This window comes from Gavia stellata, chromosome 4 (assembly GCF_030936135.1).
Source record: "Gavia stellata isolate bGavSte3 chromosome 4, bGavSte3.hap2, whole genome shotgun sequence".
In the NCBI taxonomy this organism is placed as follows: Eukaryota; Metazoa; Chordata; class Aves; order Gaviiformes; family Gaviidae; genus Gavia; species Gavia stellata.
Window position 1 is genome coordinate 59,317,413 of NC_082597.1, and position 70,668 is coordinate 59,388,080.

Consider the following 70,668-nt stretch of genomic DNA (forward strand, 5'->3'; position numbering starts at 1 on the left):
GAGCATAGGGCTTTATGGCCAGTCCCTCCTGAAAACATTGATACCATTTTGCTACAGGGATGGCCCTGAAATGAGTGTTTCCCTCTGGCATCACTCCTTAAAGGTCACATTTTCTGTCCTTTTCAGTGAGTCCTATTCTGACACGGGAAGCTGGAGCACAGATTGAACCTGTAGTTCTGGTGGAGGGAAGTAGGAAGTATATGAGAATATGAAAATGAATAATATTATTCATTTTAAAAAATAATATGAAAAAAATCCAACCCTCAAGCCCTGCCCCTCCTTTCACCTCTGTTCTGCAGCTCTGATAATGCACCCAGTTCCTCCCCAAGGACTTTCTGGTTGCTTTCAGGCCAGAACTTCTGTCCCCTGCCTGCCTGCCTGCCTTCTTCCAAGAGGCTGCATGCTTGGAGGCACTATAAAGGATGTATCCAAAAGGTCCTCCTCCTTCCTTTTCATCCAGGGTTGAGGCAGATGTGGATGCGAGACTGGGTGGAAGAGAGAGAGGGTGTCTAGTCATGTTGCTGCCATTCCAGGTAGGATACTCCTTCCCAGGAAGAAGTCCTGGATCATAACCACACTGCCCCAGGACATGGAGCCAATGTACCTCCTTCTTGATCTTGGGCCTTTACCTTCTCCTGAGCTGGTCACAAGAGATAAGGTCCCTACTGCAGCTCACCTCTGCTGTGAGCTTTTCCAGAGGTGCAGGCAAGCAAGCCGTGCCCCATAACTGATTTATGCTGTCTGATCTCTAGCTGATCAGGGTTATTTGGGACGGAGCAGCTGTGAGACTGGGCCCAGCTCTCCAGAAAGGCCCAAATGCCCTACAGCAAGATGGAAGGAGAACTGAAAGTAGGGTGTCATCATCTTTGCAGTTGCTAGCCTGGGGCGTTTCTGGCCCCATCCAGTGCTCTGCAGCGAGGACTTGTATTGCTTCTGCTGTGCTGTTGCTATGTGGTGTGGGGAAGGTTAATGACACCGAGTGTGCCAATGTGCTGGCAGAGATTTGCGAGGGACTATCTCTTCCTTGACGAAAACTTAGGAAGTCAACACTTCAAAGTGATGCACGGGGAAGGAGGCATCTGCTTTTAGCGGAAGGAACAAACTGGCTCCCAGAGCAACTCACTCTGGGCATAGTGGGCCATGGGAAGGCAGAGGCCAGGCTGCACCCAGGTCATTAGAAGATTTTGCTTGAATCTCATAGAAGTGACAGACCTGTGGTCTTCAACGTGCCTGCCAGAAGTCCTGTCGTCTCCTACTCTTCCAGTGAGCCCTGGCTGGGTGGTGCCAGAGCTACTTGTGAGGGTGATGTGCACAGGCACCAGTGAAACTGCTCAGATTTCTAGCAAAGATGAATCAAGTAGCCTCAGGCAAGATATTTGTAATAGTTCCTGCTGGGCTTAAAAGCCTCCATCTGCACATCCCAGCTCCTGAGAAAATGTTTAGTGCAGAGATGGTGTAGATGAATGGTTAACAACAACAGAAAGTTATTGAGAGCTCAATCTGGCCACGGTCATAAGGGATAACAAAAAATGTTTTTACAAATGTATCAACAACAAAAAGAGAGCCAGTGAGAATCTCCATCCTTTACTGGATGCGGGAGGGAACATTGTCACCAAGGACGAGGAAAAGGCTGAGGTACTTAATGCCTTCTTTGCCTCAGTCTTTAATAGCCAGACCAGGTATCCTCATGGTATCCAGCTCCCTGAGCTGGAAGACAAGGATGGAGAGCAAAATAAACTCCCCATGATCCAGGAGGAAGCAGTTAATGACCTGCTGTGCCACCTGGACACTCACAAGTCTATGGGGCCTGATGGCACCCACCCAAGGGTGCTGAGGGAGCTGGTGGAGGAGCTTGTCAAGACACTCTCCATCATTTATCAACAGTCCTGGTTAACAGGGGAGGTCCCGGATGACTGGAGGCTTGCCAACGTGATGCCCATGTACAAGAAGGACTGGAAGGAGGATCCGGGGAACTACAGGCCTGTCAGCCTGACCTCGGTGCTGGGGAAGATTATGGAGAGGTTCATCTTGAGGGTGCTCACAGGGCATGTGCAGGATAACCAAGGGATCAGGCCCAGCCAGCACGGGTTCATGAAAGGCAGGTCCTGCTTGACCAACCTGATCTCCTTCTATGACCAGGTGACCCGCCTAGTGGGTGAGGGAAAGGCTGTGGATATAGTCTACCTGGACTTTAGTAAAGCCTTCGACACTGTCTCCCACAGTATTCTCCTGGAGAAACTGGCAGCTCGTAGCTTAGACAGGTGCACTCTTCGCTGGGTAAAAAGCTGTATGGGCGGCCGAGCCCAGAGAGTTGTGGTGAATGGAGTTAAATCCAGTTGGCGGCCGGTCACAAGCGGAGTCCCCCGGGGCTCAGCGGGAGTGTTGATCTGCTCGAGGGTAGGAAGGCTCTGCAGAGGGATCTGGACAGGCTGGATCAGTGGGCTGAGGCCAATTGTATGTGGTTCAACAAGGCCAGGTGCCGAGTTCTGCACTTGGGTCACAACAACCCCATGCAACGCTACAGGCTTGGGGATGAGTGGCTGGAAAGCTGCCCTGCAGAAAAGGACCTGGGGGTGTTGGTCGACAGCCGGCTGAATATGAGCCAGCAGTGTGCCCAGGTGGCCAAGAAGGCCAACAGCATCCTGGCCTGTATCAGAAATAGTGTGGCCAGCAGGAGCAGGGAGGTGATCGTGCCTCTGTACTCGGCGCTGGTGAGGCCGCACCTCGAATCCTGTGTTCAGTTTTGGGCCCCTCACTACACGAAGGACATTGAGGTGCTGGAGCGTGTCCAGAGAAGGGAGACAAAGCTGGTGAGGGGTCTGGAGCACAAGCCTCCTCATAAGGAGTGGCTGAGGGAACTGGGGTTGTTCAGCCTGGAGAAGAGGAGGCTGAGGGGAGACCTCATCGCTCTCTACAACTACCTGAAAGGGGGTTGCAGAGAGGTGGGTGTTGGTCTCTTCTCCCAAGTGACTAGTGACAGGACTAGAGGAAATGGCCTCAAGTTGCGCCAGGGGAGGTTCAGACTGGATATTAGGAAAAATTTCCTTACTGAGAGAGTGGTGAAACACTGGAACAGGCTGCCCAGGGAAGTGGTGGAGTCACCATCCCTGGAGGTGTTCAAGGAATGTGTGGACGAGGCATTGTGGGACATGGTTTAGTGGGCATGGTGGTGTTGGGTTGATGGTTGGACTTGATGATCTTACAGGTCTTTTCCAACCTTAGTGATTCTGTGATTCTGTGAGGGGTCAGTGTTTTCATCTGGGATAGGAAAGTGGGGGATTTTCTCCTCTTTATAGACTTACCAGCGTGTTCTGCCAATAGATTTATAGTCAGAAATGTCTAGTTACACAGGCAGTCACAGAATGCCAAGTCAGTTCTCCTGAACCCGTGTGGGAAGTGCTGTTCCATGCTGGGCTCCAGCAGGCAGCTCCCGGCAGCTTGGCTCAGCTGGGCAGGGGAGGCACCGCCCGGTGAAAGCCAGCCTTTGCTGGCTTGGAGGTGCTAATGGGTTCTCTTGGACCATGACACAGCAAAATGCACCGTGACACAGCAAAATGCAGCTGCCTGGTTTGCACGTAGAAAGCTGACTCGGTAACCAGAACTTGCTGTGTAATGGCAGGGAAAAAAAAAAAGAAGAAGTTGTGATAACCACTTAAAATGACTTGCTGAGAAGGGAGTCAGTGCAGGCATGTGTTACATGTTAATTTGTGTTTACCAAAGGGAGATTGTCTGGCTCAGCTGGGCCCTGGCAGAACTGACTGTGCTTGCTGTCGTCAGCCTTGAACAATCCAAGTCTAGATCAAAGATAGAGGTGGAAAAAAGGATACTGGGAGTGCAACGCACTGGAAATCCCCACAGGGAGCACAGCTGCTGTGGGCGTCCTCTGGACTGGCATTGCTGGTACCCTTGGGAGAGCCCTATAGACAGACATGGCTGTGCTGGGCAAACACTGCGTATGGGTGTACACTGGAGACCAATGTCACAGGAGAGGGAGGTGCAGGCAGGTTTCTTGGGCATAAATGAATCAGCATGACAAAAATAAGAAGCGTAGATTACAATATGTATTTTTATAGATGTGTGGATATATGCGTGCTGCAGTGCATGGGTGTCTCCAGCACATGGCTGTGAGCAAGGAGAGAGCTCTGGGCTGGGTCGGAACAGAGCAGGGAGGAAGAGGGAGAACAGAGCAAGCACCCTGCAAGGCATGTGCCTGCTTTGCAACCAGAGACCCGTGGTCAGGCAGCAGCCTAAAGAGTGAAACAGGTCTCCAGGTTACAGGTACACTGGGTTGAAATTTTATGGGGGGGTGCTTAGAGCCCACCAGGCTCCTCACGGTCTCAGTGCTGGTGGCGACAGACCCCATGACCTGCTGGGGATTTGCTTTGGGAGCAAAAGGGAGCTGTGGAAGGGAGCAGGGCAGAGTTAGCAAATAAAAATCCCATTTGTGCAAATGTTTTAGTCTGTGCCACCTCCTTTGTTTCAGTGCTACAACCATGTAAAACAAAGTGTGCCCTGACTGCAAGATAGCACAAACTGTGAAAATCTGGATTTGAAAATCACACAATGGCAACAAGGAGGACCTTGTGCCACAGCTCATACCCCTTTCTCAGGGGAGGAGAGAAGATGGAGCTGGAAACCAAGTTCTGCAAAGAGTGTGAGACTCAGACACACACACCCCCCCGCCGCCCCGCCAAGGTTTCCAAACCACCCCTGTGTGGTTCCCTGCCCCTGGGGTACGGGAGATGCGTGTCCTCCTCCTGCGTGGGGCCGTGCAGCCAAGAGGCTATGGGCAGCTGGGGCTGTTTCTGGAGATTTCTCCGATTGTCCCGAGAAGCAGGACCGCGGCCAAGAGCAGCAGCTGCAATCTCAGGGCGGTGCACAGGAAACTCCCCCTTAATAAACAGCCTCACGTGGACCCTGCTCCACCATGACTCAGCAAAAGAGCCCCTCCGCCACAGCCCAAAACCTCTACTCAGCAATACAGGGCGCCCGGCATGACTCTGACTCAGCAGGATGCCCACGCAGGGAAAAGGGCCAGTCAGCATTAGCGGGAGGCAGGCTGCAGGGTTTTGGGGTCACACAAGAGTGGGGAATCCCGTCAGGACGTGTGGCATCACTGGCAGCAGCAAAATGCACCCCCTCCAGCTGTGCTTCCCAGCCCTCTGCAGCTGCACTGGGGAGTGGGGGCCGGGAAAGGTTGGAAAAGCTGGTGTCCTAGGCCAGGAAAGCTGCACACCTCGCTGACCCGGGGACATGGAGGATGCTGTGGCCATCTGCCCTGGGACCAGGACAGTCCCCGCTCCATACTGGGGGAATCAAGGCATGGGAACACTGCTCTCTGGGGTGCTGGATGGGCGCCTGACTTCGCCTGTGCTGGTGGAAAACAACAAACCCAGGAGATATGGGGTGTGGGAATGAGTTTATTTTAGAGGCTGGCACGCGGAGTGTGCTGAATTTAAGTGTCTTACCCAAGGCCACACAGGGTGTCTGTCGCACAGCCTGTGTCCCCCCCCTTACCTCTCCCTTTTTCTTCACTCATTACAAAAGATTGCTCCAAAGCAGGCAGGCAAGACTGAGTTTACCTGACCAAGCTGCTGTTTGGAAGAGCTTTGTTTTGAAAGCATGATGCTACATGCTAACGAGAAGTAGTAAGACAAAGCAGAGTTAGCAAGGGCAGCTATTCTTCAAAGCCCTTCATTTAGGGGCAGGGTGGGCTTCGTGTTGGAGAGCCCCATGCACCACGGTGCTTGTGGACCACAGCTGCTAGTGCAAAAGCACAAGAACATCCCTCTATTTGAGGAGGTCTTCCCTAGCATTCTGGCCAACGGGGAGCAGGGGCTGTCAGCTCTGTGTGGCAGAGACCCCCTTCCCCTGCACAGTGCCTAGCACAGCAGGACCTCAGGAACGTCGCTGTGGTTCTTAAGGTAAATAATCATTAACAAGAGCACCTGGGCAACGTGACATTTGAATTAAAGTGTTCAGCTGCTAGGTGCGGTCTGGCAGACGGGAGAGAGACCAAAGGTTCTCAGCATGGGGTGGGACACCCCCTTATCGCTCTGCCGGAGCTGTTGGTTGATGGTGTGAATCACTGCACAAAGTGTGTCCCTGCCTGGAAGCAGCCAGGACAGGCAGAGGGGCACTGCTGGCAGTGGATCACCCACACCCTGTTTTTTTTCACTTTTTTCCTATTTGGACTGAAATTGTGCAAAGGAGCTCAGAGAAATTGTCACCTGTCTCCCACTGAGACTAGCCTGGTATTTCAGGCCCTTTTTTTTTTGGCCAAGAAGCTAAAAATACCACTGAATTGCCTCGCAGCAATTTTTCTAAACACAGTTTTTCCAGCTGCTCTGTGCTGGAGAAAGAACCTCTCCTAAAGCCACAGGAAAGCCGTGTCCTCACCTCACCCTGCCATCAAATTCACCTTGTGCCTGATCGACACTCTTCTGCCGAGATTGGCCAGAAAAACACTGCCTGGAGACCGGCACATGCGGCTTTTCTGTGCCAGGAGGGAATTACTGATCCCTCCTGAGAAAAGCCCTGCTGCAGAGCCTGTCTCCCCAGGAGTCTCCTCCCCAGGGCTGAGCCCCCAGCCTCACTGCAGCAGAGCAAAAAACCCCTGCGCCCCCCAGCCAGGGGGTCCCGCCAAGGACCAAGGCCCAGCCCCACAGAAATGCTGCTGGAGACAGCGCTGCCGCGAACTTCTCCTACGCACGGGGAGCGATCCCCCCTCACCCATCTTCATTCCTCTGACCGTTGGTGACCCCGCCGGGAGGGGGAAGCGAATCTGCCCACTCGCACAGTCCAAACCCGCTATGGTTCCTGTGCACCCTCACACACATGAGATTTTTGCAAGGCCAACAGCAGATAGGGAAGAAGAAGCTTTTGCTTGTGAGTCTGTGCCCCTGCATCCCCATTCCCTCACTGGGGTTTTGCCAATCACTGACACAAAGCAACAGGGGCACTTGTTCACCCAACATGGAGCAGAGCTGCTGGAGCCGATGCAGGATGCTCGGGGTGCCCTAAAAGCCAGGGGAGAGCGGGCAAGTCAACAAAAGAGAAATCTTCTGAGGGCTACCAAGCACCTTGGCATCACCCTGGTGCAAGAAGTCACCTCTGTCCTTGTGGTTTATGAAAGATCTTCAGGAGAAACAAAATAAACAGACTGGCTGCCAGTGCAACTCCTTGTGTTGTACCTCTTCTCCATGCCCACCGGCCACCTCCACTTCCTAGCTCCTGAGCATTGGGGCACCTACTTCTCCTCTTGTGTTTTTGCACGTTTTCCTATCCTCCTTCCTTTTTTTGTCACTTTCCTCTCTTCTTGTGCTTCCATTTGCTTATGCCCCCACATAGATAAAAACAATTACAGAAATGTTTTTCTTTCTCACAACCCCCCTCTCCACTGCCCACTGGGTCCTCACTGTCTCTTCCCAGCATCTCCATCTGCCCTAAGCAGAACCACTAACAGTGATCTGAAGGGAAGGGGAAGTGGCTTTATTCTCATTTTTTGAAGGAAGAGGGAATTTTGTTATCAAAAATAAGCTTTGAGGAAGTTTTGACATGGCAGAGCAACACGCAAGTCCTGTGGGATGGAGAACAGCCTTCCCAGTGTACTAGCAAGGGTCACGTCTGTGCTGATTTGTGAGATGATGCTGGGGGAAATCAGGAGATACTTTTGTTAACTGCTCTTTAAAAAAAAAATTCATATACTGTTTGGAGGTTAGTAGTAGGTAAAAGAGAAGCCTGTATTTTTTTGCATCTATGAATGCAATCAAGAACCACCCAACCCAAACATCATGGAAATTCTCATGAACTTTTAGCATGTATTTGATTTTTAGAGATGCAGGGCAACTCCGACCCCGTACAAGGAAGTTATGCCTTTCTTCAGCTTACATAGAAACAACCATTCTGGGTCATGCAAAATATCTGTCCAGGTCAGGATACTGTTCCCAGTGTGGTTATTAATGAACGCCTGGACACAGTGCACGCGCTCCTTCCCGGCCCCCGTGCAGTCGCAACGCCTGAATGCATGCTCTCTGGCGGTCACCGTGTGAGTCCGCACTGGGCTAATGGTTGCAGCATAATACTTAGAATAAGGAAAAACTTTGTTTTGTTTTGTTTCCAGTGGTTGCATAGTCTGCTAAGCATGTCACTGGGAAGCGAGAGGTTGTCCTCTGCAGTTGGTGGAGCCCGGGCTGAGCGTGCGAGGGACCACAGCCATCTGGTGGTCAGAAATGAGCAGGCAGTGTTACTTCTTTTTAAAATAGCAACATTAGAAAACGCTTTAAAAAGGGAAAGGCATTTACAGGAATTCTTTATAGTGGTGTCATTACAATCATAAAGCAGTTTTTGCCAATGCAAAACACCTGACCTCTACTTAAAATGATCCCTTACAGACCTGGCAGGTTTTCTTTCCAAGTTCCTCCTCAAAAGAAACCTTGCAAAATTATTCAAGCTATTACTGGTATAATCTATAACAAGTATGACAGTACTAATTTGCACTAATCTTTCCATGCCCTCATCCCCATTCTTCATATTTTCAGTTGCTTGAAAATACGTCATCCCTGTAGGACAAATCTCTGCGCTGGGTGTCCCGCAGTGAAGAGCACCGTGACCACAGCTGGCTGCATGGTGGTGAGGGGACCGGCTTGCCCAGAGGGCCACGAGCAGCACTCTGAATTTTCACCCGTCGGTCATCGCTTCAAACTGACCCCACTTGGCAGCCACCGAAAACCCCTTCCCACCTGTTCACCCGGTGACAAAAATAGTGATGAGCCAATTCCCCTGTGCTCAAGCCTTCCTCAGGGATGGTCACCTCTCGGCTTTGCCAGCTCCAGTCCCGGCCATCTTGGGAGGGAGAAAACAAGGTGAGGGTGGAGAAGGGGTCCTTACCCCGCTGTGTGCTCAGGGCACCCCAAGGGCAGCAAGGAGTTTGAGCTACCTGTGCTGGGGGTATGCATTTGGGGATGGCTTCATTTTGCTTTCAGGGGAAACTGCAGGCAATGCACTGAGGGAGCTGGAGTCACTGAGAGCTGTAAGCGCTCAGAGGCACAATCCAGTGTTCAAAATGTGACCGGTGTGAGCAGGGTGGTGTCCTTCACAAATGGAGGCCTCCCTACCGAGCAGAGCCAGGCAGCCCGAGTCCAGGCACTGGCAGGAGGATTTTGGCATTGGGCCCCTTGCTCTGGAGGCCCTTCTGGCCCCACAATTGCAAAACCCACTAGCCTGGGCTCCGTTGTGCTTCTGTTCTTGCTTCTTCTCCTGCAGGTGCTTCAGGAGGGGAAGCTCAGCATCTGACCCTTTTGCTTTTCCCTCTTGTTCTCTGTTTTTTGGTTGAGACTCAGAGGAGGGAAGCTGCAGGGGCTCTCAGACCCTCGTGTCTCAGCTGAGTCTTGTCTCGCAGGAGGGACCTGCCCTTGCAGGTCTGCAGCACTGGGGGATGCTGCGCTGGCCTGTAGCTCGTGGTCCCTCATGGTCCCTTGACTTGGAGCGTCCTTCTGTGGGCCACACTCCCAGCACGGAGCCTTTGGTGCAAGCTCTGCATGCTCTTGCTGGGGTGGGGGGGAAGGCTGCTGCCCAGGGAACTGAGTTCACCTCTGGACTTGCTGCAGGGGTAACAGCAGAGGCCAGAGCCAGCGCTGCATGGGCAAATCCAGCCTCTCCCCCCAGGTTTCACTTCTACCATCTGCTGGGCCAAGGATGCTTTGGAGATTAAAAAAAAAAAGAAGGGTATTTCAGCAAGCTGTGAGTATGGTAAAAACAGACTTGTAATAGAGGTCTGCAACTGTGCCACTCCCCTACATTTACCCGTGTTTGCCGCATGAAACCCTCATGCAGTCGGTAAGGCAGACACACACGGCTCTTAGGCTGCGCTCTTCAGAGAGAAAGTGCTTTGTGCCCTTTGTTTGATCTAAGCCCTTCTTAGGTGAGGAGCGTGGGGTCCTGTGGCACAGTGAAGTCGTGTTGCAGAATTGGCTGCAGGAGGGGGAGTAGCTCAGAGATGAAGCCACGACTGTTTAGTTTCAGGCAACCTCCAGCAGAGCCACGCGTGGACTCAACAGCAAGATGGGGCAGGATCAGCTCTTAGGCTCATTAGGCTGGGCTTTCCCCTCTCCATCTCCTCCAGAATATAGCACACACACCCTGGTTTGAGGACTGCTGCTCAAAAACGGTTGGATTATATATATAATACTACCTGGTTAAGAAAGGAGAGGTTCTCCCCCAGTTCCTCCCAGAGGCATTGGGAATGCAATGGAATTGGAAATGGTGATTCATTTTACCAAGGGACAATCTGTCCAAGGATAGTATGTGCTGTCTCAGACTTGGAAAGCTGAAGAAGACCAAAGTCTCTTCCTGTCTCACAAGTGCTTACAAAGGAGGAAACCCAGCACCCTGCTTTTTCCAGCCCTGCTGCCACCAGCTGCAGACCAGCTTTGCTTACAGCTCTTATCCTCAAGCCTCTGCTTGAGCTTGGTACAGCTGCGACTGCAGTACAGGCACAGGGAGAGGAGGGTGCTGCAGTTTGAACAACTTTAGCTAATTTAACTCCTTCTTACAAGTTTGGGGATCAGATGACACTTTCAACCTGTTCAACCTCCTTTTAAGAATCCTTCCCCCAGCTCCCACTCAGCTGGACACCAGGGGGACAACTGAGGACGCCCTGTGGATACCAGAGAGCCCTTTCATAGCAACTGTGTTTCTTGCATGTCTTTAAATGATTTATGGGCTGCAAGGTGGGCATTTGGATCTGGTCACAAGGCAGAGAGGGAAAGGAGAGGAGGTAGCTAGCCTTCTCGCTATTTTGAGATGGGCTGTAGTCATCTCCCCGGGAGACTGTGCTAAAAAGCAGCAAGCACCTGCCTTGGCTCGCAGCACCCTCAGCCCCCATGCCGTGCCTCATCTCAGCACCACAGTGCCCTTGCCTGTCTGTGGAGAGCAAATGAGGCTCCACGGTTGCAACCCTCTTCTTGCCCACAGGGTCCTCCCCTCCCCATGCCAGCACTGACAGCACACGCTTATCTTCGAGGGAGGTTCAAGACTTTGCTCCTTTAATGTGCAATAAAAAAGGCAACTCTCCCACACTCAATAAGAAATCCCACGAGCAGGAGCCCCGGGCTTGGCATCTTCCTCCCCAGCTGCCTTTTACAACTGGGCAGCATGTGCAGTTTGCTCAGAAGGGTTTTCCTCCCCATGCGCAAAGGAGCTCCTGGCTGCTGCAGGGCTGCATTGCTGGCAAGAGATGACTTATGTCTTGCTTCACCTCTGTGCTCGCCAGCTGAACAAGCCACCCCAGCAACAGCATGTTCTCACTGGTATAACAGTGTCAATGCACGGGCCGCCCTCTTCAGGGAACACAGCTCTTTGCCCCCAGCACACACAGCTACCATGAGAAATCTATAGCATTGCCCTGATCAGAGGCTCAGAGAGACTCCCCACACCGCGGCATGACGTGGTGGAAGGCATCGGTGGAAGTGAGAGAGAGGTGAGATTGCATCGGGGAGAGAAGGGAGGAAAGTATAATAATGGGAGAATTAAATTAACTGCAAAGAGTTTGCTGAAGGCACATCCTACCCCATAGCAGACAGCCCCTTCAGCCCATGCTACCGCTCGCAGCTCAAGCCCTGTGTGCAGCCAAGGGCTTTGGTAACTGGCTGTCATGCAACGGAAACATAGGGGCTCTGGGTAGGATTCTGGATAAACTGATAGGGAGGGGGAAGAAAGGAAGATAAGGGGTTGTGAGTGGGAAGGTGTTGCATACCACATGCACTTGTGCAAAAGAGACTAGAGCAACAGGGCCCCTTTACCATTAGTGTTCCTCCTCTGCCACCTGTAATGCTTCACATCCCCATACCTTCCAGTATAACAGTGGCAAGCAGAGGGTTGGAGATCCATTCTAGGGATGGGGCAAGGAAAGAAGCAGGCAGGAATGATTTCAGCAGCAGACTGCAGCCTCTCCTGTTTCTCGGGCAAGATTTCTGACTACCTCACTGGAGAGGAGGATGGGGAACTTCTTCCGCTTTGCCCACACTGTACCAAAAAAAAAGCCCACTGAACTCCCACATTCTCAGCAGCTTTGAAAACCCCCTTCACAAGTCTATTGTGTGACATCCCTAAACACAACAAAGTTTATCTGAAATCTGAAAGCAGCTTAAAAATAAAAACAACTCAAAGGGAAAACAGGAAGAGAGTGGAGGAAGGGGACAGAGTCCTTCCCCTGCTGGCCCCTGGTCTGAGGCAAGCAAAACAGCACACATAGCCTCTTGCTCCACAGCACACCAGTCCATAGCATTCACAAGGCAAACATAGCATCATCTTCCTTTGCTTGCTTCCGATGATGGCTGGCAGCAGGAGGGGAGATGGATGTCCCTGCTGAGGAGCTGGACAAAGTGGGTAGCCGGTCCGCAACTTTTGCTCGCTCTTCCAGAAACTTGTCAAACTCTGGGGCAAGAGAAGAGCACAGCATTAGCAAGGAGGGAGGTCTGTGGAAGGGCCAAGGTGCTGCCAGGAACACCTAGAGAAGGGGGTTGGCTGGCGAGTCTTACCTTCGCTGGTGACACCTTTTGCATCCTCTGACTCTCCCTAGGGAAGGAGGAGAAGGGCATGGTTAGAAGCAAGGTAGACAAAGGCACCTCCACAAATGTGATTCTTTGTCTGCACGGAGGGAGACAGGATAGTGCTCCCCCCACTTCCGCAGTACAGACATGTTAGAGTAGCCCTGAGCCTCAGCTCATTAGCTATGCCTCCTGGAAGGCTAATTATACTGGTGTGGTATCCCAAACCCTGTGTCCTTGGCTTTTCCTCCCCTGGTCCCTCTGAGCAGCCTGTGCCACACATTCAGCAGTGCCAGTGCTGTTGTACACTGCCTAAAATCCAGCCCCGCAGACAGCTCTGGCAGGACTGCTGGCTCCAGGAAAGTAGCCCCTCACTTACCACGTCAGTGGAGAGCCACTTTTCTATGTCTTCCATGAAATTGGCTTGGGGAACCGGCACCTGCAACAGAAACAGAGAGAGTGATGAGGCCAAGAAAAGAGAGGGTGTTCCAGGAAACCCACTCTGCAAAAAGAAAGCCCAACCCAAAAGCTAACTCTCTCACTCCACCGTTCAGTCAGCTCAGGCCCTTCCAAATCCAGCCAGTGCCACTGCAAAGCTCTCCCAGCTACCAATGCCACCGCTCACCTTCTTCCTCTGCCCCATCCACACCCAAACATGCATAGTTTCCAGAATACGTGCCATTAAAAGCATCTGGGGTTTGGTGGTTGGCTTTGAGGTATTAGGACTAGTCCAGGCTTTCCGTTTTGGTGAGGACTCACTAGGTGGAAGTTGGCTGCTTGTGTTAGGCAGCCAGAGAACAAGAGACGTGCTTTTCTCCACACCTCCTCCCTTCTACAAACCAGTGATGCTCTGATGTCAAAATCTGCGATGCTGAAGATATCGGACGTGCCAAGTTTGGCACCACATTAAGGGGGAAAGGCACCTGCCAAGAAGCAAATTCCTGGTAGGATCATGGAGCACAGCATGATTTGACATCACACCAAACTACAGAAACAGACCCATCAAACAGAAAGTCCTCTACAGTTAAAGTAAATTTTACATCCAGTAGGGACGAGGCTAGCTCAGAAGACTTCATGTCCCTGGCCAATTTAAGCAGCAAAGAGACACCTTCCTAGTGGACAGACATAACCGTGAAGGAAACCAAGTCCAATTCAAAACCCCAGATCCTTTTCTCCAGTCACAAGCTCCTGAATAAAGCTGAGCAAGGAGCAGCCCTTGCTAGAGGCTCCACAAGCAGAAGTGCAAGAGAGTATTTGTGTGAACTTATTTATTAGTCTCCCAATATGTATAGCTCTCTTGCTCTCAGGAAAACAGCAAGACCAAGAAAAAGAGCAATGCCTTCTTACCAAGGACAGGCAGATTTCCCCAAACCAGGGAGCAAGTGCAGATAGTTACCACAGCTGACAGATGGATGAATGGGGATGGAAGAGGATGTGTGAGATTAGGGAAGTTTTGAAGCAAACTGGCTTTGTCTATCCAGAGAGGAACTCTTTGGGGTAGAAGTGCATTCAAGCCAATTGGACAGCATGTGGGGAAACTTCTAGAGCAGACATCAGTCTGGGCAGTGCCCATTTCAGGAAGACAGGCTAACAAGCTTCAGACATGGGAGTGTGTCAATGCCTCAGTGTGCCTGAGGGGATGTAATTGCAGGAATTCCTGCTGCCAAAAGACCAAATTCAACAGTCTGAAGGCTCAGTTTAGCTACAGGAAGAGGCCTTGAACAGGGCAAAAGCCAGAATGTGTTTTCTCCAAATGGGGCAGCTTATGCTGAGCAGGAGAGGCTGCAGGGCAAACGATTGGTGGCAGCCTTCCTCATGGTGCCACCCAGCTAGTGCCTCTGCCCCAGACACCCACCCCAAAACAGGCCATCCTCTAGCTCAAAGTGTGGCACATGCTCTCTTGGCCTCAGAGCTCCTAGGATTTTTTCCTACGGACATGTTTACTTGAGGAACGACTGACACTCTGCCTGCTTCCTTCCCAACCCTGGTCTCCACTACTGGCCCAGACCAGGGTTGTTCCATTTCAGTTTGCAGTCTCTGCTGATGTCTGCTGTGCAGCCTCACATGCTGTGCCAGTGCCACCTCCATTTCAGCAGCCCTAGCCTCCTTCCTCCCTGCTGGCACTACATGATCTCACCATTCCTTGCCGCATCATCCACTTAGTCAGTTGGGCTCCATCACTAGACGTACCAGACTCCCCCTGGTTGAGAGAGAGTCTGCACTGAAAGCTGCTATCACAGAGGGTGAGGGAGAGGGGAGGCAGCGGGTTTAAGGTGAGGGAAAGAACACACTAGTACTGGTGGCCTGCTTCTCTGATTGCAGAGAGAAGGCAACTGGACTTGGAAACCTGCTGAAGAGGAATAAAACATAATTTCTAGGTGGAAGTTTCCCTGCAGATATAAGGAGGCCATCCTGTTAGTGACTGAGTCAACCCTAGACTTTCCATAGTTCCCCACCTCTGAGGTTTAAAGAATGAGGTATATAGCCCAGGTAAGAAATGCAGGTTGGTAGAGACTGGGAGTTATCATCAGTCATGTTAAACACTTGATTTTTTCCAAACAGACAGCACATTTATTGCATTGGTGAGCAAGGAGGATACTCTCACTCCTTGTGATGCGCTAAAAGCTCTATGGCCACTTACTGTTCCAGTGTTCTGCTGCCGGGCATCCAGGGCACCAGCGAGTCCTTTGGAGGCTTGGGGATCTTCGTACTTTACCCTGAAAGCATGAAGTTAGATAACACACAGGCTGATGAGATGCCTGAGAGTGAAGAGCAGGAACTCCTAAACATATATTCAGTGCTTCTGACTGCACAACTTTTCATCTCTCGTCATTCTGCTCCCAAGAGCTTCTAGAAAGGTGTGCAAAACCCGTACTAAAGGTGTAGCCCACCACAAAACAGACTAATCTACTCACTGCAACATCACTGTCGGATACCACAGGACAGCCCTGGCACATGACAGGAGGATGACAAGGCATCATATGAAAACAACCATCCAACAGACTAAAACACAGACTTACAGAGCTAGGTGCATCAACCATGACACTCATCTTCTCTGGGGTTGACTACAGAAGAGAGATAATTAACACAGACTGACCAGAAGATTACAGCTACTTTAGAAAGGATTCGAGAAACAAGCCCCTATATACTCACCTACCTTTACAGACACAAACACAGCTCAGAAACATCTCTTTAACCAATGCCACTCAAGAACTGATGGTGGCAGAGACTCACAGGTCTACGCTACCTAGGAGGTGAGACCGGATGATCAGAAGAGCCTAGTGTTGGTTCAAGGTCTCCAAATGCACAGTTACAGCAACCTCTTTCCACACACAGACACGTCTCACCCATAATCTCTCTCATCTCATTTCTAGGCTGCTACCACACATGCTAATGCCACACGTCACCATTTGATCCGTGCAGAGTGGGTGAGCCAGTCCATCCGTGCTGGGAGAATGAAGCCTCTGCCAGAAACTCTCCGCAAGTCTCCTCTCCAGCTGCTCCCAGGCCCCTTTTCGCAGATCCAGCAAACCATCAGGTGGAGCTGTTTTTGTTGGGGGCCAGGGGCTTGGGCCACCGGTACTCAAACTTCTCGAAGAAGTGCTCATCAGTGAAGGGGCCGCTGTGGACAATGGCATCAAGGATGAAGTACAACGCTGCTATCATGCCACTGATGAGGAAGAATGGCAGGAAAGGCTTGAGGTGTTTCAAGCACTGCTTCGCTGATACACACATGCAGCATGGGGGGGTCAGGAACAAACCCCAGTGGCCCTGCCTGTGTCTCCTGCCAGCACGTCCCGTCCAGAAGCAGCAAGGCAATGGGTCTGTTTCAGATGGAGGGAAACACTGAGAGCAGAGGCTGGTGGGTGAAATGAGAAGCCTGCCCCAGTAAGAGTAGAGGCTATCTGGCAGGAGTGCAAGTGCAGGCAGATGGAGGGCAGTGAGGAATAAATAGAAGATGTCTCGTTACTTGTGCAGAGATCACAAGCCTCAGTCTGTTAAGGATTGCACCACAGCGGAGAGGATACGATTCCACCCCTGCCCAGATCTCCCCCAGCCTCCAGCACTGAGCACATACCAGTGGCTCGGATTTCAGCCCCAGATTGGGTGCTGTGGCACCACTGTTTTTGTCCTGGACTGCCTCTGGCAGCACACCCCACAGTAAAAATGGTGGGGAAACCCATGGGCAAAACACATGAAGCTGTGTGTAGGCCATGGGTTTCCCCACCACTTTTACCAGAAGCAGTCTGAGGCAGAGGAATGAAAGGAGACATGCTTCAGAGACCTTAACTTGCTATTGCCCAGTTGCAGAACAAGGCACTCCAGTGGATGGAGGTCAGGAGCACAGGTCTTTGAGGGCTGGAGGCAGCCATGTGCCTGTGGGCTCTACTGCTTGGTAACCGATGGAGAGCAGTGGATGACTCTGACAGGCAAAACAGCATGAGATCAGCCGCAGTCTCTCAAGCCAAAGGGATCTGGTCAGCACAGCTCTTGTCGGCTCCTCCCAGAACAAGGATTCAGGAATCCACTCTTTAGAGCAGAGAAGAGACCTCTTCAGTTCAGCCAGTACTACGGAGACCCAACTCTTAGTGCTTTACACCAGGAAGTCTCAAACACACTATGGAGGAAGAAACATCAGTCCCACTTACCAAGAGGGAAGCTGAGGCACAGGGCAGTGCCCTGCCTTGCAAACCACAACTGACTGCATGCTTCCTGCACTTCAGTTCAATACTCTGTCTGTTAGGCTGTATCGATACTCAGCAGTTCCCAAATTCAACATCACTCCAGTCAGGGCACATGAGTTAAGAGACAGACAAGAAAAGTCAGCCAGTCCCACTCCACACCTTCATCTCCAGACACTGAGTCTCCTCATCACACACGGCACTGCAGACCCCACACACAGAGACCACTTCCTTCTCCTCATGCCCAGGATAACATTATGAAGGGGAGATGACGGCAGCAGGAAGAAGGACTGGGAACAGAGAGATCACCCTACAAACACTGTGTGTCAGAAGAGTGCATTTCTGTTGCATCCTACTGTCTCCCAGGAACTGCTGCTGGTCAGGGTCACAGCCCCAGTTGCCATGAGCCCTCCCCCCTTGCAAGAAGGCAGGACAAGACAGAGTGGGCTGCTACACTCACTCTCTGCGTTGCTCAGCCAGCGAGCTGCCGCGGGTCAGGGCAAACATGTCAAACTCTTCTTCCAGCTTGCCAGAGGTGTCGAGGGAGTGCAGCCCTGCGCTCACGCTGCTCGAGCCCAGGTCTGTGGAAGAGAAAGCAGGGTGAGCAGGCAGCACAGAGCAGTAAACAGGCTCATGGGCTTGGAGGGGCTAGGTGGAAAGCTAGCATCAGAACAGGCTAAACTGCTCTAGGCCCCCTCATCTATCCTGCCCCTCAGCTGCAGCACAGTCTATGCATGTATGCAGTGTCATGGACGAAGTAACAGAAGCAGTTTCTTCGCCTGCTCAGCAGATATTTTTAGCTCAGTCTCAGGCAGCAGCAGCAGCAATTTATTGCACTGATGCTGAAGGCTAGATGTTCCTGACCATTTAAGATAACTCAGAGGGAATTGCTCCATAACCTGTGGAAGAGGATAACCTGTGCTTCTGGGCAAGCACCTCTGAGACAGATAAGTGGATTTTCATGAGTCAGGCATCATCTGAAAAACCCTGACTTGAAAAATATCTCCACTGGCTTGACTATAAAAATGGTCTTGCCAATTTTCTGTAGTTGCATCCAAGCTGTACTGAATGTGCTCACAGCTAGCGAGAGCTTCAGGCAGTGCTATGTAGGCTGTTGGTATGTCCTGAAGACCCCTCAGGATGTCTCAGGCTTTCTGAGTAAACAACCTGTCAAATCCTGGGTCCTGAGCCCAAGATGCTCATGGCTGCCTTTGCAACACAGCTCAGCTGCTTTTCTCTTCCCAGACCTCAGGGGTCAGCCTGACACAACACAGCAAGAGAGGCAACTGCACTGCTGCTAGGCATTGCAAAGGGAGCAACTTTCTTCCGTACCCTGCCGGAAGGCCCAGTCCTTAGCCACAGCCTAATGCTGAGGTCCTTCTTAAGTCATGTCCACCTCCTGCACAACGTGAGGGGTGGATGCTGAGACATATGCTTGTGTGCCTTAGGGCATATACAAGTTTCTTGATGAGTTTATTAGTTGACAATACACCCTATTTCTCTAGGTTACTTTATGAATGCGACTAAATAATTTTGGGAGGTGATTCAAGGGTATGAAAGGATTCCCAGAGCAGCACAGGAGAAGGACTGAGGGGAAAACTGCATGGTAACATACTCATTCCAGCCAGCTGAGAGGAAAGGTTGTTAGTGACTTCCGTCTGTCTTGCTGCAGAAGGAGTACTGGGTCCCAGGTCAATCAAGCTGTTCTCTGCCTCATTTGGTTCCTTTGGAAAAACAAAGGAAGATGGTGGAGAGTTTCTGAAGCCCGGACACCCCTGACCCTTCAGTCCTAGCTCATTAATACTGGAGATGGAAGCCGTTCTGTACCCATTGAAAGATATCAGTTGTGAAGCCTTTCCTTGTGAGAAGGTGGACAGTGATCAGAGAACTGGCTGGGAATAGCGTCCCAGGGCAGAATATGCCTTGATAGCCAGCCTCCCAGCTGTGCTGGATGTCAGTAAGTATGGTAGGTGCTGGTTCAGAGGACAGGGCAGTGCTCAGAGGACAAAGGAAGGCTTATGGGAATTGGTCCTCTCAATGTTCAGTACCAGAAAACTGTAACTGCTGCTGGTCTGCTCTTGCTCTTTGGGTGAGAGGAAGGCTCCCACTGGCAGGCAGGGAGAGGCTACCAGTGGAACTGGAGTGTCCTGCACACCAGCGTGTCCTGGAGCAGCTGGGCTGGGAGAGCAAAGCCTACAGCTTGTAAGTGGGGCTGGCTGAACCTCTCTCCAACTCAGCAGGACACAGCAGGGCCTGCAGGATGCAAACCAAGCTGCACAGAGGGGGAGTTGCTCAGAGTTACCTTAACAGGCTGTCCTGTCCGAAGACGCTCAAACCTGCAAGAATGATGACAGGATGCATTTCAGTAGTACGTGCTAATTCACCCACAGCCCAAGAGATTTTTTATAATGCTTGGCAGAGTCTGCCCTTCCCTACATACTAGAAAAGGAGGACCATGGCTCAGGGCCCAATTCCCCCTCAAGACCGGAGACACCACAACAAGACCCAGAGAGTTTATGTCTCCTGAGAGGTGGTGTGAGGAAGCTTCTTGTGATCCTCCAAAATTATTCAAACACAGCTCTCCACACAGACACAGAGGCTAAATTCTCCAGACTTAATCCTAGCTTAAGAGATGGGTTTGATGAAATGGAAGGAAAAAAAAGGGGTGCTGGCCCCATGTGGGCAAGTCCTTTCTGTCCCTGTCTGCCTCAGAGCTAGAAAACCAGCTCTTTCTATCCAGCTTCCTCCTTCTTCTTCTGGGTTATGCCACAGGGACATCTTTATATTCCATCAGAAACTTACACAGCAGCTTTGAAGGGACAAGAATAAACCAGCAAAAGCTGAGAACTGTCTTTGTTCTCAAAGAGGGATGATACAGGCTGATACATCTTGAGCCTTATACTCATGGGCAGATCAAAAGGGTGGGATAGAAGGCCTTCAAGGAGCAGTAAACTCTTGTGGAAGAGCAGGGCAGAGAAGGGAGGGCAGAGGTACCTTTCATGACGCAGAAACACATTGTTGAGGTTGTCATTGATGAGGAGTAGCTCCTCAGTGAGTTGCTCATGGAGGACACGGGGAATCAGCTCCAGCACACGCTGCTGCATGGCTCTGCATGTCCGATTCAGCTCCTGCTTACAGCAAGGGGAAGTTACCACAAAAGTCAGTCTAAGGCTGAGTACTCATAGATTTGGAAGTCTGACTGGGACAGACAGACCCCAGAGGTTACTGAGGTCTATCAGCAAGGGTGGACAACAGATATTAGTGTGAGAGATAAACTGAGTCTGAGCTTTACAGACAATAATTGTATGCCTCTTGTGTAACACATCATCCAGAAAGAAAGGCCCTCAAGGACTACAAGTCTCCATGTGAGATGATTCCAGCCTCAATAGGGCAACTTCCCTTGGCCGTTGAAACTCCACCTTCCCTGTGTTTCCCTTACCCCATCACTCCCTGATAAGCCCCACACTAAACTGTCCAGTGCAATTGTTCCCCAGGCCTGGCACGCGTAATGTCTCAGTCCATCGAGTCATTGCTAAATTGAGCTCTGTGTGCCAGCCCTCTGCCCCACCAGTGTTCCTTACTTGCAGCAGCTCTAGGTCAGAAGGCTCAGCCTGGGTCGGCGCCAGCTCCGTCAACATCTCCGACATGACCTTCATGTTCCCGTTCACCACTTCCAGCTCACTGCGCAGCTTCCCGATCTGCAAAAGGGAAAGAAAGTGACAGCTCCGTTGGGAACACTGGGGGAGAGAGCTGAGGTAGCTCTGAATGGCAGTGCAGTGTCTGTGTGTGCGTTCACAGAGCCGAAGGGAATGGCAACCGAGGAGCTCATTTGTCACCACTCAGTTTGGCTCTTGAGAGCTCCCAGCAGAATGAAGCCCCATTACCATCAAGTTCACTTGCTAGTAACAGATGCCAGGCCCTCACCCGGGATCTTTGGCCACTAGCCTTGCCATGATTTTTAACAGCCAGCACAGGCTGCTGTTATGATTCAAATCTCTCTCCAGCTAGCAGCTCCTGTGTGGCAGCCACTCAAATAATTTCATTTCCAAAGCAATGTAAGAGGGGAAAAAATGAACTCCCATTCAAAAGGCGACCTTGGGCTAATTGTGCAGTTGAAGCTTTATCCCTCCGGTTTCATAAGCTGCTAATGAGCCTCTTGAAAACAGTTTCTAGCCTCTGTTCTGCAAGGGGATACAACCTACTGACAGCTGGAGGTTTGGTGCTGAACACGGTGTCATATGAAGTCAGGGTGAGGAAGGAGAAAAGAGGATGGGGAAACAAGTGAGAAAGCCCTGGCCTTTGGAAACCACATAGCCAAAGTTGATTCATATAAAGTCAGCAGTGAGGCAAGATAAACGAAGATGATAAGGAGGCATCTACTAAGCAAGCTTTTGCTGTATTGCGCTACAAAGACCTTGCTCAAAACCTCTATGTCTCAGTTCCCCACTTCCCTATAGCCAGGAGATCTTCCCTCTGCCTGCAAGCAGCTCTGTCTTAGGAAGACATAACCACTCTGTGTTTGTGGTATCCCAGCTCATCACAGTGACCACAATGGAGCTCTGGGGAGCTCTTGAGGGACTATGCTTTGAAGGAATGGCTCCTTGAGGACAGAGGCTGGAGAAGGACCAGGACAGCAGTCCCAGAATAGTATTTGTGAAACAGCCCCCAAACGCAGGAAGAATCAGCAGCACCATGGGGCTTGTGTCCAACTCACCTGCTCTGGTGTGGGTGTGATGGGTGTGTCGCTGGATGTCCCTCTCCCGGTGGGCAGGGTGACAGGGTGGAGGATGGACTCTATCTGCTGAGGGGAGTTGACCGCAGGTGAGTTCTGTCCAGATTGGGAGTCGGAACTATACACAGTCTACAGACAGAGGTGGGAAAAGTCACAGAGAGAAGGAGATGTTAGATACTCACAGCTGACAGGGCAGTGCAATTAGCAGAGAAATGTTGATGGCAACTCCCCATCTGCTTTCAATAACTCTTTCAGCAAAGAGGCTGTCCTGGAGCTTCTCACTCCCCAAAAGCCCTCTAAATGCAAGCTAGAGTTCCTGAAGTCCCCTCATAGCTCCAGAATGGCAGCTACCCAACACTCTTCTCCTCAGCAATGCTCCCATACCCTCTGTGGTGTGTGGATGGGTGACAGCATGTCCAGATCAGTCATGGGGAACTCCAGGCCCTTCCGTCTCAGGTCTTCATAAACAGCAACAACACCAGTCAAGTCCGGTGAGCTGCGGAAGGCATCCGCCCAGGACTGGGGAGGAGATAGTACAGCCCATCATCATTTACAATAGTATTCTGTACAAATACCTAAAGACAAACACTCCCTGAACTGGCGCAGATGCTCACTCTTCTTGGCTCACCTGGATGAGGGTCAGCACCTTGTCGTGCACTATGGCAGGTGGATTGTTCTTCGGCAGGATTGTTCTCACCAGGACACCTTCTACAAAGTCCTGGCTGGACACAAGGACATGGAAGCGATGGCCGCAGTTTTTGACGCATGTCTCCAGGACCTTCAAAAGCAAAGAAGCATTGGCTAGAGCCTTCTCTGCCTATGTGTGTTCGCCTTGTTGGCTTTAGGTACCTGTGTCTTTTCAGCCAGGGACTCAGCTTTACAGCAGGATATCACAGAGCTGAGAAAGAGCCCTGACCACTCACCGTCAAAGCCAGCATAACTTCATGGAAGTTCTTATTCCCTACAATTCTCTTCTTAATGGCTCGGAAGGCATCTTTGGGCCTGCAGGAGAAATCAGATAAAGATCATCAGAAGGCTGAGACCCAACTACAGAGAGGCAAAGCAAAACAGCCACTGGCTCTGGATGCCTCATATTCAGCAGGTGACCTTCCCCACCACATTTTCACGGTGGCTTGAAGCAATGACTGGTAAAGCAGCTTCTGCCTGTGGTTCTGAAAGAGGAGCGGGGTCCTGCTAAGGAACGCTGTTACTGAAAATGGTGGCCTCTGTGCTGATGTCTGCAACAACTCAAGGTGTACAGGACACAACAGAGAGCAGAGTAAAAGCAATGCTAGAAATGCACTACTTGGGGGTAGAGCAAAATCCCATGGCAGAGAGACTGAAGAGGAGGAACGGGTTAGAAACAGGAGGGAGACAGCGAGCTGCAGCAATCCCTGTGTTGCTCAGAGAGAAGCTGTTTAACAACATTTCCCCGGAGGAAAAGGGGACTAAAAAGCAGCAGGGGAGATGCAATGGCAAAATCTTGTCTATATTGCAGGTAGGCAAGAGAGGAGCAGCATAGCAGGGTGTCCTTAACCATTCTCAGAGGGGAGAAGTACTGTGGTCTCAGCCCACTGTGGTCTTGTGAGAGGGCACGAATGAACAGACATGCTCTGGTATGGCACAGGAAGAGAGGCTGGGCTGGAAGAGCAGCAGTGCTGGAGGAGAAGAGTGGGGTGGAGACACCGAGGCAATGAGGAGGGCAGAAGTGGATTGGCCCGTGGGGCAGCATGGCTGCAATGGGTGAGCATTAGCAGAGGAATGAGAGAGCCCTCCATGGCAGGAGGGTATAGCTGTGTTATCAGGAGCCCAGAACCGAAAAAACCAAGTGGCCACAGCTCAGGACTGAGAACTGTGGGCAGAGACAGGCGTATTTGCTTCATGGGGATTGCATGGAAAAGAAGTGGTGGCAGATTTGTGAGCAGAGATGTTTGACTTCGTTTACATATAACTGTGAAGCTGAAAACTGGGCTTGCTAATCCTCCGTCAGCCTCACTGTGAGGTGGGACAGCAGAAGTGAAACCTTTTTTATTCCATGTAGCACCTTCTTTTTTACATGCTGCTCTTGACATCTCCACTGTGAGAAGGAGCAGTCCCTCTTGAATTCACAGGCAAATCCCCAGGTCCAGAGTTAACAAGTCTGGCAAATTTCTGAACATCTCTCTGCAGGGAGAGGGAGACAAGGGCTCCCCCACCCACTTTGCGCATGCCTGAATGACCGTACATGAAAGTACCTGAGAATAAAACCCCAGCAGGACTTGCACAGTCAGAGGACTGAATAACAGCCTGAGATTTTCCTTCGTCCTCAGTCACCAGCCTGCAGATTTTTACACTCCCAGAGGAAAGAAAGAGAGGGGTATGAAGGAGGAATAAACTGAAGTGGGAGAATTGCAAATATGCCTTTGGGAGATGGAAGGCAGCCTGGCTTGCATCGAGGTTTCTCTGGGGACCCTGAAGGCCTGTTTGAATGGCTGTCTGTGCTCACGAAGATTACAGGGAAGCATCCAACAGATGCTCTGACAGCTTTGCTGTGTCTCTAGGTCTCCCAGCAGAGTCTCGTCTAAGGGACTGTTGGGAAGCCTAGCTTATTACCTCCACCAGTGCATGTTACCACTGCAGTCTAGGGATGTAGTGTCACAGGGTGTGCTGGGACCTGCTGCTGGATGCGTACCCTTGCCAGCTCCCTTACCCTTCTTCAGTCTCGTTAATGATGTCGCAGATCTCCATGTTGAGAGCCCAGTCCTCGCTCCGCAGGGATCCATCAGTAGCTCTCTCTGGAAAACAGAAACCAAGACAGGGCAAGGCTAAGAGCGGCCCTGGCACTCTCACGGGTTGCTGTTTATCTGTCACAACACCCCAGAGCCCAGCCTCCTTCTCCCTGGCTTCCACCACGACATACAAGGAGGCGAATCCATCTGCGAAGTCCGGGCCACCAAGTGCTCCCCGCTAGGTGTCACCGCTGCAAAGCACATGGCCGGCGTTAGGACAGGTGGTTGCTCAACTTTGCCCACACCACTCATGCTACCAACACACAAACACACACTGCATGATCTCTGGTGTCCTGCACGTGAAGGGAGGGGGCTCAGCGTAAGTTCAGTTCCACAGCTGGAGAAAAAGGGGCTCGTTTGCTTTGTTGCTGCAGGGCCAGCAAATGAAACTGTGAGTTTGGTCTGCTCACACTGACATGGATGTAGTATCAATGGCACCACTCTTGGTTTGCACCAAATTAAGCAGACAAAAGAATTAATGCCCTTCTTTTTATATGGGCCCTACAAAACCAAACAAGCATAAACAGCCAAAACAGTACTGTTTAACATTTACACCTCTCCCCTGAACTCCTGGCCTCTGGGGACTACGGACAGAACTGGGCTGAAGGCTGAAGTCGAAGCAATATTGTTTCAGCTTTGATTGTGTCCCCTTTAATTAGGAATTCCTCAGTCAGCCTTGATGTTATTCAAGGCAGAGATTTAGGAAATGAGCAGCTATTACTGACAGCACCAGTGTCTCCACCCTATAATCAGCCATGTCTCCGTCCCAGCCACGCAGGCTGACTGATGCCTTCAGAGACACCACCAGCGGCTGGGGGAAAGAGAACCACCAGCAGGGCAGACAGGACCCAGGCACTCTCCAGACCACGGGGAAACAGAGACGCAGCAGATGGCAAGCACAGGACAAGAACCATCCTTCCCAGTCCTCCCATCCTATAAAATGCCCGCCTTACCACTGGGACAAGAAAATTAGAACTGGCCAGACCAGTTTAGCACCTACCAGGTGCTCTTCAGGAGAACTCAGACCCAACAAGGTACTTAGAGGAGTGCCTGCATTTCCAAAACTGCTGTTCCTGTGAAATCTGGAGCTGGTCCTTGCTGTGGGTCCTCTACCCCTTTGGAGGGGGCCTACCTCTGCAGAGCTGCCATTTTCTGCTTTTGACCCAGCAGCTAATGATCCCTCTGTGGAAATTAAACGAAATGCCCATTCATGCAGTGGTAATGGGATAGGGCCATAACACAAGAAAAAGAAGATTTTTTAACTCCTGCCTGGGTAAGCACATCCATCATGTTTTGAGATGTCCTATTTTTAAGGGTCAGGGAGAGAGCTACTCACAGCACTGTGCAATGCAGCTTTTATACACGTATCCCTCCCACAGATTACACACCACAGTGTGAAGCTACCTATCCAAATCTTACCTCAATCCAGCCACCACCTTTTCTGTTGACTGCAGAATGTATTGATTACACTGTGATTATGCTGATTACATTGTGGCCACAGCCAGATGGAAGAGGGCAAACAAGGGAAGGAGAGTGGCAGAATGTTCTTGATGCTCTTCCACCTCCTGAAGGTCAGGATACTGGAATATCCTGAAGGCCCCCTGGTTCAGGTGAACTTTTGTCAGTTTGAGTATTAATTTTATATAGGAATCCTGGTCTCTTGCAGATCTAAGCTTTCCCAGTGAGGCACAAGAGTTAGCATCGCACTGGGTGACGTGGTGGAGATCCAGGGCAGTGGGCTACGGGGGAGCATATCTGGTGCATCAGGGCATATACCAGTGAGTGGGTGAAGCTGTGGTAACACATGGAGGGAAAATGCTTTCTGTCAGGGCTCCTTTGGGATCAGGACTCGGTACAGTAGCAGAGCTCCAGGTTCCCTCCTGCTCTGGGGCACCACACGGCCAGCCTTGCTGCAGCCAGACTGCAGCTCAGGTCGGTTTGATGGATTTGGCATACATGGTCACAAAGCCACCCTTCACTTGCACTGTCCTCCAGCATCCCCTGCTCATGATACACCTTGGTTTGAACCCCAGCCTAGCCAGAAATTTCTCTGTACTGTTTGCTGCCTCTGGCAATGAAGCACACAAATCAACCACACAGAGGTTGCCCTACTGGAAGGAAGTCCACATCCACTCTTCTCACCCCTGAAGAAAAACACTGCACATGGAAGGAAAAACCCCACAACTCAGGAACAGGGCTGAGCCTGCTGGGAAGCTCTGAGTTACAGAAGAAACCAAGGATGAAATGAAAACTGCCTTTAACCATCAAGTCCTTGCTGTTCACGTCTCTCAAACCTTCCTCATCCTCCTTTTCACTGTATGCAAGCATGAACTGAGTCTGCAAACACCCTTCCCTTGCTTCTCTGTGTTTGGTGGCACTCTGTAACCTGCTCCCTACCACCACCCCTTTTCCTCCGAACACACCAGTCCTGCCAAGGTCTGGCAGCAGGTTTGCTTTTCAGACAGGAATGCAAACAAACTGAGCATGCTCCTTCACCTGCCTGGCCACTTATGGGAAAATAGGGCTTCCTCAGAAGTGACACACACTGCTCTGATGTTACCCCACAATGCTGTGGTCATCCTGCTGCTGTCACCACTGTTCACATGCTGGTCAATGAAGAGCTGCAGGAAAGCAGCAAACCTGCCATAAATGCATGATAGGATCAAAAAATACAAAGCTGGAAGAGCAGTATTAAGGCATATGGAAAAAAGGAACATGACCATGAGCCATTTCCAAGGACAAAGCGCTTGAATTTACCCAGTACAGATTAAGGTCTGGCTTAGCTGGCCTTGGGAGAGCTGGAGCTAATGCCCTTTTAATCCTCCTTGCTTGCTTCCAAGCACTAAGGAACTGTCCAAGCCTAGTAGGATATGTTGGAGTTTTCTCTGAAATCCTGAACTTTACCCTTTTACTAAAGCCTGCAGAAGGAAAGAAAATAAAGTCTATTCATTAGTCACATGAAGGATCAGGGTTGCTGGCCCCGTTTCACAAACCATAATTAGCACATGAGCTGTCTGCCCCTCACGAAATCTGAGCTCAGGATGGCTGGGGACAGCGACAAGTTCCTAAAAACAGCGAGCACAGGAGGCAGGGCATGGCCACCCGCCCAGCGCTCTGCCTGGCGGGTCTCATCAGGCAGCTTCTACTTCTGCGTGCTAATGAGCTGAGCCTGACCTGCCATGGAGAATTCCACCCTGGCAGAGGTTATCGGCGAGTGTATGAATGCCATCTCCCTCCAAGCCCGAAACCAACGGGCTGTTGAACGTACAGGAGGCCCTTCATGGGGCCGCTTCAAAGCCGCATTGTTTTGGCAGCCAGTCCAGCTCCCCGGGTGTGTCAGCACTGGGGTTTGCCTGATTCCAGTCTGCTGCCTCACAAATTGCTCGGGTCGAGCCAGCACCGCTGAGGACTGTGGTATGGGTTGAACCAGGGAATTGACTCTTTTCCTGCCTGGCATTTGATGTGCTTCTGATGATTGCAGCTAGGTTATAGAAGTCATCTGGAATTATCAGATAAGAAAGAACTCTGAGCTCGGCGTAACTGATACAAGGGAGCTGTACGTTGCTTTGTGCCATGAGTAAGTTTCACAGCTTTGCTTCTTTCCAAGTTTATTGTCTCTGCCCTCCTGGCTGGGGAGAGCCCACTGCGGGGCTGGCCATCCCACCCAGCCATCCATGCAGCAGCACACCGGCAATACTGTCAACAGTGCGGGGAAGTACGGGAGCCGGGGACAGAAGATACTGCACAGGCTCCTGTCTCCTTTGCTCCCCGTCACAGATCTGAAGCACCCATAACCAGCCAGGCACCGTTCAGAAACCCTTTGCCTGTGACATGCTCTGCTGTAGCTCATCAGAGACTCTGTGCCCCTCCTCCAAGTCAGGTCCTTAACCAACCAGCGTTCCCTGCAGTGCTCAGTCTTGCTGGCTTTAAATTCCACCGCAAAGCCATCAAGCACCTTCTCACCCATTTCAATAGGTGTTTGAGGGCACCAGCGTTTCGTTGCAGGGACAGCATAAGTTCAGCAGAAAGCAATGCAACAGTCCTTTCTCCCAACCTCCCTTCAATGCATAAACCCCCTGGCCCAAATCAGCATCCTGTACAAAGTCTTGCTAAGCCTCATGCTTTCAGTTCCCTTGAGGGAACTTCAGCACCAGCTCAGTCAGGACTCCACCATTCAGCTGTACTGCTCCTCTTAAGATGGAGGGGACAACGCGCTTTCTAGAGAGAACAGAGATATGGCTCCAAACCTAATTCAAGGATGGTGATGGACACAGACTTGTGCTGACATAGTGCTGTGGGTATTTGGGTCTTTGAACTTCTCCTGCTTCTTTCCTGTGAATCAGCTCAAACTCTTAGGGATCAAACGACTCTTCAACTGCTGCCTTTGCCCCTTCTCCTCCAGACAGAGTGGCCACAGAAGACAAGGCAATGCCTTTTTGAGAAGCACTACCTTGCAGGAAACCATCTGGCCCCAACAAGAGAGAGTTACTGACAGCAGCTGATAACTTCTGCCCACCAGCTCCCAACTCACACAGGGGTGCAGGGACACCTGCAAGGTGGGATCCAAATAGCTATGGGGATTTTTCCGGCATATTGTGTTGCATCTACCCCTCTTCCTCACCCATGAACCTCTCTTATCTGCTCCCTCTTAACAGTCTCAACTTTTCCTTGTTCTCATGCTTAAACCAACCCCCAACCATAAAAAATCCTCTTCATCTCTGTGCTACACCGTTACTCCTCTTCCTTGCCTGCCCTCATGCATTGAAATAACCCACCTCTGTCCCTTTCAGTATTGCTTTAATTACTAGTTATTCCAGACTTCCAGGGTCAGGAGAGAGCATTGGTGGTTTCCCCTCCATTCTCTCACTCAGAGCACCTCCTTGAACTTAGATTTTCCATTTTGAAGTTTCTCTTAGCTCCTAGATGGAGGTGCAGTGGATTTCCGTTTTGAGGGGGAAATCTGAACTATGATGCTTCAGCACTCTTTGGAAATTTACCCCCTGGTCAGAAGTACTGTGTTTAAAAAAAAAACCCCACACAACAGAAACAAATACCAAAAAACCCCAAACAAACAAGTCTATATTCATCTTACTTGGGAGGAGACATCACGGTCCAAAAACAGGGCAGAGGCAACTTTTGTGACTAAATCTCAGGACTGGGAGTAAGAAGCTAGAAAACCTACTCCTCTGCAACTGACTCATTCTGTGACAGATCACTGAGATTACCTAAGCATCTGTTTCCTTGTCAGCAAAATAAATGGGATTTACTAGATTAACATTAATGAAGGAATTTGAGAATGTCGCTGCAGTGTGCCACAGAGGATTTTTTTTTACATTTCATAGCCTCCATCTAAAGCTATTTTAGACTTTATAAGCTGTATCAGGCATACATGACTTTGCCCGAGTAATTTACAAGGAAACAGCATTAGCTTTCTGCAGACAGCCCAAAGCAGCAGAGCTATGCAGGTTTGGTGATCAGGCTCACGGGTTCAACATGCAGCTGCCATGGACCTACCAAACAAGTTTGGGTAAGTCATGTTCATGTCTCAAATTAAACAGGGAAGATAGCATTTATTCATGTCCCCAGGATGTTGATAGACAATGTTCAAAAGGAGAAAACATTCGTAATTTCAGCCACCAGCCCTTTCAAGTCCTCCACACTGAGTTCCTTTCTCATACACTGCAATTCCTCCACCCCTTTGGACTCCCATAATCCCAGTCAACCCTAGTCATTAAGATCTCTCTACTGTCACACCTCTGGTGCTAAGGACTCTAAATTCCTGTTTGACAACACTCTTGAAATACTTTTTTCCTCTTCTTTGCTGTTGGTTTGTTGCTTGAAAATCCCTTCTTTAACCGAAGCAAAGCCCAGACAGAACCCACTTACAATCTGGCTACTATACTGATCAGAAGATCTGGAGGGTAAGAAATGATCTGTGACATCTAAAGATAATTTCAGATTGCCTCTACCAAAACACAAAAACGTGTCTGATGCACTCACTGAGGGAATCAAAGAGCATTCATTCTGGAAAGGGCAGGAGACGGCTTCTCCTGGAAAGTGCGATGAAACATGTGACATTCATCTGGGGAAACGTCAAAGATCATCTGGAGGTTTTTGTTACAGAAAACCTTCCCTGGTGATCCTTCCCCCACCTTGCTGTACTTACTGCCTGTCACCTATCTTGCCCAACACTAGAGAGCGGCACATTGCAGTGCCCCCTACCCACATCATTTGGACACTGCTTTGGGCAGCCTCTAAAATAAGCGAGATTTAAAAAAGCATTACCTAAAGCAGCTGCTTGCTCCCTTCCCACCTCAACCACAGCAGACTATTCACCCATGCAAGCACACCAAAAACTACTGAATCGGGGGCCAGATGTTCAAGGCGAAGAACAAAGGTCTACACAAGTGAAAAAAGCAAGACTGAGCAAGTGCATGAACTTACAAATGGCCATTGCACATGCTGTTTAAACAGGCATCAACCTTCAAGCACAACCTGAAGGCACTTAGATAATACAAAATGGGGTGAAAAAAATCTTTATTCTAAGTATTTTAAGAGCTGCATCTCTGGAGACCAGTGTAGCTTTCATGGTCCTGTTCTTTCTAACTGTAGCATCTCTTTGCTCCACTTTCTCAGACTACGTCCTTCTCCTATGTTTGTCTAGTTGACCTGAGCACAAGGACTAAAAGAGACTGTGTGTCTGTGAGCCTGCAAGGTCACAGAGTGGATGCTACACTCCTGCTGTTGATTTTGCTGCCAGAGCTGGTACTCAGCCCTGTGAGAAGGCCCGTGGCACAGGGGAGATGCTTTCCACAGAGCCAGGGCATGGCCCTGCCAGGCCCTGCTTGTCCCAGATCTCTGTGCTGGGGAGTTCAGGGTCGCCACCCCTGGGGTGCTCAGCCCTCAGGTGTGGAACACTGATCTGGCTAGCTGAGCCGCGACGTCCCAGGGCCAGGCCAGCCTGAAGGCCCTGTCCCCTGGCAGCCTCCAGCTCACTGATGGCTGCTGCCAGCCACCCTGTCACCTCAGGGAGAGCATGGCCCCTTCCCGCCCAGAATGCCACAGGCCGTGGCAGCTGGAGCCCAGCCAATCAGCAACCGCCCCCGTAGGACCCCGCCCCTCCCTCGAAGCCCCCAAAGAGGTGCGGGCGTGAATGGCCCCGAGCCAATCACGGACCTCGGCTCTACCGGAGGGCGTGGCTCGAACCACCAGTCTGCGGCCCCTTTAAGTAAGGAAACTTCGCCTCGCCACATCAAGACCCCCTCGCGCCCGGATTGGCTTGCGGGGCCGCCGACGGAGCCGCCTCGGGCTGCGCATCCACTATTGGTCAGCAACACCTGTCAGTCAGAGCGGAGCTCTCTCCTGATTGGTCGATGCCATCTCTGTCCCGCCGCGAAGGCGGGGACCGCCGCTTCCCGGAGGAAGGGGATCCAGCGGGCGGGCGAGCGCCCCTGGGGGCGCGGGGGAAGGCGACCGAAAGGGCGGGGAGGGGCGCAGGGGCGCGCGGCCGGGGGACTCACCTATGCGCTGCCCCACGGGGGAGCTGAAGGGGTTCCCCAGGAGAAAGTCCATCGCCTCCGCGCCGCGATCAGCTGACACCGCCGCCGCCGCCGCTCACGTGACCCGCGCGCCAGGCTGGGGCGGGCCCCCGCCCGGGCCCCGCTGTGACGCCAGCAGCCGCCGCCCGGGAGGGGCGCCCGGCCCGGCCCCGCGGGGGGGGGGCTGAGGGACGGAGCGACGCGGGACCCGGCCGGCCCCACACCGCCGCTCGCCGGCTGCAGTCCACCAACACGCAGAGCCTGGAAACGGGGACGCGTTCGTAACGAGCTCAAATCACGGTCTGACACCGCCACGCCTGACGTACCGTGCATCACGCTCGGCTGGAGCTCCGTGCACTGTTCTCACCGTAACGCCACGAACCGGAATCGAAGTGAGGCAGCAGGGAGGAGAAATGCCCCGGTGGTATCTGCAGTGCTCGATGGTGTGTCTCCCTGCAGAAAGGTCCCCGAACGGCCAGCAGCCTTGGAACCCTGCTTTGGGTGCGCCGTGCTTCTGGAAACAGTATAGCTTGTCTGCGAACTGAGCGAGCGTCACGAGTGTAGAATTGGACGTGTTTTGCTGAGAAAAACACCAGTAGTAACAACAGCTGCAGAAAACACACTGCGTGCCAGAAATGAAGGACAATACTCCAAATGTTAGAAAAAATTATATTGTAAGTACAGTACAAAAAAGTTTTTGTATAATTGTAATCTGGATCAAACAGCAAGGAAATAACAAAAATATAAAAACTGCGAAGTCTTGCCAAAGTTTTCCCTCTAGTACCAAATAACACAAGATACAGATTATACAAAGTGTACAAATTTTAAATAAAAATACACCAAGGTTGTGTGTGTTTTTCAAACTCTTCAAGAGTTTCCCATTCTACAGATGACAAAGCTGAAGCTGATCCCCTTCTGTTCCTTACAGAGCAGATCTACCCCCTCACCATGATGCTTTCAATTGTAAAGGGCTGGAAAGAGCCAGTGATTTGGGCCACTCCCAACAGCAGATGCTTTAGTATGGGCCAGGATCCGAAGCAGGATCAGACTGCCTCCCTCTTGGGCCCTTCCCAATTCCAGGCTCACTGGGATTAGTTATGTATTGTTAAAACATGTATGCTCTGGTCTGATCCTTAGGTTGAGAACTTGTACGGTGGTCTGGGAACCTTCTGCCTCCTCCACTAACTGACTGAGAGAATCGAACACTGCACTGAGAAAAGCTCCGTAAGAGACAGACTACCTTGTACAGGCACTGCTGGGGAATACATGGTAAAGAGGAATGGGGAGAAAAACCCTCCCGCACACCCGAGGATTTAATTTAAATATGATTTGGGGCTCAGCCACAATGGGGGACATCTCGCTTTCAACTTCCCTGAAAAACAGAAGCTAGACTTCAGACTGGAAGTAAAAAAGTGCTCTTCTGTCATTTTAAAACTTCTGTTATAAGGCTGGAAAGGCTGGAGTCAAATTATATTTCAGTTGTTCTACCTACCTTTACAAGATAGCCTGTTTCTACAAACACTTAAAATCTTCCTGGTGTTTCCCCACATAATGCCAATGCTTACTACTACACATATAGCTGATTCCTCCAGGAAGTGGGGTGAGGCAAACTTGACACATATTTTCCACACACTGTTGGTGGAGGGAGGGGTTTTTGCTTTTAAATTATGTATATATATACACACACACAGAGAAATATACAGGATAAATTAAAATCTGTTACAGATACTGGTAAAAGTTAAATACATATGATATGAACACCACATACACATACATACAGACACACAAAAGCCTACGTGAGAATCAAGTGCTCTCCTGTGGCTCCTGTTCTAGAGGAGCAGAAAACCAAACACCAAGTATGTGGCTGGAAGGAAGGGGAATCGGTCCAATCAACCCACATGTGCCTTACTTGGCTGTAACTGCTTCAAACCAGTCATTAGTCACTGCCTCACAGCAGCACGATGGCTCTTTCAATACTGCTGGTGAAAGTGATGGGGGATCAGTGATCTCAGAAACCAAAGTTGTCTGTTCACAAAACAGGTGCAAGATGGGCAGAAGCAATCCAAATTTTTCCCATCTGCTTCCACGCTCCTCTCCATCAAAGCAGGCTGACCATGCCCTGGAAAAATCAGCAGGAGGTTCATTCTCTCAAGCCAATGCGGTTGGTTGATATATCGTGCTAATGACGGTTTGGGTGCAAGTCCAGAAGGAAAGATTAAATTTCTTGCCATCTTCACTTTACTTCAAATGCCAGCTACCAGACCAGCCAGCTGACACTGACAACTTTCAGTCATTACTCAATGAAGGCAGGGGGGCATGGCTGGACAAAGTGACCAAGAGGGCAAGACCTCTGTATCTTTGATCAGCTATCCAGCTTTCCCCTCAAGCAGTAGATTTTGAACTGAAAAACAGTTAGAAATAGGGCTGGTGAAGAGTTCAGTTCTCTTCCTTGGTTCAAAATATATTATCGTCTCTACCTGCCCATAGAATATCAGAATAGTTCACGTTGGAAGCAATATCAGGAGGTCATCTGGTCCATCCCCCTGCTTAAAGAAAGTCCAACTAGAGCAGGCTGCTCATTCAGTTTTTGAATATCATCAAGGATGGAGAGTCAACAACCTCTCTGGGCCACCTGTTTCAATGACCCCTCTCACGGTGATGTTTTTTTCTTTGTATTGAGAAGTCCATTCTCTGGCTGCTCCCCCCACTGAAGGATCTGAATTTAAGGCGAGTATCTCAAAAGCTTTCTGAATTCTTCACACAAAATACTTTCAGATGGGAGAACATTTCACCCACCAACACAAAAGGGTTTTCTCAGCTTAATTTCACAACTTTTCATAAAATAGAAGTCAAATAGTTACAATCCTATGTATATACTATACAGATATAAAACTTTAAAACCCTACACTCGGAGTCCTTCGGAAGTGCCGGCGTAGTGCATATGTACACAAGTCAGTTACGCAGAGGTTGAGTACATCCAGCATCCTTTCCCATCAAAGTCCAGGCATGATGTAGGCGATGTTGTCTAGTGTATTTGACTGGGAAAAGAAATTAAGTATTTTTTAGTGTTAGGTCATGACTCAAAATCATTAAAAAATGACACAGACGAGGGTACTAAGCATGTTCACGTGTCTTACAAGTTACCGTATGATGAACAACCAAATCTGCCTAGTCATCACTGCTACTAGGCTTATTTTACATATTTTACATTTAATATTTTTGGAAATGTAAGTTAATTAAACATAAAGATAGCCTCAGTATTTGTAAGCACCTGGAAACAGTGAAAATGCTTGAGGCTTTCCTCAAGTCACCTCCTCCTTACAAACCTCATACTCGACCTCTGAATTTGAAACAACCCACATTGACCATATCACATCAACCACAAAGTGGTACAACAAAGTGACCCGCTTAGTGGATGAGGGTAAGGCTGTGGATATAGTCTACCTAGACTTTAGTAAAGCTTTGACACCATTTTCCACAGGACTCTCCTCAAGAAACTGACTGCTCATGGCTTGGACAGGTGCACTCTTCGCTGGGTAAAAAACAGGCTGGATGGCGGGACCCAAAGGGTTATGGTGAATGGAGTTAAACCCAGTTGGTCGCCAGTCACAAGTGGCGTTCCCCAGGGCTCAGCACTGGGAGCGGTCTTGTTTAATATCTTTGTCAATGATCTGGATGAGGGGATCGAGTACACCCTCAGTAAGTTTGCAGATGACACGAAGTTGGGTGAGAGTGTTAATCTGCTCGAGGGTAGGAAGGCTCTGCAGAGGGATCTGGACAGGCTGGATCGATGGGCTGAGGCCAATTGTATGTGGTTCAACAAGGCCAAGTGCTGGATCCTGCACTTGGGTCACAACAACCCCATGCAACGCTACAGGCTTGGGGATGAGCAGCTGGAAAGCTGCCTGGTGGAAAAGGGCCTGGGGGTGTTGGTCGACAGCCGGCTGAATATGAGCCAGCAGTGTGCCCAGGTGGCCAAGAAGGCCAACGGCATCCTGGCCGGTATCAGAAATAGTGTGGCCAGCAGGAGTAGGAAGTGATTGTACCTTTGTACTTGGCGCTGGTTAGGCCGCACCTCAAATACTGTGTTCAGTTTTGGGCCCCTCACTACAAGAAAGACATTTGAGGTGCTGGAGCGTGTCCAGAGAAGGGCAACAAAGCTGGTGAGGCATCTGGAACACAAGCCTTATGAGGAGTGGTTGAGAGAGCTGGGGTTGTCTAGCCTGGAGAAGAGAAGGCTCAGGGGAGACCTTATCATTCTCTACAACTACCTGAAATGAGGTTGTAGAGAGTGAGTGCCAGTCTGTTCTCCCAAGTGACAAGTGATAGGACAAGAGGAAATGGCCTCAAGTTGCGTCAGGGGAAGTTTAGACTGGATATTAGGAAAAATTTCTTCACTGAAAGGGTTGTCAGACATTGGAACAGGCTGAGTCTGGCAGCCTGGAGGTTCCTCTCCCTGGAAGTTTTTAAAAGATGTGTGGATGAGGTGCTTAGGGACATGGTTTAGTGGTAGACTTGGCAGGGTTAGGTTTACAGTTGGACTTGATGATCTTAAAGGTCTTTTCCAACCTAAATGATTCTATGATTCTAAAGACTAGTGATGAAGGACTTGAGCAAAGTGATCAAAGTTGTAGCATAAAAAAAAAAATTACTTGACTTTGCACTCACAAGTCCTTTATGAAATTCTGTAGTGTAAAAGTAAAGAGAAAAACCCTCAAACACACCCAATAGAGTGTCCAATGGGAAAAACAAGTATCCTGCAGTTTTCTTTGCAAATTCTGAGAGTAAGAGTCCTTCTCGTGCACATCAGAAAACAAGACCCAGCAGTATACTGTATGTATGTTCTTCAAATGCAGTATTTCAGTAAGCTCAAGCCTGTGGCTGGATGGCTGAAGAAGGCCTTAAGAATACCACCTTTTAATTGCTGAAGACAGAGGCGCTGGATATGCACCAGTTGCGATTCTAGAATTTAACAATGCCACCTACTGACTGAAAACATAAATTGCATTCTACATGCAACACGACCACTGACAATTTTATCCATGTCTTAAAACGCCACTGTCGTTATGTATCTGACGGTAAAAATCAGAATTGTTTATGTATTATCAAATCCGAATACCAGCTTCCAGAAGTGAAGGGTAAGTGCCTTAATCCAGCTAAAGCTCCAGGGCTCCTTATAACAACAAGTTGATCAAGCTTCCAATATATGTACCATTAGTCATGTGGTGTCATTGCTCTGAATGCACTTGGCAAGCAAGAAGGAAAAAAAGCATATGATGTTTTTCCATGGCTTAGGATGGGAACACCCCACTGACTCAGCTTTTGTGCACACAGCCAGTCTGTGGAAGCTCACAGCTTAAGCTGTCAACTTTGTTGTTGTTGTTAATAGTCCTTTCTCAGAACGAATCAATGTTTGGGCTACCCTATTACAACATGCCAATTCATATCCCATTTTTATTCTTCTCTCTGCCAGGTTTGGTTTTAATCTCTTAACTTTTGCAGACTATATATTTATTTTTCATCTCTGCTCCTCTCCTTCTCCACTTTATTCATGTCTCATATTGGAGGTATGACTCCGGATTCCTTTTATGCTGCTGCCACCTTAATCTATGTCCGTATCACGCTACATATATGCCACAAGCTGTTGCTAAATCAGGGCTCAATATTAAGTGTAGTTTGAAGTGAAAAAGAACCTGTAGTTATGCAGTTCCTTAAAACACAGACTATTTTTCTTTCCTTGGAGAAGGTTACAGCCACATGTAAAAGGCCGTACTCAATCACGTTAGGAATCCCGACATCACAATTTATTTTTTATGCTACTAAAGGAAAAACAGATTGTGTGATACAGAGCAGCTAGAATGTGCTTTTTATTTTTATGGAAAACTAGAACTTTCAAAAATACTGGTATGTGTACAGGCCCTTTTCTTTGATTCAGATGGATTGATTCAGTCACTAAAACAGGATCTACACACACTGCAATCAATGCTACAATTATTAAATCAGTTGCCGCTGGGAGAAAAGAAGTTGCATAATACTGTGCAACAGTAACATACTAAAGAATTTCAAGAAATATTCCTCTATAAAAGTGTATGACCAAGACAATTTTCTTATTGCACTAGAATTATCATCAAGTCATAAGACTGATTCATCAAAAAACTCTAGCTGGACTCCACTGAAATTAACAGTGCTAGAATGGAAATAACCACAAAGAACTCACCAAAACGTGCTTAGGGCAGCCATTCAACTCAGGTAGTTGCGTGGTCAGACATGCTAACGGGCCCAAAGCACAAATGATTGAATCCAGAAGTACTGACAAACTTCCTGAAACAGCCACCATTCCCTGGAAGTAAGGAAAGAAAAAAATGGATAGAGATGAATAGTGGAAATTATGGTTCTTTCACAACTGTATTGATTGTCATGCAGATACAGTATCTTCACTCTTGAGCTCCTCTAGTCCACTTCCATTATTTACACAGTAACAAAACTATGCCATGTGCTTCACAGGCAGACTGCTGGCTCAAAAAACTGAAGACTTCAGTAGGCTACATACTGGTGTAGGAAAAAAGTAGGCAACAACAGAAAAGGTCAGAAAGTTGTCAGTTGCATAAAACACTTAATTCCACAACTTTTTGTAATGTAATTTCTTTGCCATTTCATATCATCTACTCTGTTAACTACGTGAGTCCTGAAGACAATAGTTGTTTTATTATTGAAGTCTAAATAAATGCTAAGTCTAATAAATGCTTTAGTCATTGATATACTTTCAGGGAAGTGAATTTGTTTGTGTGCCTTTCTGTAAAGGGGGAGGTTTTACACCAGTTGTTCCTCTGAAGAATGACGTCAATCAGTCACACCAGAAACAAAATGCAAGAATGTTTATTTTACTGCTTATAAAACAAGCAAGCATAGTAGGATGAGATGATCATGTCAGCCATAAAATTCAATTATATTACTTGAGCCAAATATGTGTTCTCCCTACAGGCTGGGCTGAGTTCTGAAAGCGCGTGTATGTGTGCATGCATAGAATCACTATCATCTAACAGTAGGAAACCACTAAAATGGTTTAAATGGTAGATGTGGCGCTTAGGGACATGGTTTACTGGTGGACTTGGCAGCGTTAGGTTAACGATTGGACTCGATGATCTTAAAGGTCCTTTCCAACCTAAATGATTCTATGATTCTAAAATATGACATCTTCTACATTACCAGGTAAGTTGAAACAATAGTAGGCCCTATCCAAAGCACTGACAATATGATACTGCCAGAAAACAACAGGACATGCAAAAAACATCTTGGTAAAGCCCTTGTCTGATGGTTTTCTAAGAAGGCTTGAGACAGTAACAGGAACTGGACCAGAGATTGGCAAAGAAAGCAAGGAAGTACCAGATCCAAGGTGAACATATAGCAAGAAAAGACTGAAGAGTTTGTTGAACTAAGAACTGCCTTCAAGGACCTAGAGCTGCAAAGGACCTGTCTTTCTTTGATGCCTACTGTTTACTGAGAAACAACGCTTTTTTTTTCATTGAAAACAAACAGCAATGCATCAAAGAAACACGACATGCCATCTCTAATTTCTCTTCCTGACAAAAAAGCATTGGCTAAACTTTTAAGTAAAATAAAATAATAATCTCCCCCAGTCCTGTGTGTAGACTACATGACATCACTGTGACATCGCTGGTTACAGACTCACCTCTGTTTCCTGCAGTCTGTGTCCAATGAGGCTCAGAGATTCACCCAGTAACTGTAAGTGTGCAGCTACATCAATAGGATCTGTCTCAGGGACTTTGGCTGGTGAGGAAGAAACCACCACGGTGCTGGTGGGGGATTTCTTATGAGGGGAAATCACTCCTGTTGGAGAAGCTGGAAACACAAATTAAAATTCCATAGTCTCTTCTTTCATTCTTTTACTTACAAGCCTATTTACTTAGTAAAGTTCAAATTTCAAAGGCATGAGATGCTTAAATAGTTCTGTGGACCTGGTCCTGTGGTCTTTAGAGTCAAAACCTTCCTTCTACATGTACAAAGCATCTACCTCAGCTGAATGCAGTTTGGGAGATTTGATAAACAGAGATCTGATAAACAGAGCCAAGAACAACCCTTTTTCCTCTAGCAGCAAACTAATCCCACTAGAACTTCCCTGTTGCCTCTTCTTATTTTACATTTCAACCCCTGAACTGCTAAAAATAATACCATTCTACAACTGCAAATTAGACAAGGAAATATTTTTTAAAAATGCTGATGCTATTCCCACTCTCACAGAAATGTTGAGTAATACGATGAGTTAAATGTCAAGACTTGTAAGAAAGCAGGTAGGGGTGTGAAGCAGGAAAGAATCTTTGTTCCTTATTCCACAGGCAACACTATCTTCCCTCTCCAAGAAAGAAGACCAGAGCAAATAAAGTGCAACAATTACCTTTTAATTTTGGTGCACCATCTGAAGATGATGCCTTTCTCTTCACAGTGGTTGCCTCTGCTTTATTCTGCTTATGTTGGAGATACTGAGCTTTCTGTTTCCAGATCTGCAGTTACCATGGTATGAAAAGAGAGATTCATAATATTAGGTAATTGTGTTACCTGATGCCAGGACCTGGAGGCAGAATGATGCTATGTAGCTAACCGGTGAAGCAATACCATGAGAAGAAAATGGATGCTTTTATGATCGCAAGGGCAAGGTTTCCATACTTTCCATCTTTACATACTTTGGTGTAATAAGTAGCCTTTTTCAAGGTATGGTGGCAATGCTGCCAGCATGTTCTGACCTAAGCACCTAGTTTACAGAAATCATTTTACAAAAACATCTCACACACACTCACCAGTTTATCCTTCTCAGGTAGCTGCTTCCACACTTCTGCCAGTTTTTTACTTAGCTCTCCAAAATCTAGCAGAAGGGAAGAAGAAAAATGTTTAAAACAAATGAAATCATAAAATCATGGAGAGAACATAGGAAATTTACTGGCCCATGCACACACATTTAGAAAGCAACCCATTCCACAACTGCAACTCTCCACACTGTCCTGAAAATGATTGCCAGCATGCATTCCCATTACTATTTAAAATGAAAAAAGAAGCTGATACCAGGAATATTAAGTGACACATGTATATACATAAAAGTGACACAATGAAGATAACTGTTTAAGTAAAAAAAGAAAGCAGTATCAATTTCTTTATCCAGATTCACAGCTTGGCTAAAATGCAATGAAATCAAATAATGAAAGTTACTCCTGTCCCCTTTGCCACCTCTTATTAAAGAAAATTGCCAGATTCTTTGCATTCTGTCAAAATTAAGAGGTTGGTATGAAACAGAGATGGTATGTTCTGCTAATTAATCTGACCGGTGTATAATCAAGAGAAAAGAAGGCAGGATTATTCTCTCACCTATTCCAGGGTGCTCAGACACAATAGTTGTACGATATTCCTTACAGAACACTTGATAGGCAGACATGTTTTTCTTCTTTGGCTAGTCAGAAGAAGAAAAGGAAACAAAGATTTTTAATTATAATGAGACCTACTCAAATTTAATAAGAATTTGGCATTTACTGAAGACTTAAAGAAAGGTGTGGTGCTTAGATCAGGAACCTAAAAAAGCAGCGTTTTACATGTTCTGGCTGAATTTAGTGTTTATGAAAGCACAGGAACCAGCCAGAACCAGTCCTAGTACAAGGCCTATCTTGCAACAACAATCAATGCATTTCATTCATAAGTTACAACAACCTGCTATTCTAAATCCAGGATCAACATGCAACTCTGATAATACACCTCAGTTTTAAAACTTAAAATAATAAAAAAACATAACTGTCATACTATTCACAGTACCGATCATAGATCTGTCAAAACAATTCATTCCTCATCATAATGTTTTGTTCCATTCTTTGTATCCTTACAAAACACTTCAAACTAGCAGGAAAATAGACAGTGCAAGTACACTGACAGCAGAGGCATAAGCAGTTGCTGAGCTATGATCAGAGAAAACTTACCAAATAGAACAGAATAATGGCTGAACAAATTTGGGCTATGTCTCCCCATTTCCTGACACAAAGCAACTGTTGTCTATCTGAACATATAGAAACTGCTTTTCCCCATTTATATACTTACACAGCTACAGTTATATCACCTGTAAACTCATTCATATGCTAACTACCGCTTCTCCTACTCATATTTTTATACACTAATCATGGAAAACTGAATTTATGAGTACAGGACAAAACTGCAAATGTGGTATTCTGTGAGAATTAGAAATTCATTTGAATACAGAATTAAATGGGTAAATATCTTCACTTTTCAGGTTAGAGCTCGATTCCTTTTTACAGGAACTGTGATGATGGACTAGATCACCAGTCCAAAAGTCTGCTTAGCAATACGTAGAACCGGTTACCTTAGAAAATGCAGCTGTGCTTGGTACATAACCTGTACAAAGGAAATTAAGTATAACCTTTTCAAAGAATCTCTATCGGCTAAAGACTACCTGTGCCACAAAACCAGAATGATATATATTCCTTTTGCTACAAACAGAAATCACACTGGCTGACACATTTTTCCAAACATGCTTCAGTGAAACCATCGATCCTGGCATTAGTTGTCCTTCTGTTTCAATTTAACATGCCTTTGTAATGGAGTGCCTAATTCACCATTACCCATTACCCCATTTCTATTTTCCCTCCAATTTTTCCTTACTTTTTCTCTTTCCTTGTCCTTTTCTCTTTCCTTGTCCTTTTCTCTTTCCTTGTCCTTTTCTCTTTCCTTGTCCTTTTCCCTTTCCTTGTCCTTTTCCCTTTCCTTGTCCTTTTCCTTTTCCTTGTCCTTTTCCCTTTCCTTGTCCTTTTCTCTTTCCTTGTCCTTTTCTCTTTCCTTGTCCTTTTCTCTTTCCTTGTCCTTTTCTCTTTCCTTGTCCTTTTCTCTTTCCTTGTCCTTTTCTCTTTCCTTGTCCTTCTCCTTGTCTTCCTTTTTCCTCCTCTTCTCGCCTTGACCATCTGAGTGAAAAACAGCAGGAGGAGGTGGAGGAAGAACATAGGGGGTACTGGGAGGAGGTGGTGGTGACACTGTTACTTCTGCTACTGCCACAGGAGCATGCCCAGAACTCTTTTTAGACTTAGAGTGCTTCTTCTCTCTGTGTTTCTCCTTGTCTTTTTTTTTCTTACTTTTTTTTGACTTCTTCTTCTTCTTGATTTCCCGGTAGGAATCATCTATCACTAGCTCTCCAGCCTCCAACTCCCCACCCGAAGAGGAACCAGATTCTGGTGGTGCCTCCATACCCGAAATCTCATACTCACTCCCATGGCCCTCTGAAAAAAGGGAGGTGTCAGCACCAACACTCTGAGAAGCTGAATGTGGGTCCGGAGGTGGTTTGTGCTTCTTCCGGGATGACTTCAGGAAGCTCTGCAGTTCATGACCCAGCAGGAATGAGCCTTGCTCATCTCGAGCTGATTTCTTCAAAGATTTCTTTGCAGCTGCTGGTGCTGAAGAGTAGGAGAAAGAATCATCATCTGCTGCACTACTTTTCTCTTTCGGTGAAAGGATCAGCTTCATCTTCAAGCCATCAGGTTCACGAAGAGTAAGTGTCTCTGTGTTCACATAGAGAGGTTTCATTTTTTTAGATTTGTGGAAACTGCCATCGTCCACTGAGTGCTCCCCACTGCTCCCACTCAGCTTCTTCTTGTGGTGCTCCTTTTTGCTTTCAGAATGGCCAGAGGAAGAATAAGATGATTTTTCAGACATCTTCTTTGAAGACTTTGAGCTTGTGGCCAAAGGTGAGGTGATAGCCTTGAGTAAATCCATGGTTGTATCAGCTGACGATGGGCTAGAAACTGCTTTTTTCTTCTTCTTTGATGGTAGATCCAAAGGCGAAACACCTGAAAAAGATCAAGAGCAATGTACATCAAGATGATTCCCTTAAAGACAGCATTACACTAGCCCAAAGAAGTGAAGTGGGAATCGTACAAGACTTAGGATTACAGGTAACAGATTTGCATCCTGGCTTAAAGAGAAGATCTCTGAAGCTTATAGCCAGCTCAGCACAACCTTACTGATGCAATTCAGGAGCTGTAACGCCCGAGCTGGTCAAATAATTTAAGGCAGGAAGACAGAGTAGGAAAGTTCTTCAAGTTTTGTCAAACTGTATTCTATTGTGAAATAACATACTTTGATGAAAAGGTATCTTATTGAACCTGAAATTACATGTCAAGTGCAAGGTTTTCGTGCCATTTTTAGCCAAGGTGAGACCAATGAATTAAAAATACAAGCTTTTTCATTCTAAAAACAGATTTTGACAAAGTTTCAGCTTGGCTTTCTCTTTTCATTGGGCCAAAAATAAATCTTAAACCTGTTCAGCTTTTACAAACTGAATTGTAATTTTCTGGCCAGCTTATTAATTGTGAGAATAATGTTTCTGTACTTAAACTAAACCCAAAAGCATTTGTTTTTCACCCTGATGCATTCTGTTTTTATAAATTCAGAGAAAGTAATACTATCTGCAAGTAAAATTAGTTTCTAATGTGATAGGGAAAAAAGAAATGCAAATGCCAAATGGGAACGCATGGGTTAGAAAACGATAACTTGTCAAAGAAAAGGGGGGTGGAAGATCTCTACCCCCAACAATGGCAACTTGTTAAGCTAGACTCTGAAAATATCATTCCCTAATCTTTTGCTGTCTGGTGCCTGATCAGTGTCAGGTTTCTGATTACTTCTGCTAAGATAGGTTGATGTACCTTCTCCCCATAAAGTGCTAACCGCAAAGCTTGACAACACTGGTTTAATAGTATCCTTTCCTTAAAGTCATGATCTGTTAGCCCCTTCCCCTGCCTGATTACAATCTTACCTCTGTAGCAGAACTCATCGGAGGAGTGCTTTCTCTTCTTTTTGTGAGGTTCTGTCCCTGGAAAAAGCTCACTGTCCTAGAATAAGAAGAAAAAAGTTGCTGACAAACAAGAGGGAAATGAGATGAGATTCACAAGGACTACTGACATAGATAATAATTTGTAGGAGATACCAAGACTTATTTGTACTACTGTAACATCAAGGAACCCTAGGTATGAACCAGGATCATTATTCTAGGTGCTAAAACAAGCAAAGGAAACATATTCTGTCCCCAAGAGCCCACAGTGTAGGTTTAAGGTAAGAGACAAAAAGTATGGTACGGATAGGTGGGAGAATACAAAAAATGGTATTAGTCAGGATTGGTTTCAGCACATCAGCCACCTAACTGGCATTAAGCTTTCTGCAGGCATTGCAGCACAAGAGGGCTATAAGGAAACTGAAAGACAGATCTCCATAGGGAGCTTCCCCCAAGTGAGAGGAGCAATACACAAGAAAACTTGAAAAAACACATTTGAAAGTGTTAAGAAATGGGCAATGAAAGCCAGCACTTGGAGATCAGCTGATGAGTTGATAAAAGACAGACATCTACCTCTTGATAAAGCTAAGAAATAACTACGCATGCATAGGCTGTCAAGCCTTGAAAATGAAGGTTAGCAGTTCATGTTTAATATGCTGAAAAAGATAAAAGTAGTGAAAGGAGATACAGAGAGGTGACAATTAAAATGATGGGCCAAAAAATTGACCTTAATATGTCCTGTCACCCAATTATTTGTCTCTTGACCAATTTATGGTCTGAAAATGAAGCTCCTCTATAGAATTCCATCTGCATGGTAGAAGAATTTTATTTTAAACTAGAACTTCTTTTCCAGATTAAAAAAAATTAAACATAATCACAAGATAGTCACCTTTGAGCTAACAGCAGAAATTTTAGCTCAAAGAGGAAAGTTTTGAAGAAACTTAAGTTATCACTACGTGATTTCAGAGTTAAGGCCCCAAAGAGGCAAACAGGGCAAGTTCATACCTCTCAAGAGCTATCGTTTCAGGCTGTCTGCAGAATCAGGAAGACAACAGTGCATCAGTTAACATTATATTCATCCTTTGCTGACTATTTATACAACCATAAATTCTAAAAATATTTTTTTTGTGTGTGTAAAAAGTTATTGATGCTATCTTATGACTTGCAAGGTTCTACATCAAGACTAGGACAGCATCCTACTACCCTATTTTCTGAGGCCAGAAAAATCAGAATCAGTGTAATTGGGATTGACCCCCTCCTTTTCCCCGGGAAAGTTACTGAACAATATAAGACATGATTAGCTGCTCTTGCTGTCTTCTACAGGCAATTCTATATAAAAAAGAACAAGAAACCCATCCATCCCATTCCATCACTAGCTTTACACATATCCTTACACCTTCAACCTTTTCTCTGAGGGCTTCCTGACCTGAGTTGCTATCTCGTTTTCTTCTTGCAGCAGATCCTTGTAAGAGCGCTTTTTCTCTCGCTGTATCCTGCCAGTTGCCAGCCCCACGTCATCAACACTTCGGTCACTCTCTAGGAAGTCTAAGATTTACGTGACATGGGAAAAAAGGAAGAAATTAAATACCCCATTAAGGAATGATAGACATGTGGATTATGCACAAAATAAGATAACAGCGGACATTGGCACAGAGTGATGCACAAAACCCAACAAGCACAGGGGCCTAAAAGATAACAAACTGTACTCTCTGACCACAGGGATGGGGCTCAGTGCTCTAATGCTGTAACACAGTCACTCAAGATTTCATTTCTAACCCTTGTGTATTTCTTCCTAAAGACAACTGGACCTAGAAATGTTACCATGACTAACCATATCCCTATCCCTGGTCTCCTGTTCCATTGACCTGGCAGGGAGAAGAAAGGCTGCAGTGGCAGAGTTTCCAATTGAGGTGTTTGCATTAGCAAATACCACCCATTCCTCTCAAGTTCTAATCCCAGTACTTTACACCTGGAAGTCAAGGGCTTGGGATACTCCAGCAACTTGGCCATATTAAATTTAAGGGCTCCACAGCATACTAGCTTCCTTTCCCACTCTGACTGTATGGTCTGGCAAGGGCTGCAGAGGGTACCCTTTTTTGTTTGGCAACTCCCTCTGAGATTATGAAGCAGTCATACCTTCTTTCTTCTTGGAGTCATCATAAGCCATGGTGGTCCTGCAGGAGCCTGAGAATGTGTTGCCACGTCTGGGCTCCTTCCCCCGTTCCCATCTACAGGAAAAGGTCTGAGAAACAGAGAATGAAAATAACCCTCCCATAAAGAAGAATCATGATGTAGAATGGGAAACTTCCTCTGAACCAAGTGAAGATTCTCTGGAAGACAGTGGGAAAGGAAAGGAGTCTACCTTCTGGTCAGTTCATGCTCACCCTTCAGGCTTGACAGAACTTTTTTTTTAAATTAAATTGGAGGTTGTGCTTCTATTATTTTAAAGATACGAGACCCCTCTTGCTTGTAAAATCTCCAAATCACTGATGTAATTCATTTACAAAAATAGAAAGAGGGTGAGAAGACAGCCGAGTTTGATTTTCATGACACAAAAAACTGCACCCAAACTTGTGTCAAAGCCATTTCTTGTCAGGAGCCACTATAGCAAAGAGTGGGATGTTTAAAGAGAGATTCCAAACCCTTGAATCTCAGATGAAGTGAAGGAAAAGAAGGAACCAAGCAGGAATCGTTGTACTACAAAAGAATTATTTCAAATCTTTCTAATTAAAGGATCGCACATTTTGTAGTGAAGGTGTGCATCCTTCTCTTGTGTTTCCCAACACTACCACTGCAGCCATTCTGAATGCCAGCCTGGGAGAGGGAACGGAAGAAAGCACTCCTTTCGCTAGGGCTTCTGCAGCACCCCAACCCCTGTCAGCCCCCGGGTTTCAGGCCTCCTCTGAGTCATTCTGTTCCACAGTTGCTGGCATATAGCAGGACAGTGCCCTTATGGAATAGCTGCACTCTGGTTCTCTCAAAGTAAACAGCTTTTGTTCTTCAGTCAGCGACCAGCTTAACATGAAAAGATGAACTTCTGCTCATAAGCAATTAAACCAATTGCACCTAACTGATTTTGTGTGTATGTGCACACGTGTAAGGGTTCAACCACAAAGACCATGAAGCTTGCTCATTCTAGCTGTCACAGTAATCTTGCCACACTGAAGTTACATTTGAACACCTTGAGAGCAGGGAACTTGTGCTTGTACATCCCTGCACATACCTCAATTTTATAAATAATTGGCTAAGGCTGAGAATGTACAACATATTCATCCTATAACGGTTACTTAAGTGAAACAAAGTCCCAATTAAATGAAGCTTGCAGGTACACAGGAGATGTTTCTGTTTAAATTCACAGGAATACATGTTATTTCTTCAGGTTTTGGGAAACGATCTGCCACAAAATGTTTTAAGTCAATATTCTGACCGCTATACACTGTTGGTAGCAAGCACAGCAATTTGTAGGGTGAATTCATGTATACACACAAGAGCACTGCGTAAGTACACACGCTAGAGCACTGCACTTTGCAATAAAAAAGAGCATCTTGCCACTTGTAGGCTCACAATCTTAAACCAGATCTTGCTAACATTTCACAATGTTCAGTTGTCATACGGACTTCAGTGGGAACATACATGATACTAAAGCATTGTGCTCAAGAGGACAAAGGCCTAATCTAGATACTCTTCAGCAAAACAAAGCTGAAGCTACATGCATACCTTTTACCCTCTTTTTAAATCTTATCTGCTTGGCAGACATAAAGGTTGGTAGATAATGCCCAAAGGGGCTTACAACCTAGACCGCTAACCCTGCAAATACAAAATATATCCTTAACTTGTCTCATCCTATAAATCCTAATTAGGTTCTCCTGCTTCAAATTCTTCGGTTTCAGCAGTAATCACAGAGGTTCAGTGGAGAAGTTCTCTCTTCACGTCTCCCATTCTTTATCGCACACGCTTGCAGAATCGAGGCCACGCGTTGCTCTTCTGCAGCCCCCCGGGCTCCACAGGGACCTCCGCACTTCGGTCCCCCGAGGGAGACTACACACCCCACTGGCGACAGACCGCGGTGGGCGGAAGCGGAGGGGGGGCGGCGGCTCGGGCCGGGCTCCTTCACCCCATTTCCCGCCGCAGCTCCCAGCGACCTAGGGGAGCCGCGAGGGCAGGCGGGCCCCAGCCGGGAATTCCGAGCGCGGCGGAGGAGGGCAAACGTCGGCACCGGTCCCTCCGCAGATACTGGGCCAGGGCCGTCCCGCCACCTCTCGCCCACCCCGCGGCCCAGCCCCGCGCATGCGCGCCAACGCCCTCAGGACCCAGGCCTCGCCGCCGCCTGCGCCCCTCCCGCCACCTCCGTTTGAAGCGGCCTCGGCCGCCCGGCTCCCGCCCGCGCGCCCTCTCACCCGCGCGGGTTTCGGCCTCACTCCAGACCGCGGCTCCACCCCTACAGCAGGCCGGAGCGTGCCCCGGCGGCGGGGCCGCCCAGCGGCGACGGGGGCTGCTGGCCCGCCGGTGCCGAGCCGCAGGGTGGGGAAGCGCCGCAGCCGCCTCACTCTGCACTGCCACTTCCCGCCGCGCCGCCACCGCCCGCTGCCGCCATCTTGGAGAGGAAGACAAGGGCCACCCGGCCGGAGCCAGGGGCAGTCAGCCGAGCGCCGAGCACCTCCAACGTGGCACCCTCGGGGCGGGAGAGAGGGCGGGGTGCGGGATTGCCGAGCGCATCGATGGCGCGGGCGGGGAGCGCCGTTCCCCGGGGTCTGAGCGCGGCCGCGGGTGCAGCCACCCCGCACCGGGGCCGCACGGCCTTGGGGCGGCAGCCGCCACGCATTTAGCTTTCCCCGCCACGGCCCGCCGCTCCTACCGCGGGCAGGGTTCGGTATACCGTGAGCCGGGGCCTGCCCAGCGGCTTTGTTACCTTGAAACACAAGGTCAAAAATAAGTGAAAAAGAATGGAAAGAATGTAAAGAAGGTACTTTGTAACGAATGCACCTGGTTTTTAGACATATTAAAGATAAAAACTGTCTCCACTAACTAACAACAACGATTACCACAAGGACGAAGTTTAGAAAAATAGAATAGAGTGCCAAAATAGTGTCCTAAAGTTGACCTGTGTCATTATAACCTCATTATAATGTGAAACCCACACCTCCTAGCTAGAAAACGCCTCCAACCCAGACAAGCCCCCTAACGCTCTGGGCATGCGTAGTGAACTAAAAGAGAACTCTAAGATGAAGTTAAGAAAGGTACTAACCAATAGCTAATTAAGGGGTAGGACCGATAGGCGTAACTAACTTTAACTGTTTTAAACACCTGCCATGATTTTAACCCTGCGCGCATGCTAGGAGGAAAAATCCCCCATGCACCCAGCGCTGCAATGAACCCATGTCGGCTTTCTAAAGTATTGTCTGGTTTGGGGAGTTTTCTTGGTTATGATGTTCGGTAACAGCTTGGCCTCGGGGCCTGACCTGGGGCCTCCTCCCCCTCGTCCGACCGGTGTCCCGCTGCCACAAGCGCACAGGGCCGGGGCCGGGGCCAGAGCCGGAGGCCACAGCGCGCTGCTGCTCGCACTGGGGCTGGGCCACCTGCCGTGCCCCCAGCCACCCCAGCGCGGTTCCCCCGGTGCCATCTGCCCCCTCAGAGGCGTGGGAGCCACGAGCGGCCCACAGGCAGGGCGCCTGCGCTCAGCCCCGGCTCTGCCCCGACCGCCTCTTGCAGAGCGTGCGCCCACCTTAGCCCTGCCTCGGGCACAGCCTCCCTGTGCTGCGCTGCCGTGGCGCAGCTTCCCCTCTCTTTACGAGAGAAGTCTCTGAGCTGGCTGGGCTTGCAGCGCGGGTGAGCTGTTGGCTGCTTGTGCCTGCCATGGCGGGTCAGTGGGAAAGGGTGAATTCCTGTTTCTAAGCAGTTACAGAGCCAGCACTTTCCTGAGATTAGTCACACCTGCACCTGAACAGGCACATCTCCTCAAACCCTATCTGATTGCCTGAGGAATTGAGTGGATGTGCTGCACAGGTGGAGAGTCAGGACCAGCTGGAGCCAAGATCAGCGTGTCTGAAGTGCACACTCAGGGCTACTGCCTGAGAAGGCATCATGCAGCCCTCACACCCTTCCAATCAGCTGTCCAAAGGTGGCAGGCGAGAGAAAGGCAATTACCCCCAGCATCTTCTAAAGGGCTTCTTCTTTACCGCAAATGATTCAAGACAGAGGTAAAAAAAAATCAAGAAACAGCCTGGTCAGAAAAGACAAGTCTTTGTCCCACCAGGTTAGCCTTTCTTCACTCTGACCGCTCAGGAGGCCCCTGTTCAAAAATCCTTATTTAACTCTTATCTTAAATCCCATCATCTCCACTGATGCAGGAGTCATTTTTTTATCCAGATGCCAGCAGACTCTCACATGACTCTCTGTCAGAGGCTGCTCACAGTCACATGCTGTCTGCAAAGTACAATTCCCAGCCACGCCTGAGGGTAAACCTGACCCATCACAGACACACTGGTCCCCTAGAGCTTAACCTTCTGGTTCTGATGATGCTTTTGTGTCCTAACAAGTACATAATGATGACAATGCTTATTTGTGGTACAGCAGGGCCTAGAGGAATTAGAAGAGGATAGAGGCCTATGCCTGTTACGCTGTATGAAAGTAGAGTTTGATCCAAAGTGAGGGGGACAGCCTCTACGCACAGATCAATGTCTGCAAGTGCAGCAGCTGTAACACATAAGGCTAAACCCCACCAGCCCTTAGGCTGAGCACAAGGCCTGTGCAGATGTTCGCACGCATGTACACATGCATGCCTGCTGCTGGTGAAACTCTTTCTGAAATAACTCCTTGCCTTCCAACCCATAACCCAGGGAGGAGTTACCCAGGTGGACAAGTGCCTCTGCAAATTTATGACCGGGAGCTTGCCAGAGTTGAACTCACTGAGACCTGCTCTTCACCTCCGATTATTGATGATGTTTCTAGGGGTCTCAGTGATGGATCCCTACCCCATTCGGCAATGCACAGTACAACAAAACCACGGTTCCTGTCACCAGGATTTTACAGTCTTCAGCTTTCTTGCTCGTATTACGGACTGTACGGAAACATCAGTTAACTCCTGGGAGTGCTTGGCCTACGGGTCAGGTGGAGGCAGAATAGGAGCAAGTCAGAATAAGCCATTAGCATGGTTGGGAGAGCCTAGGTGCAGCCTAAAGGAACAGGGGTACAGATTGCTTTGAAAATTGAAAGCCTAAATTAGCCTGGTATTTGATGATGGCAGGCATTTGATAATGATAGCTAGTAAAAGTGTAGGGATGGTATGTTTAATATTCTGCACCCTAGAATGAGAGATGATTCTAGCTCCCCTGCAGTTTAATGTTTTTAGTGCTGGATGGTTTGTAGGTATTAGATTGTGTCAGCAATTGTGTGTGGAGGAGAGAATGAATTTGCAGATGAATTTGCAAAAATGAGCATATAGCAGGATACTTGCACATAAAGCCACTGAAGCACCAATCATTCAGACTTCCTCTGATGAGATCTATCCATGCTCCTTTCCTCCCACAGAACAATCACAATAATAATGGTAATAATATTTTTAATAGTAACAACAACAACATGTAGTCCCTCTTACTGCACTTTTCATCAGTGCAGAAATGCTCAGAAAAACTCATTTCAATCATTCCCATTCTTCAGAGCTAATAAAGGGAACCACCCAGCACAAACCACTGGCATTTACCGGGTGCTTTCAAACAGCTTCACCTTTCCCTTTTCTAGAAAATCCAGGGATCCCTTTAGAGTGTACACCTAGATTATACAGGTCAGGTAAGGAAAATGTCAGGATGCTGATAGCAAATTTAAGAGAGTCACAACCCCTTCAAATCCTTAACACCTGACAGAATTGTTTCTTTGTACTGTTGCATATAAAAGGTTGTAGTGAGGGAATCAGAAAATCAAACAGTCCTCGTAGTTTTCAAGACCTGAAGTGCAGCTTCAGTCAGTCAGTCTCAGACTACTGTAAGAATATTGCTTCTTCTTTTTGTTCAGAACATTGTGCATTCTTTTGCCTACATGCCAGGGAGAGAAACTGCAAAAGGGTACATGGTATGTTCGCTGAGGTGTCTTCTTTGCAGTGAGATACATGTTGTCTGAAATGCTCTTGCCGGTGCAGAACGTTTTAGCACGTGTGTATACTCTCTTATGCTTAATGCAAGATTAGTTGTGTGCTAAGGGTTACTGCCCAGGATGCCACCCAATATGGTCTTGCTTTCCCCAGATTATAGCCACCATCTATCTTGTCTGCCTGTTTTCCTCTGCCTGCACTAAGGTGCAAGTTTCTAAATTCAGTAGCCCTTTTTATGTTTCATTGTTTCTTAGTACTTAGTTCAGTGGGGTCTCAAGTGCCATGAATATAAGGGGAATGAATAGTAAGTAACATGAGCACAAGCCCACAGCCAAGTTACATATAGAATTAAATACAGTGCTCAGAGCTGTATGAACAATTGTCAATTCTCCCTGTCATAGTTTGCAACTCACAAATCTCTCTTCACTCCTGCCCCATTTTTCTGTATTTTTATCTAGATTATCATAGAATCATAGAATAGTTTGGGTTGGAAGGGACCTTTCCAAGATGATTTGGCATTGACTGGAATGGGACCTGGTTTAAAACCTCTGATCCTCACCTACCCATGAAAACTCTGCTTTGTTTTGCACAGGTGGTGCTCCTCTTCTCTGGGCACACTACAACACTTGTATGTTACTAGCTACCAAACTGTCCTGAAAAAGGAAGAGTGGCGTGTTACATTTGGATAGGTTCTATGGAAAATAAATACAACTTAAAAGGCTTATGGATATGAATATGGAGGAAGTGACTACAATGTTACAGTGGACTTTAGGTGAAATGGACCTTGCATGCCAATTACCTCAGCTATATAATTTCCTTAGTCTTATAAACAAGGCTAGTGAGTCCTGTTTGAATACAAGGACTTGCTTCCTTAGAGAAGCAAAACTTCAAAAGATTTGTTATGTGCATTGTTTCGGTGTTGGGGATTTACTTAAATTACTTCCCATTTGTCTTCATTTTTTTGCAGGATGCATTCATTTTCTTGCCTCTTCATCTGGGTATATAGTCATTAACGAAGCCACAAGGGTGTGTGCATTCATTTGTAACATCAGTAGAACAGCCTGAATGTTCCCCAGAGCCACAGCGTCTATCACAGTGGGGACACAACTTCTCCCCCTGCTCCTAGCGCTGCACCCTCTGTATTCGCATGCTGAGAGAGGTAAGGTGAGGTGGGAGGACAGTGTCCTCGTCCATCTGATGGGGAAACAATACCTTGTGTTACAGCAGGATTAGTGGGGTCTGGAGAGGAAGAGTGTGTTCCTGGGTGTGGTTAGGCAAAGGGAAAGGGACAGTACTGGGGCAGTATGCATAGAGGAAAGGCTAAATGCAGAGAATCAGTCAGCCTATGATTTGCCTCTTTTCACTCATTTTCATCTCCTCTTCCTCACCACCTGGCAGGGAGGTAGAAGTGGTTTAATCAGAGTTTCACAGAGCCATGCAAGGCCTATGCCACTGCTTTCAGTGCTCAGCTCTCCCTCTGTGCCTCCTCCCTGGAGACCTTGCTGGTCTCTGCTGACCATAATTCTTCATAACCCTGGTCCCATAAAACATCAGGCATTCAGACCTATCTGTATTCTTGTTTTACATTGCCCTTTTTTTTCCTTGTATGTGGTGATTTATTTAATTTCCTCCTCTCACACCTTGACTCTCTCCATTACAGCCCTTTTTTGTACAGGCCAGACTGACCTGCTCCTCTCTTATTAGACAGAGCGGCAGGATCCTTCACCTGTACCAAAAAGCCTGTAACTCTGGGCTGCTTCATTCCTGCAGTTTTCTGTTTATGACAGAACCAGTTTCAGCATCTGTCCTACACTGGGTTGCAGAAGTTATTACATTGCTAAAATTTCTCTTAAAATAATGGATATGGGTCATGGCTGTTTCTGTGGACCAAGCCTGCATATTGCTTCTGCTTCTGGCTACAAATGTTGTAGCTGGAGATCAGAACTTTTGGGAAGAGCAGAAGACTTCACTGTTCCCTGAACAACTGCAAGGTGGCAGTGGAGTTTGCAGAGGCTGACAACGGGACAGTGCTGCCTGCAAAACTCTTGGGATGCCAGCTGGGCTAATGCCAACCTCATGTCTGTGGCATGCCGTGATCTATGGAGCTGCTGCAAAAATATGAGCAAAAGGTGACATGTGGAAGGGGTTCCAGACTCCCAAAGTTTGCAGGCATGGCAAAGGCAATAAGAAGATGCACCAATGTTGGGACTGGGTGAGGAATAAAAAGAGGTGAATTGTACACCTGCACGCATTGCAGAGTGGTATGTGTTGGGGGAAATCGGTGGTGTTGCAGGACATTTTATATATTGCAGCCGTTTGCACAGCAGGTAATTTGCAATACTTTCAGGGTCACGGGACTAGATGAGATGATAGGGGTCATCAAGTGCTGTTCCCTGGTATTGCAAGCCCACTGTCATTCAATTCCTATTGTAAACTGATCGATCTTTATCTTAAAAGCAATCAAGTCTCATCCCCTCACAACCTCACTGGGAGGCTGTTCCAGAATCTCCTTGTCTGATGGTTAGAAACCTTCTCCTGATTACCAGCCTAAATGTATTAATGGTTAGCTTGCATCCATTTGTTCCTGTGCCAACATTTTCTTTTAGCTAATATAATTATTGTCTCTTGTTGCTGTTTTTGCTCTGATGTATTTATAGAGAGAGCTGTCATATCTCCTCTCAGTTCTCATTTTGCTAGGCTAAACAAGGCATGCTCTCGTAGTTCCCTCCTAGCTGTTGGCCTCCTCCTTCCTCTCCCCATGCCAGCAGCCTTGCTGTGTGCTTGCTCACATTGAATTCTTCCCTGAAGCTGGGTTATTGGTAATGGACACAGTTTGCTCAGAGGTCTCACCAAGGTGCCTCTAATACTACCCTCTCTCTAGAGGAAATACTTCTCCTTTTTTTTTGGTGAGGATAGAAGAGTTAGGTACTTACTTTCTTAAAACCTTTGGATACAACTTTCTGACAAAATGTTAAAAAACCAGCAAGAGTCAGTCTGCATTACAATTTCACCTGTAGTCACAGAGGGATAGGGCAAACAAAGAACTTACTTACACAGCTTATTCCCTGCCTTTTGGGGACCAGGACAGAGACTGCTCAGCTCTAGGTTTACTCTGTGACTGCAGCACATGTAATGTGGAGGAGGGACTGTTGTCTCAGGTAGGTAGCACGCTGTGATATCACCTTGAAGGGTGGGCCACCACCATCATGCTGGAGGCTTTGGGGTGCTGATCATACAAGGCCTGGAACCGACCTTCCTTTTGCTTCATTTGTCCAACGTGCCCTTGCTACTGCAGGGCTGTACCATCTTTCTTCTCTTCTTCCTCTTTTGCTCCCTACACCACTTTTTCTCCTGATAATCAAGGTGCCAGTGGGTGCTGAACAAGCAGTTATGACCCTTTTGCTGCTTAAACACGGATACTCCTTTTACCACTCTTCATGAACTGGTCAGCTGCCTGCTTGACCCACATCTGTCTGAGATGATATTGGATTTATGTTTAGGTGGGTACCAGTTTTAACTGTCTTAAATAAAAATTAACTGTTTGCTATATTGCGCCAGACAGATCACAAGGCTTATGGCATTTGCAAATGGAATACAAGATGAAATTACGGAAGTAGGAACATGGGAGATGGTTATAACATTTATTAGAGAGTGGATATTTATCCTGGTCATTTAGCTTATGTGTGCAGGGGCACTGTCGTGGTTTAACCCCAGCCAGCAATTAAGCAACACACAGCTGCTTGCTCACTCCCACCCAGTGGGATGGGGGAGAGAATTGGAGAAAAGGTAAAACTTGTGGGTTAAGATAAAAACAATTTAATAGGACAGAAAATAAAGAAAATAATAATAATAATAATGATAAAAGAATATACAGAACAAGTGATGCACAATGCAATTGCTCACCACCTGCTGACTGATGCCTAGCCAGTTCCCGAGCAACAGCCCTGCCCCTGTTTTTTGTTCAGCATGACATCATATGGTATGGAATATCCCTTTGGCCAGTTTGGGTCAGCTATCCTGGCGGTGTCTCCTCCCAGCTTCTTGTGCACCTGGCAGGGCAGTGTGAGAGGCTGAAAAGTCCTTGACTTAGAGTAAGCACTGCTCAGCAACAACTAAAACATCAGTGTGTTATCAACATTATTCTCATCCTAAATCCAAAACACAGTACTATACCAGCTACTAGGAAGAAAATTAACTCTATCCCAGCTGAAACCAGGACAGTCACACACATATCATGGTGGAAAGACCTTAGAGTGCCAAGACTTTCTGGGAATCGTCGCTCAAAGGAAAGAGAAACTGTACTACATGGAGCCATAAACCCACCTTTCCCCAGCTATCTAAAAGCAACTGGTCCTTGGGGTAAATATAGCCGGTCAGGGATACAGTGATTTTTTTGTGTGGTTGCACTAGTGTTTGTTAACAAACTTGCTTAAAGAAGCCTCACCTCTCACTGTGTCACAAGCTGAAATAAATATTAACTCAAGCTCACTTTTCTGGGTTACAGGACAACCTAAAAATAAGGACCTGTGGCGTTGCAACATGGTACAAGAGAACTACCTAACTGGGAAGTCTGCAGTCTGGGCTACGACTGAGCTAATGCTGGGAAAGTTGTAGGAGCAGAAGGCCTCTATAAAATGAATTTTAACTGTGCTTTGCACCAAGCAGACAAAGGAGTCATAAAGATGGGCTTAAATTTTTTTGTGTGAAGACAGTATTTGTCTGAAGTGTAAGTAAAAACATGGGGTAAACTTGCAATGAGAACATTTTCTGTGCAATCTGCATCAGAAACCTACAGAAGAAGTTGAGGTGCTCTGAGATGAATCAGAGTGGAAGTTCCTTCATCTCATAGCTCACTGCAACCATGCAACAATATTTTGAAATTTCTTCTTTTCTTCCTTTAATTGCTGCCCAGATGGAAGTTGAGGGTTTTCAACATTGTCTGATGTGCTGAAGCTGTCACAGTCTGTGAAGCAGTTTTGACCAGCCTCCCAGTGATCCCCAAATCCTCACCATGTGCCTGGGCTGTGTATTGATCTGTTGTACACTATACAAGGAAGGGTAGATTGTTTTCCCAAGAAGTGCTGGTCCCAAATAAGGCACATGGGTCTGGGTGCCCCACATTTATTTTGGTGGAAACCTGGGGAAGAATCTGATGTTTTGTAATTAAGGTTTCAGACTGGGTGAGTCCCAAATAGGAAAAAAAAAAAAAGCTGTTGTTCATTTCTATGAAGGATACAACACTTAGTGTACTTAGGTAAAGAGAAGTGGAGAGATTGTATCAGTGTACATCCCAGTCATAACTCATTTCTCTTTTTATCAGTACCAGCCTGGTAAGGCTATTGAGTATTGGTGCTGCAGTTGGAGCACAGAAAGAATGGGATGTTTTATGGTCCTAAATTCAATTCACGGTTAAATGTCTCAGGTAATGGAAGCTTTTACCACATCACTTGAGAGACCATTGTATTGTCTGCTAGATTTCATAAGCAAGGAGTTTTCTTTTTTATTTAGTTGAGCTGCTTGCTTTTTCTGAAGAAATAAATGACCAAATAAAAAGCAAATCTGAAAAACCTCCCCCACTGAGTCTATTTCAGTTGTTGCTGTTTTCTTCACATTTTTGTCCTTGAAATGTATTAGCTTCCAGTTGAAGGAACCTGAAGAAAAGATGATTATTACCAAGAAATTTGCAAATTAGCACAGCTCAAAACACCCCCACAGCAGTGTTTTAGTAAAATGAGTGAGGCTGGGCTAAAACCTCTATATTTTTATTTGGATCATTCTATATTTGGATTTAGCAATTCTATTACCGAGCTGAAATTTAGGAGTCTTCAGATACATTTGTCCTGGAAATAGCACTGATAAATTATAAGCTCTGATAGGTGGGAGGATGAGGACAGCATCTAAGATCAAACAAGGAGAAAAGCAACAGACATTCTTCCTTTTCTGTTAAGTGCGCTTGCATATTTTCAGCACATTCAGCAAATGAACAGTTTCTGTGGATGGACAAAATTAGTGGTTAAAGAGAAGCAAAATGCACCAAGTATGGGATGTGGGATATTGCAGTGCTGTTATACAAATCGATGCTATGCCTTCAGCAGGAGTTTTCAGTTCAATTTAGATCACCTCCAAAGGAGGAGGAGAGTGCAGTTGAGTCAGACCACCAGGATGAGTCTATGCATGGAAAAACTCCCATATAGAGAAAGATTGAAACATTAGTGAAGAGATGAAGAAAAGAAGGGGTGGGAAATGTGCACCATATAAGGTACAGTGCAGGAGAAGACGTGACCACTAATCACTGTTATTTAAGAAACAAGAAAGGAGAATTTACTGGAGAGGAAGGACTGGTAAAAGGAACTTTCTTCCATACAACAAAAGGCGGCAGTGGAAACCCCTGCTTTCACGTTTCTTGGAGTCCAGGAGCACAGCTCTAAACAAGGGTGGAAATTTCTGTGTCAACTCTAGTGTAATTACTGTAGTCGCAAATGCATTTTTATTTAAACACTGCCATTTTGGAAAGCAGAGCCCTGCCATGTTGCAGAACAGAAGTCAAATTTGGATTCTGAGGACTTGTCAAGAAATGCTCCTGGGAGGCAAATGATCAGAAAAACATTAACTGCTGCATTTCTTAAATGTTCCTGCTCTGGTCATCACCAGCAATAATGTCTCAGCAATATCTTTTGGGCTGAACGTGGATCTACACAACGTTATGTTCATTATGTTTTGAAGACATCCAGCACTGAATTTTTCACTGTATTCCTCTCTTCACCACAGCTAAGTTCACAGTTCATGTATGTATTATCCTGCACTGCTAAGCTAGTGCTACCTGCCAAGATTTACAGCATCTTTCCTTAAGCTCCTATGGCTACAAAAATCACCAGATGGCAGCAGAGTCATTTCTGGTCTCCTCTTGCCCTGAACTCCTGGTCACAGCTGCATGCTCTGGGGTGCTCCTTGTAGCCACAGTTCCGGGCTTTGCAGTGTATGCAAAGGCAGCTATACTTGCTGAGAAAGTACTTGCCTCTTCCTTAGCAAGAGATTTATGTTCTCCATTTGGTGCCTCCCCGAAGGCTGGGTTTTAAGGGACAATTCTCTAGTTTTTCTTCAGATTCCTTGTTTTTCTCCAGAATTGCCCCAATTTGTAGCTTGCAGACGCTGGTACATACACATATTAATGACTGTGTTCTTATGGTATGTTATAAGGTGCCAAGGTAATGCAAGGTAATTAACTTAGCTTTGGCTAAGAGCAGAGACTGTCTCTGGAACCAGCAGAGGTTGACTCCATGGTTCAGGGATGAAACTGGCTGATAGGAATCTTGTTAATGGCACTTCTTGCTGTTGTTCCACTGTTGCGGTTGGTTTTGCTCAGTAAAATGCTAAAAGCAAAATGTTAAGAGGAGATAAATACTCCAAAGTATTACAAAATTCAGAATAATTTTGGTCTGGAACAGTCTCCCAATTCTGGAATTTCCCATTAAAAGGAATAATTCCCAGCCAGTTTCCCAGCTATAACCATTAGACACTGAGGCTCCGTAGCAGCCTGATGGATGGGTGCACAGGCAGGAAAGCAGCCTGGCCAGCAGTGTCAGTGTTGTTTTGCCTGCTTTCCCAAGAAACCTCACTGAACTTGAGCAGTCTCCAGGAGCCATTCAGATGTCAGTGCCAAAACCAGGAGAAAGTTTCCTCTGGTAGTCAGGATCTGGTCTCTGTGGGTCCAATAGCTCCTTCCTTGCCTGCTTCAATGACAAGCCAATCTCTAGGGCAGGGGGAAGAGGGAAGGGTTATTGTGATTCTTCTGGTTGCTTCTTTCAACAGAAAAAAAAAACAAAACAACCCACCCCAAAACAACCCACACATTTATTTCTCCTAAAACAGTTCCTTTCAACTGAGTTTTAGGTCTGGGAATGGATCAAGGCACCTTTGTTCAAACCTACTGAAAAGGATGTGGCTCTTGTCATAGATTTCAAACCCACCTTTACCAAACTTTCACAAAATCAAAAAATGCTGCTGTGCTCCGCAAAAGGCAGATGGAGACTTCTAAACTCAGGGTTGTCAAACACATTCCTGGATAGAGACTCTTCCAAGGTAATCTCCTATGTAACCTGTGAAATTACTGATTTTTTTTTTTTATTGATATCAGGGGTTGGTGCGTCTGGAAACTTTCACAAGATTAAGGGCTTAATTCTTATTCCTGCAAGTGTCCCTATTACAATTTGGTGGTGGAAGGAATCCCCCAAATTGGTGCTATTCCACCCATTTTTAAAGCCCTCTTTACATGGCCAGAGTTGTGGAAAGGTAGGAAGTGGAAAAGAAAAGGAGAACGTTGTATTTGCACACCCAGACACTCACACATTTAGGGCTCCAAACTTTCCCTTCCTCATTCTCCCTCCTACTTAACTTTCTCTATGCTGTCCTTCCGACCAGCAGGAGTTGGAATTTTGAAATGGACTTAAAGCAAAAATACATGCTTTCTTTTGTTATGAGCATATTTCAAGGGGAAAATGGATTACACTTTTATTGGACTGAATACATTCAATTGCAACAACTTTTATTATTTTGAAACAAAGTTTTGGTATTCAAACAAAAGGGTAAGTGTTACCCACTATGCCAATTCTAAGCATTTTCCTATAGCTCATTTTTAAAATAGCCTTTAGGATTTACTTGACTAAATCAAACCTCAGGAAGGAGAGGCTTGCGGGGGGAAAAATCATTGCATTAGAGGTGATAAAATGAGAAATGAGAGAGGCGAACATCAGTGCAAACTCATCAGCATCAGAATAAACTCAGAAATAGACATTCTACATTTCCATAATGCTGTCAGCTGCCACTACAGAGACAGGGATCTATTACCTCTGTTTATACTGCTGCTAACTTAATTTATAGCAATTTATTCTATAAAAGTATACAGTAACTTGGCTGGCTGGGAAAAAAAATCCCTTTTGTGCTGAAAATAAAAATGATAATGCACATAATAGATTTCTGAAAGTAATTTGAATAGCCAGTTAAAACGCAAGGTGAGTTAGACATATTTTTAGTAAATCTCAGCACGAATCACCTACTTTCTTATGCACATTTGTAGATGGATCAATAAAGGGCAGACATGGGACATTTACTTAGTACAATACGATGGGCTCGGATTAGCTCACCACTCGCAGGCTTCTTTATTTTGCTGGGATTGCACAGGAGGAGGAAGCGAGAGCAGAAGTGGGCACAACACCCTCAAGGCTGAAATCAGGTGCCTTTTCATGATCAGCATTGTGAGAAAAGAATCTGATAACAACTTTGTCCCAGTAAAAATGAGCAGCTCATGTCATTTCTGTCCAGATGGTGGGGAAGATGAGAAACACCAGGCTTTCCACAGCTTTCCGTGTAAGGAGGTGTCCAGATGGCATTCTGCAGGCAGATATCAGTGCGTTATGCTTTTGCTCTGATCCAGGTGACACAAGCCCCAAACTGGAGGCTTGTGCTAATGCCCATCCCTCAGCATGGTGTCTTAGCTTGGACTCAGCCCTTTGCTCACCACCACTGCTCCATGTTCAGTCTGGAGCTGACTGTTACCTGTCAGATTGGCTCCAGAACAAGTTAGCATCTGTTTACAAGATACCATGAACACATACCTAGAGATGTTGGGATCTCAGCCCTTTGGGTGAGATTGCATCCCAGGCTGTTAAAGCCCATGGTCTGGCTCAGTCAGACCTGTTCTGCTCTCAGGCAGCTGTCCTCAGTATCTTCATTCCCTGAGCATGAGTGTAGACCTTCTCCATAGCAAACAAGCCTCTTGGTGAGAAGCTTGCTCTTCTTAAGTACCTTTCAGGCCCCCTTAGAAGTCGTTCATGAGCCTCTAGGGGTCCATAAACCAGAGGCAGAAAAGCATGGCTCTGGAAAGTCTAAGGGATATAATCATCAGCCTACAGGTAAACATGTGCTTAAATGCTTTGCTGATCAGAGATGGACTGCTGCATCGGGGCCTTGGGACCTGCCTTGTGACCACAGTTATTCCCTTTATGACATGAAGTTGATCTTCAAATTGAGGTGGAATGTTTTCCTATTGCAACATAACCTGTTTTTGCAGGGGAAAGGGAAGGGAGGAAAGGACCGGCAATAGTTTGTGGCAATCTCTGCTCAGGATAAAAATAGCTGGGAGCAGAGCAAAATTAGGAGTACTGTCAGTGCTGTGCAGATACCGCCAGGTTTGAATAAAACAGGGAATGAGGTAGCTTAAGAACTGAGCTGCATGGACCAAGCCACAGAAGGAGAAGTGTAACGCAGAAACAGCAAGGTCTGACATACCTGATAGTGACCCTGGGTGGAGAGAGGCATGAGAAGTTTGCATGATACCTGTCTGCCAGGTTTTGGGCTCCAGAGAGTGCTGGTCCAGAAGAATCTCACATCTCATGACAATGCCATGAGCAAAAAGAAGCCCCTGTCACATTTTGCACCACATCATTGATCCCACTGGCTCAGTGGCATCCCCAGTGTTTCCAGGGTTAACAGGTGAGGTTGCCCTCATGTGGACCATCACTTCAGAACTGTGAGGACTCCCACGATAGCCCATATTTCTCACCCCAGCTTTGCCCATGCCTCCCACCCTTTGGAGGCCTCCAATGCACTTTCCCCTGAGCAGCTGCAGGGTGGCATCACATCCTCACCTCTCATGGCTGTGTAAATTGGTGAGGTCCATGCTGCTGTGCAGGAGCAGCTTGGGGGAGGACTGACAGCACCCTCGGTCCCACAAACAGCCTCTGCATGTTCCCCTACTGCATGGTAACTCACCTGGCATACACAGAGCATCCACGTGAGTCCCATCTGAAGGCTCTCAATGTGGATGGTGGTAAAGGCCAGTCTTGAGGGTAAACTTGCAGGCAGTTATCTCTGAGATGCATCACCAGTTTTGCCTGTGTCAGTGCCTCAGGATCAAACCAGTGGTTGAACTACTTTGTTGACGCCTGTGCTGTTTCAGATGTGAGCTTAGTAAATATCATTGTTGATAAAACAAAGCTGGACCATGTTCAAAAGCCAAAGTAATTCTCTCTGCTTCAGGCCCTGGACCCCTTCATTTTCTACTACTGGAAGCTTATCCAAGCTGCTAGCCACAAACTCTTCCTGCTGCAGGACTATGCTGTATTATGTTCCTGCTCTACCCAAAAAGAAAATAGGAGACAAGGGAAGCGTTGACTTTAGAAGGACTTTTGATTTAATATTTCAAAACTTTACAAAGGATGCAGGCAGGGGTCTGTATAGACTCCTCATTCTAACTAAGAGCTCAGATTAAGAAAAACAAGCTGTTGATTCATTGGCACAGGTCTTTGGTTGTGCAAACTAGCAGGGCGTTGATTTATGACAGGTGAGAGCCTAGGACTGAGTCTGGTAGCCCACATCATGAGTAATCATACAAAAGGCTTTATAAGAGAGCAAAAGGATAGTGTTTCTGGTTCTTATTGGTTTTTAGCTGCTTCAATACCACCCATTTCAGTGTGTGTCAGAGGATTAATAACTTTGAGGATATGCCATCTTGCACAGCTGTTAAAATGTCCTAATGGGGTAAGAGAGCACAGACAAATTTTCTGAGGTTCTGTGTACCTCAGTTCCTGTGACAGTCTTTCCAAATTCACACAGTCAAGCAGACAACACTGGCATGTGTAACAGCACGGTGGGAAGGAAGGGAAATCTCATTGTGCATGGTAAGAGATGACAGGTCTAAGCCACAGTGCCTTATGAAACAGGATGCCAGGCTGGCTGTGGGAAACAAAAAGCAAGACTAGGCAGGGGGTGAAGAGTGACACTGGAGTAATGAGTGTGGAAATGCAAAGGAACAACATGCATGGCGAATCGAAGACTTCTCAGTGTACAATATGTACCAAAAAGAAAAAAATCATTGTCTATGATTTCAAGCCTAATTGCTGCTCCTTGAGGGCCTCAGTATAACAGTTTATTATCGAACTGAAAGCAAGAGCTTGCTAGGAAGCATGGTTAAATAAAGTTTTGCACTCTAAAAGCTTTGATCATAGGGCTGATTTGTGTCCACTTCAACCCAACTTAATGTATAAAACAATAGCTCATGACAGCATTTTTGATAGTAATCATAGATAAAGCTGGATTTTACTTTGTTTGACCACCCATCAGAGAACTAGAAATTAAAAATCAGTTAGTAGTGCAATGTAATGCATTCAAACGTGACACATACTGCACCAGTCAGCCACACTGCAGGTTACAGGCAACATCGCACATTTCATTCAAATAGTTGCATTGTCAGGTTTGTGGAACTCCATGAGGTTTGCCTTCAAGTGCCGTTCTGCTCTGAAAAGTAGGCTCTGAAAGGCTCAGTGTGTGGCTTCATGTTTATTGCATTGCTCTAGTCCTTATCAGATCACGCTGCTTAAAAGAAGGTGCTTTCTTCCTTCTATTTGCCAGCTCAGGGTGGGTTCAGAAAAGAAAGATGGATTTTCTTCCATGTCACCTCAAAGAGGATAAGTGATACATGAATGATTTCATCCCATTATGTTTTGCACTATGCTTGGGCAGCCCTCGTTGTCTCACCCAGTAACACTGCTGCTGGAGCATTCACCACAGAATTTACTTTTTATAGAAGCCAGCTTTGCCTTCCCTGTCTGGTGTCATTTAGGTTAAGACAATTACTCCTGGAATGGCTGCAGTGCTGTAAGCTGCTTTTCAAGGTAAAGCAGCTTGCAGATCAGTTGGTCAGCTAAGAAGCTGTGGTATGGCCTCCTTCTTTGATGTCTATTCTCAAAGCTCTGTCCAGCCTCAGACTCCTGGGGCTGGGTGAAAAACACCATCAGACACCAAAGGGTGTGCATCTGCTCATGCTTGCATGAATCAAAATCCCTTGCTAACATATGACAGGAGAGCCAAATGAAGTGAGACATGGGGTATTGAACACATCTGTCAGAAACGTCTGTGAGAAAAGCTGAGTACAGTTTCACCGTGGTGTGATGTGATGCTTGTTCGTTTTCAGTAGCTGCCGACTGGGCCTTCTGGGTCTCATCTAGTTTTCCTAAGTAGCTGCCTCCTACCCTTCCTCTTTTCCTTTCTTTCTCCTTCTTTTATGCAGTTTTTTCTCTTGGTTCAGCAGGGTGGCATGGATGGACACATGCTGAGACTTTGGCCCTGTGCTCAGAGGAGGGGTCTCCAGGAGGCAGTGGACAGAAGGGACCAGGTAGGAGGAAAGGCACCAGGAGCTGTGAGCACCAATGCAGCACGGTGTCCTTGGGGTTTGTGCTTTGTGGGGTGATAAGTTCCACCTCAAGGTCTTATGGTCGGGGCGTCCTCAGGTGTCTCTTCCTTATGGATCCTCTCATCTCTGTGAGAGCTGAGCTCACTCTTGAAAGCTGCTGAAAAGCAGTGCTATTCAAGAGTCTCTCTCCACCACTCAGACAGCTTTTGTTCACTGACTTGTTGGAACATAACAGTCTCTGACCCTCTTTGTCCAATCTAGCTGGTATCACAGTCAGCCTGTTCAGAAGTCACTCCTGTGAAGGCAGGGGGACTGGAACTTGATGGTTTTATTAGCCTTTTTTATTAGTCTTGTTTCCATGGGAAAGCAAGGTAACAAGTGCAGATCCAATGAGTTTTCCACCAACTAAGGAGATGGTTTATAATACTGATGCATCTGGTTTCTTCTGACGTGCCTGTGGGTGTCTTGATCTACTCTTCAGACAGTCTGCTAGGAAATGCTGGTAGGGAGCAATCTTTGCTTTTTCCAAGTGGTCTTCCCAACATGCTTGTTTGTTTTCTTCCTCATCCACCTTGCAGCAAGGCCATGATCTCATGTGGGGTCCTGCCTACGCTATCTTAAGCGAAACAATTACACTTCCTGCTTTAATAAACAGTGAGCTTGGCCCTCCCTTCCAAAACTGGAGGATGAATTTCCCTTAGCTCTAGCTGCACAGCTCTCGCTGACTTAAAGATCAGACAGGTGCATGGCAGGAAGCACCCAGCCTCCTTCAAGGTTCCCCCATGTATTGCCATGGGGAGAGAATCCTCCCAGCTTTCTTCTGAGAATTAACTGCTCAAATCCTTCCATCACCTCCAAGGGAGAGGCATTAACTCAGAAATAAACACTGCCTTCAGATACAAGCTGCTTATCTAAGTGCTGAGCAGGGGCTTTGTACAGGAACCCCTTAGGAAGCACTCCATCGCATGCTTCCCCTCCAAAGCAAGCAGTCAAGTGGTGAACCCTCCAGCAAGAGACAGTGATACAGCTTAAACTAACCTACTTAGCCACCCCAGCAGCCTTAAGCAGGTTCCCCTGGCTGTTGGCATTGCTCTGACACAGGGAGTCCCTGCCTTGCTGCGTTGCCTCACATCGACAACCTTGACGGTCAGGTGGGGTTCAAGGACTGCTGCCTTTGCCAGCATCCCCAGCTGTGTCTGCTCGAGTTTTGCTGGTGATGCTTCCCTGCCCCTGTGCTGGCTGTGCAGTCCATAAACGGCCCTTGATTACCTCCATCACTGTCCTTGGGCCTTGACGAGGTCTCCTCCTTGTGAGTGGCAGTGGATTAGCAGATTAGTGGTAAGCTAGTAAGAGGGAAGTCACCTGTGAGGTAGTAGTCACAAAGAAAATAATTATCCTCTCCCTTAAGGGCAGTTTAGAGGAAGGTGGGAGCAAAGGATAGTTTCCTCCTTTTATATAATTGCAAGAGAAACAGGGAAAACAGAGCCTCTGCTCTGCCTAAGCAGCCAGATGGTCAAGTGGATGTGGTGGGGGCAGAAGTGGCAATTCTCTCCCTCCCCATTCCCTGTTAAGGACAGAATAGAGGGAGGGCAGAACGTGCCCAGAGAGGACTCTGCTGATGGCTCAAGAGGTGGTGAAAACCTGCTGGGAGTCTGTAAGAGACACAGGAGGAAAGAAGTGAATAGTCGATGACGAGTGTAACTAATGAGGCCTGGTTTCAATACATTTTTGCCTCATGGTTGATTGTCAGTTCAATTGAAACTTTTCCTGTGCTTGGGGCACTTATAAGGCTGTCTTGAGCTTAATAAGCTGTGAGTTCAGCCTGTAGACTATCCATCATTTGGGACACAGGGACTCTGTCCTCTACCTGGACATCCTAATTTTTTTTATGAAAACCTTTCATTTATACCTGTTGTGCCAGTGAAATTCAGCTAAAATTGTACAGTGAGCTCAAGGGAGTGAGGGAAGGAAAGACAGACAACTGAAAGGACAGATGCACATGCATTAACACTTCTGCACAATGAGCATAGTTGTGTGAATCCAATTTCCTTAGAAAATCTGGATTAAAATGTCTGATTTTTTCAGTAAGTACCAAAACACCCTGAGAGCCTTGGGGAAGTGAAGGACTCTGCTCAGTTTTTACTGTCCAACTTCCATCATTTTTCTACAGAAGGAGAAATGCCACACATGATCCCGAAATCTCCTGCCAGCTTCTACCTCCAGCTTGTGCCCTGCAATTATCTTTTAAATGGAAGAAAATTGTTTTCTGCTCTTGATCTCTCACTGCTGCTTTCTTCTTCATCTCCTCCTTTTTTTTTCATAAACATCATGAAATCATCACTCGAAAAGAGGGAAAGAGGGAGAGATTAATTAAGAAGCTTTGTATTCCAGTTTGAGGCTTTCACTGATAATCAGAAACTGCTTGAGTTGCGCTTTCGGGGGTTTGTAATATGAACAGAATCTCTGGATAGGGAGACAGGCTGTAATTAATTTCTCTCTCCAGGACGATTACAGATATAAATAGTAAAACAAAGACAGGCAAATATCAGCAGAAGTGCTCACGTTGCATGTACTCCATCGTAATGTTGCTCAATAGCAGATTATTTTTTACTCAAGGTCAGTGGGTCACAGAATGAGAAGGATATGGCACTGGATTTCCAGGCAGTCACTGTTCCTGACCTTTGCCAGCACAACACCTGATAATCATCACTTTTATCCACTTCTCTGAGTGTCAGGCATAGCAAAGAAACTTTCTCTTCTCATTCCATCCCTGCACTATCAGAGAGCTGTCCTGTGGAGGGCTGGCAGCAGAAACTAGTTAAGCTGGGTTGAGTGTTAGTGCAGTAGTATTGTGGGAAGCAGGAAGCCTTAGCAAGGAGATGAAAGGGGAGGATTGGCAGAAGCCTCTAGCTGCTTTCTCAGGTTTCATGGAAAAAAAATAAGTGCCTTGCTGCCAGGGCTCTGAAGCAACTTTCAAAAGAAAGAGCAAGTCTCGTGTTGCAGCACTGAGCAAGTTTGCAGACAGCCTGCAAAAGCAGCTGTGGTATATGAATGATGCCGATTTGTTTCAGTAGGTGCCATCTCCACAGCCAGCGCTGACACTTTCAGTGTCTTCAACATGAAATGTTGCTGAATGAAGCCTGGGGACAAAAGGGAGAAGACTGGGCTTACAAAGGTTCATGTGTTCTTCTCAGACAGACCAGTGGCTTGGGCAATTAAGACAGCAGGGGAGAACATGTCCTTGCTTTCATGTCCCATGAGGATGGGGAGATGTAATGTTCTGGAGATACTGCTCTTCCATATGCCCCTCGGTCCAAAGCTAAGGGAAAGCCAGTGAGATAACAGCCAGCTCTTTCCTAGAGCTCTTCATTAGAAGCCATCAATGTTTTTTCAAAGCAGGTCAACAGCATCATTGACTATTTTATAGAGAGAAAAAATGAGGCGTGAGAATACACAAAGCAATGCACTCACAATCTCTGCTAACAACAGATACTGTTTTTTCTATGACTCATATTGTGCCCCACCCAAAAACTACAGCTTTCTTTAAGGGCAAATAAGCTCAAAAGAGCTAAACTATGAGCCGCCCCCAAAGCAAGTTGATGCCATACCAATGAAAATGGCTCCTGTTGTTTTCTCTCCAGGCTTGTCAACAGCAATATCAGGTTCCAGCTCTGCATGTATGTTAGTAGTAGGAATGAGGGGATAACTCACTTTGAAAGCTTTCTTCTGGGGTTTATGTAGAGATTTTATCAACTTATTCTTGCACTGACAATCTGCCTAAAATAAAGGACTTTGCTTTGAAAACAGAGACTCCAGTATCTACTTTTAAATAAGCAGAAAGGAAGCAATAGTCAGGGACTGGCTAAATAATGCAGCAGGCTCCCTTCCAGAGGGGGACAGGAAGGATCAAGCCAATGGTGGGTCAGAAATTGTTGTTTGTCAGGTGAAGAAAAATGTAGGAGATATTGAAAGGTCCAGAGAAGGTCAATGAAGATAGAAGTGTCATTGAATTTATAGATGATGAGAGATCGCAGGGACTCTTTAACCAGAAATGATGACTTGTTAGAGGGAGACTTGTCTGAGACATTCACAATGATTAAAGATGGAAAGTGAAATTGATTGCTCCTTCCTTCCTTTCCTTTTTTTTTTTAAACTCTGTCCTGCAACATGGGAACAAGGGGTCACTCACTGAAATTAAAGGGCAACTGCTTTAAAGCTGATAAAATGAAATCTTTCTTCTTTTAAAAATGCTGCATGTAGTTTATCCATGGAATTTATTGTCCCTCTCCCTGAGGTCGTGGAGGC

General features: G+C 47.2%; 2 protein-coding genes across 4 annotated transcripts; both read right to left on the reverse strand.

Moving 5' to 3' along the window:
• Nucleotides 1-11,023: 11,023 nt before the first annotated feature.
• Nucleotides 11,024-32,328, reverse strand: TOM1 (target of myb1 membrane trafficking protein). Of its 3 annotated transcripts, none has more exons than XM_059817270.1 (15): nucleotides 32,251-32,328; nucleotides 24,652-24,736; nucleotides 22,886-22,964; nucleotides 22,591-22,740; nucleotides 22,347-22,481; nucleotides 21,945-22,091; nucleotides 20,812-20,928; nucleotides 20,225-20,358; nucleotides 19,533-19,566; nucleotides 18,846-18,954; nucleotides 17,691-17,811; nucleotides 15,190-15,265; nucleotides 12,928-12,987; nucleotides 12,540-12,576; nucleotides 11,024-12,435 (listed from the first exon to the last, which is right to left on the reverse strand). In XM_059817270.1, exons 1-15 carry the CDS (start codon nucleotides 32,300-32,302, stop codon nucleotides 12,287-12,289), a joined length of 1,485 nt encoding a protein of 494 aa, XP_059673253.1. In that variant the 5' UTR covers nucleotides 32,303-32,328; the 3' UTR covers nucleotides 11,024-12,286. The 3 variants fall into 3 exon arrangements, with proteins under 3 accessions (XP_059673253.1, XP_059673254.1, XP_059673255.1); XM_059817271.1 differs by having other exon boundaries at nucleotides 12,531-12,576; XM_059817272.1 differs by lacking the exon at nucleotides 22,347-22,481.
• Nucleotides 32,329-32,917: 589 nt separating this feature from the next.
• HMGXB4 (HMG-box containing 4) lies at nucleotides 32,918-47,361 on the reverse strand. Its single transcript, XM_059817269.1, has 11 exons — nucleotides 47,231-47,361; nucleotides 46,491-46,639; nucleotides 45,080-45,155; nucleotides 43,179-44,114; nucleotides 42,940-42,947; nucleotides 41,644-41,725; nucleotides 41,082-41,146; nucleotides 40,682-40,787; nucleotides 39,959-40,128; nucleotides 38,486-38,608; nucleotides 32,918-35,306 (listed from the first exon to the last, which is right to left on the reverse strand). The coding sequence occupies exons 1-11, from the start codon at nucleotides 47,259-47,261 to the stop codon at nucleotides 35,262-35,264; spliced, it is 1,791 nt and encodes a 596-aa protein (XP_059673252.1). The 5' UTR covers nucleotides 47,262-47,361; the 3' UTR covers nucleotides 32,918-35,261.
• Between the last annotated feature and the right edge of the window lie 23,307 nt (nucleotides 47,362-70,668).

Bases quoted from the DNA above. Each gene is read 5' to 3' on its own strand.
- HMGXB4 (XM_059817269.1), bottom strand. From the start codon at position 47,261: ATGGCTTATGATGACTCCAAGAAGAAAGAAG. The intron at 41,147-41,643 runs GTGAGAGAATAA...CCCTTCTGCTAG, and splicing joins GTCTGAGCACCCTGGAATAG to ATTTTGGAGAGCTAAGTAAA. The intron at 40,129-40,681 runs GTAATTGTTGCA...TTGTGTTTCCAG, and splicing joins TGGTGCACCAAAATTAAAAG to CTTCTCCAACAGGAGTGATT.
- TOM1 (XM_059817271.1), bottom strand. From the start codon at position 32,302: ATGGACTTTCTCCTGGGGAACCCCTTCAGCTCCCCCGTGGGGCAGCGC. The intron at 22,092-22,346 runs GTATGGGAGCAT...CTCTGTCTGTAG, and splicing joins CCATCCACACACCACAGAGG to ACTGTGTATAGTTCCGACTC. The intron at 20,929-21,944 runs GTGAGTTGGACA...TCCCTTTTGCAG, and splicing joins TCACACCCACACCAGAGCAG to ATCGGGAAGCTGCGCAGTGA.